Source organism: Arvicanthis niloticus, chromosome 23 (assembly GCF_011762505.2).
Source record: "Arvicanthis niloticus isolate mArvNil1 chromosome 23, mArvNil1.pat.X, whole genome shotgun sequence".
NCBI classification, from domain to species: Eukaryota; Metazoa; Chordata; class Mammalia; order Rodentia; family Muridae; genus Arvicanthis; species Arvicanthis niloticus.
In genome coordinates, this window is record NC_133430.1 from 1,080,774 (window position 1) to 1,152,862 (window position 72,089).

A 72,089-nucleotide genomic window follows, 5' to 3' on the forward strand; every position below is an offset into this window, starting at 1 on the left:
GAGGGAATGTGTGGAGGAAAAGGAAAGCTTCCTGTCCACACCAGTACTTTTGAAGTATACTGTGCAGAAAGGTCAGGATGTGGTTCCATCTGTGTCTATAGAAAAGAAAGAGTCAAAAGCTCTTGAAGTTCTCATGGGGAGACTTTGGATTTGGCAGCAGATTTGATAACTGAAGACTTAATTTCCCCAGTGACTCAACTGATACAGCAGGTTTTATCTTTTTTTTTTTTTTTTAATTCAGAAAATTAAGAGTAAATTGGCTGGCTCAATAGACTTACTGACTCCAGTTAGATAACTATTTACTGTGTTTATTAAGTTGTTTATATAGGATAATAATACAAGTGATTTAATAAAGATAAGACTTCAGATAAATGTCAACACACTTCCCACTCTGCAGCTGGTCCATTTCAAGCAGTTAAAATAAATTAAAAGATAAACACTGCTCTCATACACAAAACGATCATTGTCCAAGGGAAACATCTAAAATGGAAAAAATCTTCTGCTTTTGGGCACAAAAACTACACTTCTTTATAATCTATAGATTCTTTACATAGAAGTAAAGGGACAGGAAGCTGCACTCTGTAGTGTTTGCCATAATGAGATACAATTAAAAAGTACTTACAGTTCATAGACAAGTATTAATGGCCAATGTTATTTATAGCACAAATAATGGGATCTTTGAATGAGACAAAATAAATGCTATTAATTTTGTTATTTATCTATTTTTACATACATCAAGGCATAGCTACTGAAAGATTACTAAGCTATAAAGTGTAGATGCTGTCAGTAGAATTTAAGTAACATAAAACAGATCTCTGCCCAACCTTCTCTGTTTATATTGCAATGTATTTACTTGTAGTTTCTTTAGTAAATGATCTGACATTTGAAAAATGTTGGAGAAAGATGCTAACAAAGAAGGAAGCGGTCTTTCCAGTGCTCTCTAATCGTGCCATTCCAGGCTTGTTAACACCCCTGAGAGTATCAGAGCCTGACTCTACCACTTCATCACATATATGTAACATATAACTTTACTTTTCAACTAGGCCTGGAACATAGTGGTTGCCATATTGTTGTTACTGAAAAGAGTATTTGAAACACTGTCCCATTTAGAAATGGTGGCCTAATAAACCCTTGGAGAGCTCTTGATAGAATCTGAACTGCTGGAATTGCTTAGAAAATACTAAGACTGCTGTCATACTACAGGAAGTATTGGATGGAAGTGTAAAGCATTATGGGAATCAGGTCAAGTTTCTGGTTTGGTTTGGAAAAGATTACTATAGTTACAGTGTCTTTCAATTGTCTGCTATACATTTACAGTGAACACTTGCTATTTCACACTCTGGGATGAGATACCTATCTGTTCTAGGAACTGAGTAGCTGGCCTTTTCAATCAAAGATGTAACTTGCTGACTGACCACGAATCCCTCCAGTTCCAGGTATCCGTTCAATATGATCTCATTATCACTTTGCATACGGAAGAGGAATCCCTTCTTGCGGACCTTGACTCTGGCCTTAACTTATGAGTTATCAGAGCCACAGAATTTTCTAGACATGGTATTGTGTGACACATAAAGTAGGACTTAAAGACTACAGTTTCTGTCTTTCCCAGAAGGTCTCAGTGTTCATCCTGAAAAACTTTTACTTCCTGAAAGATGAAAAGGGCAAGCTGAAGTTTTTGAGTAGACAGTCCCACCAATAACTGATAGATGGAGGCTTCGTTAGACTTCCCAGGACCATCTGGCCATCCAGCTGACTGCTTGGGGCCACCTGAGTCAGCCCAGACAGACTGGTAAAGAGAAATCTTTTCAACGACAGTGTTCTGAAGTTTTGTCATGCAGAAGAGGGTGGGGATACAGAGGAAGCACCTTGTGTTCTGATTCTCTGGTGAAATTGACCAGTTGCATTGTTGACTTCCAGACCTTTCAGGGTTTGGAAAGGCTGATACTTAGAATGATACAACTTAATGGTAAGTGACACATATTTTAAATATATATATATATATATATATATATATATATATATATATATATATATATATGAGGTATTTAATTGGAACAGCGTTTAAATGTAAAAGGCCTATTTCATGGTGTTACTGTTTATACTTTTTTACCATCTTGCCCATTCTGTTTAACTAAATTTATTTTGTATAGCATACTTTTCAATGTAGCAACTAAGGCTATTTTCTTTGAATCTCAAGTCACCGGATGAAGGTCACCTGTAGAAAGATAGTAGCAGTGATTAGGATTCACAGTGAAGACCCAACTCTTACATAACAAAGGGAGAAATGTCTGTGAAATTCTTGAAAAAAATTTATACCTATACCCACTTTGCCTAATTATTTGCATTGTGGAAGTCCGTGTTTCAGATTGAAATGAGTCTTAAAATTTGCAAAGTTTTCCCCAAGCCCAAAAAATAAATAAAATAAAAGGAATATGTTAGAGAGATAGGTTATTGGTAAACCTTTCACCTAGAATTTTCAAGAACCTGGTTTCCCCAGCTTTGAGTGGCCAAAGTAGAGGAAGAATAAGAAAGTAGTAATAAAACTCCTTAAATCTTGTTGCAACAAAAAGAAAGTTTAAGAATTGATTGGGGAACCTTAAGCAGGTTTAAAATATGCCCATATTAATCAATATTTCTCCTAACATTGAAGCACTGTAAAGTTCCAACAGCAAGACTGAGTACCTTTTCACCAAGTTGTAGCTAACCAAAAATGCTTCTCAATAACATATTTTCCAATTCCAGAGAAATAATAATCATATAAAAAAAATACAGTGGTCAAAAAGTTGGAAGAAAGAGCAGAAGATTGCAAGACTAGGCACGGAAGAGGATTGCTGTTAAAGAGTTCAAAAAGTCAATAAATGGAGCTAAAAACTTGTCTTCTAAAATCATTTTTCCAGTAAGACAAATAGAGTTTTTTCCACCTTAAATTCTCATTTGACAGTATCCCAGAAGTGTCTTGGCTATTAATGCACTGGGCAGCCTTAGGGAAATGTTCAAAAAGTGGTTCTTAAGACACTGCTGTTCTCTGCTCCAGACTCATGAGTCATCTGAACTCAGCGTGGTATTTAAGACATAGTCCTTTTCTTACCTTTGAGGAGCCTCAGTTGCTACGCTGAAGACTCAATAAGCATTCTTTCATTTTTGAAGTAATTTCTCAGGGCACAGTTGTTAAGCACCTTGCAGCAAGTCTTCTGTGAGAAAGGGGTAACAAGATTTAAATTTGTGCCCTACATACATCCATGCCACCATGTCAGGGCCCTTCCCAAACTGAAACAATCTGGAGGAAATGAATAGCTGCTGTGTCATGCCCTGTTAGGGGCGGGGGAGGGAGGAGGGAATATTACTCACCAAGGATCCAGCCCTGTTAGCGTTCTCTTCACATCAAGATTTGTGTGGTGCTAGGATTATTTTAGTAGGGGAATTGATAAACAAATAATTCTTCAATTACTTTTAAACAAACAGATTTGTGCTGTTTGTATATTCTAGAACATTCTGAGGTGTTTTTAGTCTTGAATTAGTTATAGAAGGTTAGCTGAATAGAAAGTAAACACAGGTTGAGGTAATCTTGTGCACTGTGTAAAGGTTGTCTTTGTATTATTCAAATGTGAATTTCTGTACCAGCTGAGTGCTAAGAACTGTCCAGGACTTTGGTATTGTTATTCCAATTGTTCAGTGCCCGCATTACTTAAACACTCTTCTGCATCACCTTCTGATTGGTTTAATAAAGAGCTGCCGGCTTATAGCAGCACAGGAGAAGAATGGTGGGACATCCGGGCAGAGATAGGAACTCTGGGAAAGAATCTGTGTGGTATTCACCAGCCAGACCAATCTGGTGACTCTCAGAGAGGCTCCAGGCTCAGTTTCCAGCCCTTGTGTGGCAGTTCACAACCATCTGTAACTCCAGTTCTTGGGGATCCAATAGCCTCTTCTAGCCTTCACAAACACCAGGTATGCATGTGCTATAGAGACATACAGCAGGCAAGATACTGATACACATAAAGTAAAATAAAATACACGCATGTGTGTGTTTATTGCTGGACTATCTCAACCTGTAAACTCCCAATATTGAAACGGAAACTTTATGAATGCATAGGCCTTATAGCTAAACTTGTTCTTAACTAGTTCATATAATTTAATTAATGAGCCCTTCATTATATCCTTCTTACTCCTTCTTTCCTTCCAACTCCTCTTGTGGCCTTCCCAAATTCATAATCCAATCTTTATTATTGTTACATGTATATACACATATATGTATATACAAGCATATATATATATACACACATACATACACACACATATAAATATATACATACATATATGTATATATATACATATATGTATGTGTATATAAAACCTGCTGAGTCCATTTAGCCTTATACAATCAGGTTTTGAAGTCACTACCTCAGAAGTGACTTGATCATGTAGAAATTTTGTATCTGTGACCCATTCTTAGAGGGTTGGTGCTGAGCTTCCACTGGTACAGACGGTACTTACTATATCAGCAAATATTCGATGACTGAAAAGGTGAGACTAAATGTCTTATTAAAATAGGTCAGCCAGAGCTGGACCTGGTGGCTCATACATTTAATTCCAGCACTCAAGAAGCAGAGATACAATGTGGATCTCTGTGAGTTTGAGGCCAGCCAGGTCTACATAGTGAGTTCTAGGACAGCAAGTGCTACCCAGGGAAACCCTGTCTTGTCTAAGGAAGAAAGAAAAAAAGAAATAAAGAAATAAGGAAAGAAAGAAAGAGAGAAAGAAAGAGAGAGAGAGAGAAAGAGAGAGAGAAAGAGAGAAAGATGAATGAATGAATTTGCATGTTGTGAAGGATTTTTCCTGATTCTTTTTTATTATGTCAAGGTAGGTAAGATAAAAATTATTTTAAATGTTTTTTTTTTAAAAAAGTACAAAAAAGTTAGGTTTAAGTCTATAATGGGCAAAATACTGCTTTTTTTTTTTTTTTTTTTTTTGGTACAGAATTGTTGAATTTTAATTAGTTTCACTTCTTACTCTAATGACCTGCTCTGTGTCTATGAAGTTTGTGCTAGGTGGTTAAGTGACTCAATTTTGTGGTAGTATATGAGTTTTATTTAAACTATAATATACAAAATGTTTTAGGCAATGCCCAATTTAATGAAATATATTTTATGGGTGAAAAATTTCATGCAATATCCTTAGGTGTCTTCATCATATTTATGAGAGCCAATTGATTAGCAGACACAATATTATCCAATTAGCAACCTTGGCTTTATGGATCAGATGCGTTATGTGCTTTTAAATGTCAGCATCTCATCTCTTGTGGTCAATCATCTCTCAACACTGCATGCTCAAACACAGCTTCAGGATGAAGAAGCCAGAATCACTGAACACTGTAGATGCATGACCAGTTGCTTTATGATGCTAATTTGTGAGAAATTCAATAGGTCTCTGTAACAATCATGTATTTTGAACAATATCATCATCAAATAAACTATAACAAAAGTTAGCTGAAATATTAAAAATGTTACTGAGAATAATTTTCAGGTAAATATGAGACTGGTAAAATATTATAATTTAACTTTTTATTATCTATCTTGTGGAGTATTTTTGTTTGTATTTGGCAAGAAAACAATATATTTTATTTGATAGAAGGGCTGAACAGGCTTAAATTTCATCCTTTTAAAAATGATTGTGCAACTTTATTAAAATAAAAGTAAGATAAATGAGAAAGTAGAGGATAGATGCAATGAAGACCTTTCTATAAAAGAGCTCATTATCAATCCACCAATAGCCATGTCGTCTAAATGTGAGCTGAGTATTCAATTTATCCATTGACCAATTTGTTTAGAGTTGAATCCTTTGCTAAATGGCTTTGTGATTGCTTAAGTCTTTGTCTTGTCTTTCTGTCCCCCCTCATTCCCATTTTTATAATATTCTTACAATTAAGGAGAAAAGAACTAAACGTAATTTGCCTAGGTAATTTCTCTTAACATTATGAACATCATAACTTATGGAACTACCTTATCCACTTGTGGGTATCTACTTATAGCTATTCATAGTTACAGCTATATTTATATCTGTTGCCTATTCCTATCCTCATATCCAGTCATGCACTGTTTAACAAGGACATCTGAGAAAGATTTCCTTAGATAGTTTCATTGTGTAAACACAATAGAGTATACTTGCAGACACTAAGGTATCTGACCTGACTAGATGACATAGTTTGGGGTGGCCAGTGCTGTATATGAGGCCTGTCAGTCTAGGTGTCTAGAGTTCTGTCTTTTCCTAAGGCATCTTTTGACCTCTGGAGTTTAGCCTGTAGCCTCAGGAGAAGCAAGGCCAGAACAATGTGGTTGGAGACTGGTTAAAAAAAAATACTATAGGGTGCTCAGAGAGACTTGGAAGCACCTCCCCAGAGAGGAAGAGCTGTGCTCTGGGAGTTAACACTGGGAATGTTATTCCAGGGCAGTGGCTTCTGGTTGAGTTAGCTGCCAAAGATTATCAGCAGTGAGAGACAGTCCATAGCAGAAGTCAATTTAAACCTACAGGTTGATCTTGTGAGAGGAGTATCCCCACCTATCATAAAAGCAAGCAGCGTCGTATACTCATAGTGTATTCTAAATTGTATATTAGTTTTTAAAAGCCTGAGTGTTTACCAATCTTATGTTGAGACTTTTAGTCATTTGATGATAGGATGTGATTATTGTAAGCATGGAAGTACAAATAAAAGGCCAAGCCTAACATGATGGCCCACAGCTTTAATTTCAGCACTTGGGAGACAGGTGGACTTCTGAGTTTGAAGCCAGCCTGGTCTACAGAGTGAAATCTAGAATAGCTAGAGCTGCAAAAAGACACCCCGTCTCATCATCATCATCACCATCATCACCATCATCATCACCATTATCATAATAATATGAAGAAGATGATGATGAAGATGAAGATGATGATGTTGAGGAGGAGGAAGAGGAAGAGGAGGAAGAGGAGGAAGAGGAAGAGGAGGAAGAGGAAGAGGAGGAAGAGGAAGAGGAGAAGGAAGAGGAAGAAGAGAAGGAAGAGGAGAAGGATGATGATGATGATGAGGAGGAGGAGGAGGAGGATAAATAAGGCCAAATTTGAAAACAAGCTCTTCAAATCAGATTTTGGGTTTTCTCTCTAGAATCTAATTAGCCAGAAAGTGTTATTTTTTTCTACTATGCAACAATATTACACACGCAATCTCCTTGACCAACAGCAAGTTCATAAGGCAACTGAGGATATAGTTAAAATCTATGTAGCATGGATACAATTATTGTATGGTTATTGCCAAGGCCAGGAGCCTGTTGAGCTGGCTACAGGCTGTGCAGTGTATTCTAGCTTCTGGGAGATATCACTCATGCTGGGGAGGGAGGGGGTGGCTTTGATGATGTAGCTGTCTTTGAGTCATTTCTGCTCCTGTAAATAACCCCTCATCCATATTTGAGTAAGTAATCGTAATATTCTTCAGTTCCTGAAGTTGGACATTGGTGCAATCATTACTTTGTTCTGTTATGGGCTCCCTTTCTGGGTTGAGGAAGTGTGTGTGTGTGTGTGTGTGTGTGTGTGTGTGTGTGTGTGTGTGTGTATGTGTGTGTGTGTGTGTGTTCTCCCAGGAAAAGTCTGTCATACGATAAATGGATAGCCACTATATAGACCTAGCCCATCCTGGAATTCACAGACATACTCCTGCCTTCTATGTGGCAAGGTTAAAGAAGTGCAGTTTCTATTTGATTTCTTTGTCATTCTGTTGAAATATTAAAAAGATTCTTCATAGTGGAAGTTTCTATGCAGTTTATTTTAGACTGAAAAAAATTTTTTTCCATTTAACTTGCATCACAGAGTCACTGCCTAGAATTTAAAAAAAACAAAAAAAACAAAAAAAAAAAAAAAACCCAAAAAACCCTCTCGATAGTTAATGATAGTCTTCAAGCCATCGTGGGTCTGATTGTTAAAAGCTGTTAATCCTAACTCGGCAGACTTCCTTTTTTGCAGTGTTGGGGATCGAACCCAGGATCTTCTGCAGGCTACATGAGTGCTCCACGACTGAGCTGCATCCCCAGTTACACTGTTTTATTTTAACTGTGTATCCACATCAGGATACTTTCTTCCCTCTGACTAATAGGGAGTGCAGAAGAGCAATTACACCTCAGCCTTGCCTCTCCATTCCTATTGATCTGTATCATATTGACTTTTATCACAATAGCACCGAATGGCTGACTCATATTCAGCTTGTGACCGTCACCAGCTCACTTCCTATTTTATTTGTTTATTTTTGCTTCCCCTATTACATATTTGAAGAATCTGGTAATTTTCCCAGGGTATATTAATCTATACTTCCTCTATTTGATATTTTTTGGACTATTCCAATGGTCAAATGTTAATGGATTCTTATGAAGAAATACAGGAATATTTAATAAAACCCTGTTATCCACACTAAACTAAATATCACGTTGCTCTTATATCACGTTGCTCTTGCAAAGCCTGTCTTTTTTTTTTTTTTTTAAGAAACCGTATAATGTTTGTTTACACGTGTGTGTGAATTATCACTACTCACAGCTATATACATGTTATATACTGTAGTGGTTGGTAGGAGATGCTGAATAAATATTAATTAATGGTTAATGATCACCGACTGTTGTACACAGAAACCATTTCAAAAGCTAGCAGGAGTCGCTGATTTTTAAAAAACATGCTTTGCCCCTTCTTTCTTTGCTGTTTACATTTAAACAATAAGGATGGAAAAACTACAAGCCAAAGGGCCTCTGTTCTCAGTGAATAACTGAGATGGCGTTTTGGTAGCACACTCACAAGGTTTGTGGAAATTAACTTCACACCAGGAACTCTGTATTGAAATAGATTGTTTGAGAATAATTCCTCCCTTTGAGAAGGGTGAGGGATTAATCTGCAGAGATGTTCATGCATGTGTTGAAATTTGTCAGGACGAAGATAAATGGGCCCTCCTTGACAAGTAAATCTCACCATGGCTAATCCCTCGGGGAAGGCCAGAAAATTGTTACGGTAGCAAAAGCAACCTGGAAAGAGGAGGCACCATCACTGTTTGCCATGGAAGGAGAACGGTAGGGAGGTAAGTATATATGAGACATCGGACATGTTTTTATTCACTCACACATTAGAGATATGACACAACTATAGCTATATTGGAGTATTATCTTTGGAGAATCATTTGCATGATTTAAAATGAGAGGCACACTTAAGGGTGATAAGAGAAACAGTTACCTGAATCATGTCCAATAGGAAGAGATGTATGATCAGATCTCTAAGATATCCACTCAAGTGCCAGGGCTTAACCCTTTAGCTGCTGACTCAGGAGGAAATAAGGTATGGGAAGCTGTTTAGGAGGCTAAGAGAAGTACCAATTTTCTATCAAACCTAGCAAACAATATGGTTGCTCTGATATGCCCTATCTACCTTTTAGCCTTCATTCTAAAACAAAAAAACAAAACAAAACAAAAAAAAAAAAACCATTTAGTAACATCAACAAATGGACATTTCTTCAAAGATAAAATAAATATTAAATAAATGTTATGAAGTGTCCGTGGAACAATGTACTCAGGCTTGCCAGATTTAAGAAAACAAATCAAAGGCAAAAACCAACCAAGCAAACAAACAACCCAAAAGACCAAAACGGAAAGAATCCCAGATTTGAATATCACACAAGTACAACTATTTTTAAACTCAAAGTCTATATGGAGGAAAACCCAAGGAATATTTATATTAGAGCCTTATTTTTTATTTAACTGATACCTAAATTCAACTAGCAATCTTCTATCTTTTCTAACAACCCAAAATTAAATACATAGAAGAACAATAAATAATCTGTGTTCTCGTGTAAAAGTTATATGAAGGAGAGAAGAAAGGTTTGTTTAGAAAACTCAATCCATGGAGATGATTTGTGCATACTAAGACCACTGTAGAATTCCAAGAGTATGGCAAAAGACACTGTCTACAGAGTTATAAAACCACAGGACTTGAATTTTGCACTCGCTGAAATACTTTGGAAAAAATATCAAGAAGCAGCAAGGTGGCACTCACTCTTAGGCCACAACCTGGGCATGTGAACTCAGTCATCATGAGGTAGCATCACAGCATAGCCAGTCTGCCTGACACACTTCAAGATGTGCTTCCAAATGAAAAAGGAGACTCAGTGGGTAAGAAGGTGGGCTCTAGAATGTGGTGCCTGAAGGAATGGAGATTAAAAATTTAACATGGTTTTTGCTTCCTCTCAATGGGGAAGAGAAAGAACTCATTTGTATGTGTGATGGTTTGTATATGCCGGCCCAGGGAGTGGCACTATTAGAAGGTGTGGCCCTGTTGGAGTAGGTGTGTCACTAAGGGATTTAAGGATTTAAGACTCTCATCCTAGCTGCCTGTAAATCAGTATTCTGCTTACAAATGAAGATGTAGAATTCTCAGCTCCTCCTGAACTTTGCCTGCCTGGATGCTGCCATGTTCCTGCCTTGATGATAATAAACTGAACCTCTGAACCTGTAAGACAGCCCCAATTAAATGTCCTTATAAGAGTTGCCTTGGTCATGGTGTCTGTTCACAGCAGTAAAACCCTAAGACAGTATACAAATTTTTTTAAAATAAATAAATAAACATTTATTTATTTATTTATTTATTTATTTATTTTATGTATACAAATACACTGTCACTGTCTTCAGACACACCAGAGAAGAACATTGGATCCCATAACAGATGGTTGCTGGAAATTGAACTCAGGACCTCTGGAAGAGCAGTCAGTGCTCTTAACAGCTGAGTCATCTCTCCAGCCCCTGTGCAAGGGTTTTATAAATAACTTTAAAATGCAGTTTTATTCCATTCATATCTGTAAGCACAGGTATACAGTAGGTTCAAAATCACATGCTGCAGAGGAGAGTGGTGAAGCTTCAACACCACTGCCATTTTTAACTGGATTTTTCTTTGTTTTTAGAGTCAGTACTATGCACTATTGGGTATTCCCACAAAATGCCAGTAGCATGTTGTCTCTTCCTTGTGCCAATCAGATGTCCTCTGGAGGACAGATTTTCCCTGAGTTGAGAGATCCCTATTCTGGTAACTTCAGGACAGAGATCCTCATTAGTATCTGTATATGGCATAGGTTGGGAGAGTTATCTAATGAGTCACAAAAATGTCAACGGATGAGTCAATTTCAAACATCTGCTATGTCCAGAAAGCCTTCATATCCAATCACCATCATAGGTATCAAATCTATTGATAATTGGCATCATCCCAGAGATGATGGTTTGATTTATCTTAAGAAGGCCCAGGTAACTTGACATTTCAAAAGGACTCCAAGAGACGAAGTGGGCAAGATGACTGAGCAGGTTAATCACCTAATATGCAGGCCTGACAACCTGAGTTCAATCTTCAAAACTTATGCAAAGAGCTGGAAATGGTGGCACACACCTAATAACCCAGTGAGATGAGAGGCAGAGACAAGACAAATCACACAGGAGCTAGAAGGCCAGCAGAGACAGGGGACCCCGCCTCAGCACAGTGGAGGAAGAGAAGTAATTCCAAAAAGTTGTCTTTTGACCTCCACACATGTGATAGGGCAAGCCTATGTCCTCATGTGTGTGTGCACACAAACATACACAATAATAATAATGATAGTAGTGATAATAATAATAATGATAATAACAATAGAACAATTTGTTTTCAAGGTAAAAAAAAATGCTCCAAGAGATTCATTCTTTTGAATCTGGGTGCACAAAACTACAGGGAACATGAAAATATCTGGAGAGTTTGTGAAATGGACTGTTCTGTTCCAGTTGGTCTGGAGACACAGAATCTTCATTTTCCACTAGGGACCAGATGAAGCTGGTCTTCAAACCACCCTGTGAGAGGTACTGTTTAGAGCTGCATTCCTGGCCTATCTCTCTGATCCTTCAATTCTACTTCCTAGAGGAAGGAAACATGGCAACCAGGACACAGTGATCCCATTGCCAGTAGGAGTGTGAGGCAGCTGCTCACACTGTGTCCTGGTCAGGAAACAGAGATGGATGCATGTCCTCTCTCTCTATGTATCTTCTGCCCACAGAATAGTGCTGCCCACGGGTAAGCTAAGTCTTCCCCACCTCAAGGAAACCAACCTGGATAATTCCTTCCAAGCAATCTCAGAGGCTAACTTTATCTGTCTGTGTAATCCCTCATAGGCATGGCCAGAGGTTTGCCTCCTAAGTAATTCTGAAAGTACTGTTCAATTGACAGTTGCTGAGTTCATTTTAAAGTATTTCTTCCTGCAAGAGTTTTACTTAGTGGCTCTCTACAGTGCCATGAGTCCATCTCTTTCTCAGCATGTGTGATCAAATTCTGGAATGTAATATGGGAACCCAGACCTGACAACACATCTAAGTATTGTCCTTTAAAGCCAATCAGTAAAGAAGCCAGCAATTTGATAGGGGAGCTTCTATCTGTTAGATTTCCTTATCTTCCTCCCAATTAGTTCTGACCTTGAATGGAAAACCAGAATGGAAGATATGGCTCTTATCTCCGAGTTCATTCTCTGAGACTCCTCTGACTTTTCTAGTATTATAGCAAAAAGGATACTAGCCAGAAGGCAGGTATAACCCTGTAATGGTATCTCCATATAAAACAAAAATACTTAAAATGTTGGGTAGCAGAAACTGTGTGTGTGTGTGTGTGTGTGTGTGTGTGTGTGTGTGTTGATGATGATGATATAAAGTCTGTGGCTATTCATTAAGATAAAAATGAAAACAAAAAGATGTAAAGAATTCTCTAGAATGACCCACAGCACCAGGCTGAGTCTGCTAGGCTCCTTATCCTTCACCCAGTGGTGACTTGGGATGCTGGCTTCCTCTGGTATTTCTAACTCACTGTCCTAGTAACAGGCTTTATATTTGTGTTTCCTTATAAGAGCTTGCCTGTGATATTGTAAATCAAATTAATCAGGTTAAAAGTTGGCACACAAAGGGGTCATGGGGGCCCAGTGATGTTTGTTCACAGAACATTGGAGAAGTCTTTAAGGGAATTGCCTGCTAAAATGCTATACATATTACAAATACGCATAAATATTCATGTATTCATTGGTGATGGATTGCATGAGTTGAATAATGGACAAAGGTGGTTAGAAAAGCTGGTCTATTAGAAAAATTTTAAATAAAGCCCTTCTGTCTTAGAAGCAGAATTTGGAAAATGGCTGTGCCAAGGGTATTTCTTATGCCCAGTTTGTCACCCTATGCAAATTACAGAAAACCATGGGGCATGCTGCATAGCTAAAGTTCCTTCCCCTCTGAAAGATCTCTGTGGAGTATAAGACACTCAGAATAGAATATGAACAATAATTGATTTTAAAAATAGATTTTACTAGACAGCTTGTCTGAAGGTTCCAGCAGTTGAGCACAGCTACTCATATACCCTTGATAGAAGACTGGTCCTCGTCTATTCAGGGGAAGCATGCAGCTTTGGGAAGGGTGCACATGGAACAGTGAAGGAGGAACTTGGGCAGTTTTGTGGAAAAGTAAGAGACAGGATTGGGGGAGTCAGAGGGGTCAAGACACCATGAAAAGATCTACAGAGTCAACTAACCTGGACACATAGGACCTCACAGAGACTGAACCAACAACCAAAGAGCATGCAGAGGCTGGATCTAGGCCTCCTACACATTTGGAGTAAATCTGCAGCTTGTTCTTCATATGGGACCCCTAACAAGTGGAGCAGAGGATGTCTCTGACTTTGTTGCCTGCCATTGGATTCCCTTCCCCCACCTGGACTGCCTGGTTGGGCCTCAGTGGGAGAGGAGGTACTTAGTCCTACTGAGACTAGATGTCCTAGGGTGGGCTGGACCCAAGGGGGACTTCCCCTACTCTGAGGAGATGGGGAGGGGTTAATGGGAGGATTTGTGAAGGTGGGACTGGGAGGAGAAGGAGGAGGAGGCTGCAGTCAAGGATATAAAATGAACAAATAAACAAATTAATGAAAAAGAAAAAAATAGATTTTACATTTCTATGTGTATTTGTGCGTGCGCGCGCACACACATGGTCAGGCTTTGTTTTTTAAAAACCAGATCACAGATCCAAAGAAATAAACCTTTTGACCATGTTTTCCCCATGGCTTAAGTGATATACACAATAAATAAATACAGAATAATTGTTGCTGATAAAAATCAATTGCCAAGTTTGGAATTTCTATAAATTGTAAAATCTCACATTTTTTTCTGGATCCTCTGGATTTCTAAATGGCCAAATAAACCCATATTATTATCAGATGGAAACTCAAAGAATGATTCAGTCTAAATTCTGCTACCAGGCAATATCAGTTCTCCATCTTTAGAGAAAAATGGCTTTTTGGTCTATTCAACTTCTTTAGAACTTGGTCCTGTAACCCTCTCTAAACTTTTGTTAGCCCCATACTCCTCTGGACATGACCCTGGCCCCTTCTCTTCCTCACTAGAAAATCCACTGCTGCTTGCTTGCTTCGTGGCATGTGTGATTTTAATAAATGACCGTGTTGGTCTGACAGTGTTAATCTGAGTTCTCCTGAGAAACAGATTCTGCTTCACTCTTTGTCTGGAAATCGCCTGATAGTCTGGGTTCTTTTATTCTAATTCTGGAATGGCTTTGGCCAGTTCCAATTTGGTTTTCTGGGTAATGAATTAGCAAGAATCAGAGAGAGAGAGAGAGAGAGAGAGAGAGAGAGAGAGAGAGAGAGAGAGAGAGAGAGAGAGAGAGAGAGAGAGAGAGACTTAGTTTAGTGTGATTTTGACAGATGAGGCATTGCAAGAAAAAGACTCTCAGGCTTGTAGTCTTTAGGCTTTGACTGACTGGATGAGGCCCACCCACATTGGAGAGGGCAATCTGCTTTACTGAGTCTGTCAACAACAGTGTTAACTCATCTTTTAAAATGCTCAAAAGCATACCCTGAAATCATGTTTAATCGAATATCTGGGTCCTCCACAACCTAGTGAAGGTCACACATTAAAATTAACCTTTGAACCAGGGTGCTCTTACTTAGACCTCTCAAATATCTGCACAACCCTCTTAAGACATGGAGACAAACACTGTGACAGCCGGACGGAGCTAGGACAGTTCCTTCCCAGCCTGGAGAAAGAAATCCCTATTGATAAAACCAGTCACCAAAATGTGAAGGGGTTCTGAACATGGAGTGAAAAACAGCTGTTGCTGATTGTTTACAGAAGAAGCTAATGTCTTAATTCAGACTTGTGTACTTCCATCTTTAGCTCCGGATAAATCTCAAGAGACCTAAATGTTTCTGATAGACATCTATGATTTGATTTGAGTGCTACTGTAACAACAGTGGCTATACTGCAGTTATTCTTTTACTGAATAGCTACTTGGTGGCAGGCATCCAACACACCTGTTGCAGTTACCCTGGCCTTCCCATATGATTGATCTCACAACCCTACTTGATACGTGAGTAAATTCAGTGCGTACACTTATCTTCCCTGGTGCAAGTGACAGATTGTGAGCTGTCCAGTGTCAAAGCCTGTTTTGTTCATGCTGCCTTCCCAGGCCAACTAGAAACAAACCCAGCAAGTACACACGCTTGGCCTATACTGGATTCCATGGACCATAATGATGAGTCATATTAGACCCAGAAGAGAGCTCTGAGCCTGATCACAATTGGAGATCTTTGACAGGTTCTTGGTGTCTTTCCCACCAGACCAACCAACATAACAGGCAGTCAAAGACTGGGACTTGAGTTGCTGGTTGATGGATTGAGGACAAGTACAGACTTTGTGTGATGATACCAACTCCTCTGATTCTGTTGGCAGGTCAAATTAAACAAGGTTTCCCTATGTTACCTTCTTTCTGGAAATCACCTGATATTCAGGGTCCTTACCTCCTAGTTTGGGCATGGCATTGACCATTCCCTTAATTTTATCCAGCTTGGTTTTCTTCTTTTAAAAAGAAAAGATGGAACTAGATATGTCTCATTTTTCATAAATGCTGTTATACTGATACGAGTTTCCTCAGGTACATAATGATTGTAAAGAAGACCGCCAGTCTTTCATTCCAGAAAGGAGCTTATGTCATTAATACAGTTGGAACTAGACTGACATGCTGTCAGTAGGAGACTATTTATTTTTATTATTATCTTATTTTGAGATGGAATCTTACTTATTCCAGGCTGGTCTTAAATTATCTATGTATCTGAGGATGCCCTTGTCTCCACCACACTTATGATTCATGTGGTCCTGGCAGTTGAACCCAGGTACTTGTGTAAGGTAGGCAAGCATTCAACTAATTGAAGACTTTTTAAAGCAGTTGTTAGATTTGAGCCAGAAGCAGAGGTGACAGGCAAAACAGCTTAAGCTTAAGCCGGTGCTCTATCCGGTTCGGCAAGAGGGAGTCTTAGCCTGTCAGACTCAAGAATACTGATCATAGAATGCTTGACTCAGGAAGGGGGAGACATCCTTGGATATAAGTTTAAGATCTCAGTGTTGGAATAATTTTCCCCCATGCTTGAAACAATGAACTTTTATAACACAACTGATTGCACACCATCAAGAAATATCTTTAATTTCCCCAGTACTAGGCACTGTGAGCTTGCTCATTGGTGAGTTACTAGTGTGTACCTTAGTAAAGATGTTAACATAGACACACTGAAAGAGACAGAGATGTGCTCACACAGGCACATGGGTAGCATCACCAGAGAGAGAGAGAGAGACAGAGAGAGAGAGAGAGAGAGAGAGAGAGAGAGAGAGAGAGAGAGAGAGAAAACACAGCCTGTATGTGAGGTGACAACTACAATTCATCTCCTAGCAGTTTAAACCTGTCAGGATACATACTGAGTTATGCCTTTTCTTCTGACTTCAGGTCTTCAAAGTACAATGACCAAGCATAGTATGATGACATGCAAGATAAAATCAAAGATGGCACCTGAGGATTCTTCACACATTTGGAGGAAACATGAATTTCCAAAAATCTGAAGAAACGTTAAGATCTTCCCAGTTGACTGACAGTTTACCAAACCCTGGAGTTTGTGTGGCATACTGGTACTCAGAACTCCAGAAAGTTGGACTTTCTGAATTCATGTTCACACTGGAAGAATGTGGGAGCTCAGAGGCTGGCCTCTCTCTGAAGGCTTCAGTGGATTTGAGCCCTGAATTTACAGAGCACTAAGAGGGGTTGGGTGGATGTGCTGTGTGTACATTCTGAGTGTACATTCTGAGTGTACATGGCTTCTATTCAAAACATTCTGAGTGTACATGGCTTCTATTCAAAGAAACAGAGTAGAAGAGTATTCTACATGCCTCACTGGTGGGTTGTCTTAGCTGGTTACAGCTATAATGTCTGGTTTCCTTCACCAGAAACCAGACATGTCTTTGGTTTTGTCCTGGCCAGAGGCTAGAAATATCAGAAAGATTTAGGACCTCTGGTTCTTGGTATGGTTTCTTATTGTCTGTCTTCTCCTTTTGTGTGACTGTCACCAAAAACTCCAGGCCCAACTGGGGTGGAGAAACATATGGACATCTCATCAGTGGTCCAATTGACCTGGTCAGTACAAAATTTGTCAACCTAGAAAAGCCTTATCTAACCTTTGTCATCAAGCCTCTGTTGCAACTCTTTCCTTGGGACCTGATGTTCTGTGGGGAGCCAACAGAAGGCAGTTATCATCCTTGCAGCCACCTTGAGCCACATACCCTGACAAGAGACTTGTTTACAACAGCCTACAACAGCTGAGCACACTCTGACAACATCTTGTTTTAGATACCCAGGATCTTCCCTTGGGTGTGTGAGACTTAAAGGTGTGAGACTTAAATGTGTGACTAAAAGGCGTGACTTAGAAGTGAGACATATAAAAGGCAAGAGGCAGACAGAAGAAAGTACTTGACACTTGGACAGGTAACTTGGAAAGAGGCTGGCAAACTAGAACTAGAATTAGGACCTGAGACTTGTTACTAGGAACTAGGGACTTGGAACTTGGAACTGGGAACTAGGGACTTGGAGAGAAGAGAGACTGAAGAAAAAATGGGATTGAATCACACTATATCTGGTCTCCATTCCTCAAGTCCGTCCTCACTCTCTCTCTTGCTGAACCCCGACTGTGGACCAAAGCAGCTTCGGGCAGTGCAGGCTCTAACAATTTGGCCCCCAAGGCTTTTGGCAGTGCGGGCTCCAACAGTAACAGAGCGGTCTGCGACATTTTGGCCCCCAAGCGTGGGGCAGAACGGGTCCTTGACAATGTTCTATGCCTGAGCTCTGTTAGCTCCATGTATATTAGGCTGCCACATTCCCCTGTGGATTCCAGAGTCACAGTACAGTTAGAGGACCATAATCATAAGAGTAAAATTCTGTTGGAAATTTTTACTAGCTGCTATAAACTTTTTTTCTTCTTCCTCAAATTATGCACCTCTACCATACGTCTTTCTTCCATTTAAAAACAAAGAAAGTGAAATGTAGCTGATATGAGTGTAGTAGACTTTGCATAGGCCTGTGGTTAGTAAATAGCAAGATGCCTCTTCACACTGACTGGCAAAAGCTGCAAACTTAGTTGGGTGAATACTCGAAATAGTGTTAATTTGCATAGTAAATAGTTCAATATTCAGGAGATTATAAAATAGCAATTACTGCTGAGTTGCTATATTTGGGCATCCAACAGAAAAGGACATTCAAAAACGCAAGTTTTGCCTTTACAAAGAACTTCTAAATTTTTTATTTTGAAACAAGATTTTGTTTATTTTTCAAAAGGCCTTTAAGTACTTGGCACACTTCTTTAGAAGAGAAGCAGGAATATCCTTGCCAAACACACACAAGAAAAATAGACTTTGGTTTAAAAAAAAAAGATAATGAGTCATTAATGTCTTTTCATCTTTGTTGTTGTTTGAGTACCTGCTGCAGAGAGTGTTTTCCTTGTGTGAGGAGCAGGGGGAGTCTGGTAAGGAGATGAGAGTCAGCTGTGGCAGTACAAGGTGTGAGCTTAGATAGGGGGTAGAAATAGGAGTTGTTACATTACAACCTCCTTAGGCTAATGGAAAGGTAGACTCCTCTAACACACCATCGGTCTCAGAATGATGCAAGTGTTCTGTGTCTGCATAGTTTCTTCTCACAAGGCTTTAGCATCAGAAAAGAAACTAAGCTCTTTTAAGTTCACAGTGTAGTTCTGCAGTATTAACTGTCTTTATGTATCTTGGCCTTTCAGTAACACTGAATGTGTGTGTGTGTGTGTGTGTGTATAGAGGAAGAGAGTGTGTATGTGTATGGTATGTGTGTGAGTGTTCCATTAAGCCACTTAATCACATGCTCATCTACATCAATAATTCAGTTCAAAACTTTTTTTTTTTTTGCTTCCTGTTTTGACAACGATGTGATGATATCAACAAGCAGTTCCTGTTTATCTAAAAGGTCCTTGTTAAAATGAAACACTTTGACTTGGAATAGAAGTGGCTTGGTTTGTGAGGGATGTAGTTTATCTAACAACAGTGAAACCTCAAAGGATGGGAAATAAGAAGACCATGAAAGCTATTGCATACTGAATACCTTGGGCATGCAACGAGTGACACTGAGGAGTGAGGCTCTCTGTTATACAGTGTTGTGATCATATACCTAAAGGCTGTAGACATCACGATACTCAGGCTTTGTAATTGCTAGACTACCACACAGAAGAATGATTGGTCTATTAGCATGGGAAATAATTCTGGTGTAATTAAGACTGTGTAATTATCTCTTTCATTAGAGGATGCATTTGTACACTTAATAATCTTAACCAAGTATTTTAAATTTTGATATAATTTTATTATATTATGGCCTACTAATTTGTTTTAATTACATTTTATTTATTTTGTATTTATTTTACTTATGTATGTATGTATGTGTTTGTGTGTTGAGGGGAAATCCACACATATGCATATGTGTCCAAGGATCAAACTCAGGTTGCTGGGCTTGGTGGCAGATGTTATTTGCCTAGGTATTCCTGTAACACCTACTGAAATTTTTAATAAAAACTGTTTGCTACAATGTTTTTTGGTATTCAGGGCATTGTGATGATAGAAAATTTTAAGTTAACATGTTTAATTATATTCTTTTTGTTGTGTAGCAGAGAAGTATTATGATCAATAAAAGATGCTAAAATATCAACCATTTATATTAGGATAAAAATGGAATGGGAAAGGGTATGAAACACCACTTCATCCAGGAGAAAATCCAAGTCTTGCAACTGTTTAATAAACGACTGTGAGTAAAATCCCCGTGGCATTTATGTTCCATCGACTTTCAGAGAAAACGGTGATATAAAGTTGTACTTTGAAATGTCAATATTACATTCTTTACAGCTATTTTCAGTTATGATTAATTTAAGGTGTCACCCTGAAATACATGACATGGCATATAGCTTTTCAGAGTTATGAGCTATCTGCCCTACTTTCTTTTATGAGTGACTTCAAAGCAAACAGTTCTGAGACTTAAAAGTTTGAGCTTAAAGCTAGGTATGGTGGCGCACACCTTGATCCCAGCACTCTGGAGGCAGAGGGTAGGCAGATCTCTGAGTTCAAGGCCAGCCTAGTCTACATGTAAGATTCAGAGCAGCCAGGGCTATAAAGAGAAAAAGTGATGGAAGGAAAAGTTTTTAGTTTATTTTCTTTGTATTAAAAAGCAACAACAACAAGACAAAAACAAAAACAAAATCAAAACATCATCCTTCACATTTTGGTCCAGCACAAGGCAGAATAAAGGTCAACCAACACAGCATCTTAATTCACTAGTTTCTACTTCTGACCTTTGTGGTTTTTCTTTGTTAGCTTATTTCTATCCCATGAGCACTTAAGGTAATAACAGTGTGTGGCCAAGACAGCACTTTCTGAGTATTTGTTAAGTATGTTTGAAAAATTGCCTTAAATATTCATCCCCATCCTAGCCTGAAAAATGTTTTGTCTATGCAATTACCTTACATATTCACCACCTTCATAGCCTGAAAAATGCCTTTGTCTATGACCAACTTAGCTTCCTGGGAGCCCAGCTCATTCATGATGCGTTTCTTTCAGATATTTATGAATGGTACAACAGTTTTGTGTACTGAGCAAACTGGTATGTCTAGTCCTACAACCCTGCCCCTTGGCTTCCTTTTGGTGACTGGATGTCCTCTTTTCATTAGTTACTGAGCTGAGAGCACTTCCCCCATTGTTACAGGGAAGACCTTAGAGTTGATATTGGTGTGTGACTGATGATTCTGTAACCATTTCTTTAGCCTTCCGGATGGATGCCTCTGAAGAATCATCAAGAAGTGACTATAGTTACTCCATAAGGAAGATAATGAAGGTTTGATCTTTGAGTCCCCTCCAAGCCTTCATCATTCTAGCTTATTCTATATCCTGTTTGCAAATTTTCCCATTTTGCCCTCTTAAAATTAATTAAGAAGATTACTGAATTGATGAAAACAAAATTTAAAACACTGAAGCTGTTAAAACTGTAAACCTTGCTCCAAAGCCTGGCCTAACCTCATTCGAATGACAGTTCTGTTTTGTCTCCAAAAAGAAAGTCTAGAAGGTGTCACAAACCTCTTTGGAGGTGCCTTCACTTATTAAGATAATCAAACATTGGTTACTATCCAATGAAATAGGTGTTATTAGAGAGAGTAATGACCTTGAGCTTTCCCTTATTCAGATGCTCCTGAATACAAATATAGGTGTGATACAAAAACATAATGTAAAAGGACATGAGACTGGATAGGATGATTAGATATGAAACTCAGATACTCAACCAGATAACAAGCTATTCTTCTGCCAAACACTATAAAGTCAAGTTTGAGTCAGCATGGCACTGAAACAGAGTTAGGAGCAGTCCTGGTGTCTGCCTGGGGTCTATGCAGGTTGATCTTAAAACATTAAAATAGGGTTGGAAGATGGCTCTGTCAGTAAAGTGTTTGCTAATGCCAGCATGAGGACATGCACTCATACTCTAGCATCCACATAAAAGCTGGGTGAGGTTGTGAGCACCATTTAATTCCAGCACTGAAGGGGCACAAAAAGGAGGTTCTCCTGGAGCTTGCTGGCCAACCAGTTTAGTTGAATAGGTGACTTTCATGTTCAGTGGAAGACACTGTCTCAAAATATAATAGGGTGAAAAATGATAGAGGAAGACAACTAATGTTCACCTCTGGCCTGCGAGCACACTCACACGTACACACACACACACACACACACACACACACACAAGTTGGAAATAATTGTGTGTTGGTTAGTGAACAACCACTGATTCTGCACTACAGCTACCACTCTATTTCTTTGTCTAAGTTCTGTTTGCATCTCCTGAAGTGCTTCAGTACTTGTAGGACCTGGCAGGGAAGTGGACCAGAGTCCTACTCTGACCCTTTGAGCAATGTCTTTTCTAACTGGTCCACACCTGTCCCGTAAGCTCCTAAGCATTTTAGCATACATGTTGCTAAAGTGAGCACATGCTAAGCATTTTAAATATATGTCCCTGGACATAAACTTGAGCTTAAGTTTGGGCCCTTTGCCGTTTCCTTTCTTTGCAGAACAGTTGGGCTCAATTTTTCACAGTCGGAGAAGAGGAATAAAGCCGGGATTGATAGCGTGCATTTTTATTTATGTACATTTTCATGCATTTGCTCCTTGTTGCTTGGTTCTGTTCTGTGATGGTGGTGTCACCGCTGTCCTACACCATAATTTCCTGGCGCACTTCACTGCTCCTTCATCTCACAAGAAACTGTAAGGGTCAGTGATCTCCGGCACCACCACTTCCATTTCCTCATTACAAAAATTGACCTTCTTTCTGTTGTTTGAAAGGGCTCAGGCCACTGCCATTCAGATTTCAGGACTGTTGAACAGTAATAACAGTATAGGAGGACCAGGCAAGCACGCCATAGCCTGGCATTGTGCTTCCTCCTGGAATCCATTTTGGATTTCTTAGTCTAGACAGCAGGCACTGTTAGAGCCAGGGCCCAGCATTATATTTTACAGTAATTCCCTCCTTGTCATTAAATCATTTAGCTGCATTAAGGCATTGTGCATTGCTCTGTGAATGTTTGCCAAGGTTCTTGTGCTTTCTAGGCAAGTTCATGTTCATAACCCACATCATCCAACTCAGTATGTGCAGCTAACATCACACACACACACACACACACAGAGGTAGGAGCTTTTGTTAAACCACCAACCACCTCCTCATTGTCTGTGAGTGGGGTGAGCGTTGCACCCCAGTTCAAACACCAAGAAGTAAAAGTGTTCACGGAATAAAAATATGAACATTCTTGCTCTCCTGGCAGCTTCATTTGTTTGTCTTCTCACTTGACAAAAACTAGATTCCCACCAGTTACAGAGTCTGTGTGTCTAGTTGTTTCTGGTGTAAAAAAATTTATAAGTTGAAAGTAGAAGATTTGAATATAAAATATCACTATTCCATGTTAAAAATAGCTTTTTTATCTTTGTACTACCAATAAAATTTATAACAAAAATCTAGAATTATAACTTAAGATGTGTCAATTCTATTTGATTTGAAGAAGATAATTCATTAACTCTTTATTTTAAAAGAAGTAATTTTTTATCCTACCAGATAAATGCCAGAATTATATGCTTAATGATATTCCTTGTGAAATTATATATATACACATATATAATATATGTGTGTGAAATATATATATATATGTGTGTGTGTGTGTGTGTGTGTAGGTGTGTGTGTCAAAGTGATGAACCACGAGCTCAGATAAGCTTTGCTTTCATTTCTATAAGAGGTACCTATTGCTGTTACATACCATAGTAGGTACAGGGGGCAGAGCAGAAAACTGGCTTTCTGCTCTTAAAGAATTTATAAATGATGTTGTGTTTTATGGTACTTTTCCTTAAAGTCTCATATTTATAATTTATTTTGTGATAATATATAACTATGGAATTTAATTTAGAATTGTTTCTGTCATAGAAAACTGTATGTTCAAAACCTGGTGGTTTGGGTGTGATACTAAGTAAAACATAAGTTGAGAAAAAAACACTAGTTTTGAAAGAATTCTAATTTTCTCTAACTTTTTGAGTCTTCAATTGAAGACTTAAAAAAAAAACCCACAATTTTCTCATGGGCAACAGCCATTTCTCTGTCATTGTTCTTCCAACTGTGTGGGGTGGGGTGAGGAAGTGTGTGTATATGTGTATGAAGTAGTATGCATGTGTGTATGTGTGCACATGTGTGTGGGTGTATGTGTGTAGGTTTTAGTGTGTATGTGTGGGTGTGTATTTTAGACCACCACCTCACTGTGTATCCCTGACTGGCCTGAAACTCACAGAGATCCACCTGTCTTTGCTTTCTAGTTGCTGGAGTTAGAGGTACAGGCTAGCACTCCCAACCTATGTATATATTTTACATATGTAAATGTGTAACTAATTTTAGTTCAGGTTCTTTTTATTATAAAACAACAACAACATAGGTTGATTCTTTTGTTGTTTTTATTTTTGTTTTTTTTTGTGAAACAAAACTAAAAGTTTCAATTTACCACATAAAAATGTTAGAAATTCAAAACATAGTCATTTTCTAAATATACCAAGTCAATATGCAACTTCTTTTTAATTTTAAAATCTTTTAGTAATTGCTAATTCAGCTTACTAGCAGCATCCACTGTAGTGATTTAATGGCAACTATATTGCTCTTGTCTCTAGCTAAGAACTCTGTTTTGAGTTCACACGAGGCCCCAGTTTAGGCAATGCTGGGCACTGTCAACATCTTCTGTTTAAAATGGATTTTTAAGAGTTACAAATGTAATAATTTTCCAGAGTAGAAAAGAATTATTTATGCTACCCAAGGAGAGCAACATAGAGCAAGCCATACTGAAACACTAGCCTAGGAAGAGATAGCCGGGTCCACTAATACAACATGAGCCTTGTTTACTACAAAACAAGAGGAGAATAACCTTGAACTTCCATGCACAGGAAAGCAGCTCTCTTCACTAAGAGCACGAATCCAGCACAGCTCCAGAGCCTGATGCTGACCTTGGCCTCACATCAGCAGATGTTTAAAAATAACTTGTGCGGAAGTCATAACCACATGGATTTTTACCAGCTGATACGCGCTGGAATTTCCTGACCAAAGCTTTTTAACTGAGCGGAAATGAGGCAATTTTCTTTGCACACATATACTCATCTTAGTTGCAATGACCAGTATACAAGGCCCATCAGAAGCCACTGCCCTCTGGGTGCTGGGAGCTGTGGAAGATCCTGTTCCTCAACAGAGATTTTCTTAGGGAGATGAGAGCTGCCCATTTTCAGATGAAGGCTAGTTTCACTTGATCTGAATATTTCCAGTGTCCCATCCCTTTAAATTAAAGCCTCCCATCACCACGTACTTGAATTAGATTCTCCCAAGTTTGTCTTAAATCCAAGCATAATTCTCTGTTATGTCCTGAATGACTTGTAGGGAAAGTAAAATTCCCTGGGGACGTGGGAGTTGACATAATTGCATTAAATTAAAGGCACTTTTAAAGATGAGAAAGCAGGGTTGGTGAGACGGCTCCATGGGTAAAGGCCTTTACAGCCACAGCTGATGACACAAGTTTCATCCCCAGGCCCAGTTGGTGGGAAGGGAGAGCCAACCTGCCCAAACTGCCCTCTGACCTCCATGTGCATACCCTCTTCCACTCCCCGATAAAAGACCAACTGTAAAAGAAAACTGAAAAGGCAGACTGCAGCTTCCCATGCTTGCTCACAGGTATGTCTAGAGACTCAGAGTGTAAGAAAAAATACTGTGGGTTAGATTAATGAATATCTTGCGTGATGACTTTTATACAGAACTAGAAGTCCTGTAGAAAGCACACCTCTCCTTTCAACTTCTAATGGGTGACAGAAGTACCCTGCCCCACGGTCACAGAAGAGAGGCCACTGCTTCCTATGCTCCATGAAAAGTTAATACTTTCCTTTTGCTTTAGGGCCATTAATTGGTGGCCTATATTCACACACAAAGTGATTTTTAAAAAAATTTTATCAATCATTAGTCAATATTATCAATCAACAGTCATATACCATTTACCAATAATACAATGGCCACACAGAACTACAAAGAATTGAAACAGATCTTAAATGCCACTAGCCAAACTACAATTTTTCCATTAAAAGATTAACACACACCCTCACACACCCTCACACACTCACATATACACTCACACACATACACACACTCACACTCACACACACTCACACACACATATATACACTCACACACTCACACTCACATATACACTCACACACTCACATATATACACTCTCACACATACTCACACTCATGCTCACTCACACACACACTCACACTCATACACACTCACACACTCACATATATACACTCACATACTCACTCACATACACACACTCACATTCACATACTCACATTAACACACTCATATACACACACACTCACATACTCTCACACACACACAAACTAGTGAATGTGACTTGGAGTCAAAGGTAAATTAATTTTTTAATATTCCTTCCCCATCACCCTTAAAGCTGGGTGACCAGTAAACAGCAAACATCCTGTGAGTCTTGAATTCTTGATCTTCCTGTCTCTACCTTCTAAGCATCAGGATTATAGGCACATGTCAGCCACTGTCCATATTCCTAAAGGACAGGCTGTACACCTGATCGGTAGAGCTGAAAAGTTCAGTTGCGTTTAGTGGCCTATAGTTGTTTCCCCTTTACTCAACCAGCAGGCTGAGTTCATTCCCATGAGACTTGAAAAGCTTTTAGAGTATGTATCTTATCTCCTATCTCATTTTAATGTTGATAAAATAGGTATGTTCCACCCTGGCTATTCTGCACATGGTTCACAATTTGAAGAAACCAAGGAATTATTGACGCTTCAGGAGCTTCAGCTGCCACTTTCCAGTGGACCAAGAGCTTGGAGAGATATCAGCAGTGGGAAAATTCCAGCTTGCCTCACATCAAATTGTATATCTTAAGATCAATCAAAAGTAGTATTTCAGCCTAGTGACACAAGCCTATCATCCTAGCTATTCAAGATGCTGAGGCAGGAGGATCATAAAGTTTGAGGCCTGCTATGGTTACAGATGGGGTTCCAGACCAGCTAAGGCAATGTCATGAGACTGTCTTAACGGTGAGAACACAAGTAATGGTAGAGAGATAGATGCCTAGAATGTGCACGGCCCTAGAGTCAATTCCAAGTACCTCAAAAACTAGGAAGGAAACACTAGTACCTGCCCTGTGTATTTGCTACCCACTAAAACCCCAGAACAACTATAATGAAACACCATCACCCAAGTTCTGTAGTTTTCAGTCCCCAGAGCCAAACAGATCTTTCTGTAAAAGTCTAAGCCGTAAGTCCTTCTCTCGATCCACCCACTGCTTCATTCACACACACCCTCCCCCTTCTCTTTCCTCATCAGAATTTGCATGTGTACACTTCGGCCTGGTAGCTGTGACAGGCCACACTGTAAGAAAGGTCGGAAGCACCAGGTTCTCAATTCACCACAAAGAACATACAAACTCTTTGTACCTGACACTTTATACAATATGCTCCCTGGCTTTAAGAAAACATTATTTCATGTTCTTACTCTAATCAGTCTTGTCTGCCAGCCCGGAGAACTGAGAGGTTCATTGTTAGACACCGCTGTCATTTGTCCCATCTCCACCTGCTCTCTGCCTTCAATATCTTTGCGGTATTTAGTGAAAGTAATTTTCAGTTGGAAATCTTCTGCCCTTTCTGTGAGAGCTGTATAGCACTTCATCAATGGCCAAAGAATTCTGAGCTATCTGAGATGTATCAGGACAGTTGATAAAACCTCTCGGAGCAACCTATGATAGTACATCCCATCATAAATTAAAAAAAAAAGAAGAAGAAGAAAGCAGAAAGGACCTTTGTCAGTGTTTATCTGAAGCGCTTTTATTCTTTGCCCTTGATTTCCTCTTCAGAAAATTGATGCGCCCTTAAATTGAAGCAAGAGGCTTGACAGGTGATGGTTAGTGTGATAACTGCTCGGATTTCATCAGCCAGTGTTTTTCTGGTGGTGCAATTGTCGGAACTTTCAGCTAGATTACCTGTCATCCACTACATCAGATAAAAGAGCCGGGGTTGAAAGATGCAGTTTTGCCGCTGTACCTTAGAGGAAATGAGAGGTGCAGGTGTGGTGAGAGCTGGAGGAGGAAACATGAGGATTTTCTAATCAGGTTATTTCTTTGAGAAACTTGGAGCCCTGGTTGGTTGGCAACTTCTGCAAAATCTACATTGTTGCATTTCTAAAGATGAGGTGGAAAGCGAAGACTCACTCTGTGGGTGAAGCTGTGTCCCCCTCTCTATCTGCTGCAATCACCCCAAGTGCTAAAACCTTACACATGAGTTCTTTTGTTTGTCTGGTTGGTTGATATGGTTTGATTTTTTTTTGTTTTTTTGTTTTGTTTTGTTTTGGGGGGTGTTGTTGTTGTTGTTGAAACAGGGTTTCTCTTTGTAGCCCTGTCTGTCCAGGAACTCACTTTGTAGACCAGGCTGGCCTTGAACTCAGAAATCCACCTGCCTCTGCTTCCTGAGTACTGAGATTAAAGGCTAGTACCATTACAACAAGTCCAGATAAATTTTGGATACAGGAGACAGTTCTGTCCATCTCAGTGTGCTGATGTTTTGATCTGCTCTGAGCTGCTCCAAATCATGAAGGGAGATTTTATTCTGTGGGAAGTTTCCAGTTAGGGAATAGTGTGTTTAAGTGGAAATTTGCTTTCATGCAGCAAAATTGTGAAATACAATTGCTCTTTTTTTTCCCAGATTTTAAAAGTAACATGGAGTGATAAATCAAGGTAAGGAAGATCCCAAGTAAATAGGGGATGATTTTGTGAGGTTATATTCCTAAAAACAACGAACTGAACATCTCTTTCAGTGTGTCATGGCCTCAGAACAGGAACAGATATTTGAATACAGCTGTGGCATAATCGATGCTAATTTGTTTCCTTGCTATTTCTTGGGTGAAAAAGCAACAGAACTGGGGAAAAACAACAACAACAACAACAACTTGCTTTCAGTGCTTTCTAGACTTACCCATGGTCATTTTCCCCAACTTCCCCAGAGTGAAACTATACAAGTAACAATTGTTCACTATTGGGACAAAGTAACACTTTTCCATTTAGACGTTTTCATTTCAGTTTGTGGATATTCATCTGCTGCTACTGTAGAACATCCTGACCAGAAGCAACTTTGGGAAGAAAGTGTTTATTTGGCTTACCGAGGAAAAGTAGGACAGGAACTCGAGGTAGGAACCGACTCAGAGTCTGTGGAGAAATTCTGCTTACTGTCTTGCTTTCCATGGTTAGCTTAGTTTGCCTTCTTATACAACCTATGCCCACCTGCCTATCACCCCAACCATCGAGTTGATGAAGACACCAACCAGTATACGTCCTCACATGATGCTTCAGCTGCTACCAAAGAGAATAGCCTGCTTGTTCTTTATTTAGCCTACATCCGTCTTCCTATCCTTAAACCTCAATGACTCTGTTTAAAAAAACAAATATGTATGTTCCATGCTAGGAAACCTATCTGACCTCTCCAGGAAATAAGAAAATCCTCCTACAGTAAATATCAACTCCTCTAATCCTGTCCATGGACTTTTGGGGTCATTGTGGCCAGTGCTTATTAAAGAAGAGAACCAGAAAGTAAACCAGAGACAGGAAATGGCATTTCACAAAAACAGAAACGGTCAGAGACAGCACTGCATAGAAGGATGCTCGGCTGGGAAGGAGAAACAAATTAAAACCACAATGAGACATCACTGTGCATATGTGAGAAGACCTCAGGTTAAAAACAAAACACAAACAAATGAACAAAAACTTCTGGGGTTCCTGGAAGAGCTTGAGCATATTATCACCTACAAATCGTTGCCTTGTAAAACAATAGATCAGGCAGCTTTTTACAATATTAGCAAACATTTATTACATCCAACAATAGGCTTGTTGAGCACTTCCTTTAGAAAAATGAAAATGTTATGTTTAGTAGTAACTAAAACCCACACCAGAATGTGTAGCACTTTCGTTTTCAGTAGAAACAACCGAACACCTTTAATAGATGGTTGAATAGTATGTAGTATTGCCTAGACATAAAATACTAGTGAACAGTGAAAAAGGAATCATCAGACAGCTTCTCAGGGTGATGTGCCATGTTGATGGGGTTGACCAATAGAATAAAGCATTCATACCCTTATGGGTAGAAGAATGCCTTATGACCTCTCTGGGTGGAATGTGACTGTAATGACTGGAGACCCAGCTGACATCATGGATTACATGGTACAGACTATGTCTAGGTGACAGTATCATTATAGTTACAAACAACATGGAGGCTCCATCTTGTGTATATTCTGTCCTTAGACTATTTAGATCTGTACTTGTTTTATATAAGAGTAAAATAAACAATGGATGTATCTTTACTTGAGGTTTTCTGTCACATGCAGCTAGAATTGATCCTAGAAGGTACAAGATGCATTTACAGTCAGTAACAGGGGAGTAAAGTCAGTATATATGGAGGCATTGAAAGGGAAATATTCTGAGTGGGAGATGGCACTGTATGGTTTAGAATATATATATATATTGCACTGTTTGCTGAATGTGGCAAGAAAGAAGCAAGGAAACTAATTACAAGGCTCATGTGTTCTCAATAGGACAGACTGGGAAAAGGTGGTGGGTTTGGAATATTTGTCAGAGACAAGGGAACTAAGACTTGCAGCAGGGTTATTCGTGAATTTGTGCGCTAAAAATGGAGTGCTCATTTTGTGTTTCCATGCAGAGATGTCGGTGATTAGATCCATGGGGCTGTATTTCAAGGAGAGTTCAGAACAGAGATTCAGAAGCCATTGGCATAGGACTGGACAAACTCAACCTCAACCTGGACCTCACAACCTTGAGGGGTAGAAGCCAAGAGGAGAATGCCCTGGAATCACCAGGCATCCTTTCACAGTAAGACCTGAAGGATGAACAAGTAGGGACAAGTAGGGGAAACAGGGATGGGTATTAGTGACAGTGTTCAGTACGAGGTTAGCATGGGTATGAGTGTTAGCATGAGAGTTAGCATGGGTATGAATGTTAGCACATTCAAAGACCTGGAGCTCATTAGTAGTAGAGCCCTGGATCAGACCAAGGAGAGCGGAGCTTGGGTAAGAATGATTACTGTTAAGGCCAAAGACACTGAGATGAGCTTAAGTTAGTTATCTGATAAGAATAGTAAAGAATCTGAGCATTATCTTGGAGAAACGGGAAGCCACTTAGCTTTTAAGCAATGGTATGACTAAATCCTTAGAAGACAAATGAGGTAATGACAAAGAACAAGGGTAAACTTGTTTTGTATACAAAGGGTATACAAAGTATTTGATAATTTGCTCTGGCTCTGAAACGTACAAGAGGAAATATGTCTAATGTTTTCTATTGGCCTCAAGGAGTTAACGGAGACAGCGGATGCCTCCATTTCCTTCTGTATGAAATGGGAATTGTGATAATGTCGTCGGTTTGTGGGGTTGCTGTAGAGATGTGAGCACTTGAAATGGTGCTGGGAAGGGGAACTGTTTGATTAGGTTGAGTAGCTGGAGAGAAGAGCAAGGTGACGGTCACAGTAAGATACAAGGATCTCAGCAAAAGTAAATGGTTAGGCAGTGGAGGTGTTGTCACAGAAGTTTGCACTTCAACTCTCGTTTTCTTCATTAAACACATTTTAAAATGCATCAATTTAAAAGCTATTATTGTTAATATAGCTAGCTCTGTGTTTTTTGTTTTTTTATTTTTATTTTATTTTATTTTTTTTTTACACAATTTAAGAGACCAGTGCATTTAAAAGAATCACTAGCTTATGTTTTGGGGCACACAATGTTTAAACATGTAATTTATGACAACTTCCCAAGGAGGCAGGGACAGAGCTATAAGCAAAGCCTTTATACATTATGAAGTTAAATTGGTACCAAGTCAAATTAGACACTATAACTTTAGAACTGACACATAATCCCACAGTAGCCAGAAAGCAACTAACTATGGAGAAACCGATTGAGATGAAAAAGGCATATTTCTATAAATACAATAATAAGATTAAAGCAGAAGAAACAAGCTGTATATAAATAGATACATAACAAGTAAGAAGATTGAAACAGTAATAATAATAATAAATCCAACACATAAAAGCTTTAGGCCTGATAGCTTTGTGGAGGATTTCTACCCAATATTTGAAGAACTATTATCAATCCTTCTCAAACTTATTCTAAAAATACGAAAGAGATGAGAAAAGAGAGAAGAGAAATAACATATATTATTATATGTTATATTTCATGAGTTCATATTCCAACAGGACAAACAAAATATTTTGTTATTTTATATTGTATAGTAAAAGAACATATGTACTTTGAAAATGAAAACAAAGCAAGAAAAGAAGGGGATGCCATATTAAGGCATATTTTACATAGGACGGACACACACACATGCATACATATACATACACATACAATATATCATATACATCATATACATATACATGTATATATGTATGTGTATATATATTCATATATATATGTATGTATATATATATATATATATATATATATATATATATATATATTTGTTACTTGAACAGGTAAGAGCTATTGTCAGAAAAATGAACTTTCCAGACAGAATAGTAAGTGCAAATGTCTAGAGTGTTTTCAGCAAGTTGGAGGAACAGTAGAGAGGGTAGTAGTACATACGTGCTGGGGATGAGAGTCTTATTCAGCAAGAAGAAGCGCAAAAGAGTTCACAGATGTGACATCTGGCTATATCATGCAGGCCAGAGCAATTGTAAGAATACTAACATATAGTATGGGATAGGGGAAGGGTTTTGACCAGAGGGGAGGCATGAGCTGACATCTCCTTTGATAAGATTACTCTAGCTGCCAGGTATTCACTAGAAATATTGGTCCTGGATTATGTGAGGCACTGAAGATTTTGAGCAGTGTTCTCTGGTCAGTGGCACATACACATCCTTTGGCCCGTTTAACCTATGCTTCCATTCACGTTCCCCAGTTTCCAGTAGATGTGTCTTCTGATGTCTCTGAATACTTGTCTCCCTCGTTTCTCTGCCTTCCTCCCTTCCACCCACATTTGTTGTTTGCTTACTAAGAGCCAGCAATTCCCATCTATTGTCTGAGCTTCAAAGATGAACAAGGAGCCGATAGTTCAGTGGAGTGACAGGCAAATGGCGATGCTGTGATTCAGAACAAAATGCTAAATGGAAGTTTGTATGAAGTGCAATGAGGAAAGGACAGAAGAAATCTATAATTGCTGCAGAGGATGGAATAGTGGTGAGGGATTTTGCACAGCAGAGTGATATACTATTAATCTGAAAAAAAAATCTTAATGATCTTTTCTTTATTACATTGTTACATTAACTTCATTGGCCGACAGGGATACTTGTTCTGTTGATGTTCCTTGAGCATGAAATTCTTTAAAAAGCATTACGACTGATGAGATTCACTTAAGTAAAGTATACATCGTAAGGAAAAAAATACTATGAATTTTATTTTGTTTATTTTACTTTATGTGTATTGAGTGTGTTGCCTACATGTATGTCTGTGTACAATGTATGTCCCTGGTGCCCACAAAAGTAAGAAGAGGGTATAAATGAGTTATAGAAAGTTGTGAGCTGCTGAGTGGATACTGGGAATTGAACCTAGGTCCTCTGCAAGAGCAATAAATACTCTTAACCACAGAACCATATCTCTAGGCCCCCATATATCTTTAAAATTAATACATTTGATAACATTTTCGATAGTTTAAGTCATGCTCATCACTATCTTCACAGACACTTATAACAGCATCTCCCACACTTGTCATATGGTCTCCCACTCATGTATCATCTTTCACAATGAATCTTCTCTTCATATATGTAGCATCATCTCCCCTATACATGTATATAAATGTATCATTTCCCCACAAGTGTCATATCATCTTCCACACATGTATCATCTCCCTTGCACCATGTTCAGTTAAATAGTAGTGTCCTCGGATCCTTCTTTGGAAGTGTTATGGTTCCAAATGGTAAGTGTGTCTAGTAGACAAATCAAGTTTTACAAAAAGAAACAAGCCAAAGCAGAATGAAGCACATATATCAGTCTCAAGATGATTGGAATGCTTTGCAGTCGGGATAACTTAAAAAGTGAAACATGGATGGTTTGAGAAAGGGCTAAAAGTTTTGGCTAAATTCCAAATGTCCACATCAACTGATAAAAGCGAAAGTCTTCCTGGATGCTTTTGGTCTCAGAACTGATACAGTGGGATCTCAAGTCAGTGTGCAAGTGATCAAGTGGGACTTCAAGTCAGTGTGCAGGTGATCAAGGTGGACCTCAAGTCAGTGTGCAGGTGCAGAAGGCTCGGGGCTGGGGTCCCAAAGCAGTAGTGACCCAGTTTTTAAAAGTTTATTTCTTCATATTGTATGTTCAAAGGTTTAAAAACTAAAGCCACATTTTAGACTGAGTAAAGGCCTTTGTAATTAAAAAATAAAATTCAAAGACCATAATAGAAAATTGGAATAAATTTATAGAAAAATAAGCCTTTAAACATCAGAATGGAAACAAAGCCTGGAAGCAAGTCCAGAGAAGAGTAATAAGCTGGAAAAATGATTGCATGCCAATTAGATGGCCCAATAGGTCAAAAGACTCTAAAAATAATTTAAAAACTAAAAGTTATAATGATAATTTTAAAATAATAAATAGAAAATGAGTGCATCCTAGATTTAAAACATAACCTCAATGTAAGTGAAATGTAAGACTCTAACAAAATATCCCAATTCAAAGTATTCTATCAAAATCTCCAATTTTCTGCAAATATAAAAATACATAAATATTTTCTTCATAATATTTTCTTTCCTGTGGAAAGCAAGTAATTTGCTATGTTGTTCACAGTGGTATAAATGGATGCACGTATGAAGGAAAGTCTAAGAGACTGTTATCACTGAAAGCATTAAATGCCTATTTCCTTTGATCTAGCAACCCCACTTCTGAGGATTTTTCTGACACCTAAACTTTGCACACCTGCAAACCACATACCTTCTAGGGACTTGTAAATGACAAAAGCTGTTCCACCTGATTAAACTAAGGGTCTTACTCAGCTGTATCCCAAAGACCCCCCACAGAAGTAGAACTAAAGCCCCCCCCCCCCCCCCCCCCCCCCCCCCCCCCCCCCCCCCCCCCCGAGTTGCAATGTGATTTCTTATTTGTAGCCAGTAAAACTGAAACTGGGAGCTTTGGAGAGAGTCACTAGGGTCACAGAAACCAGCGGAGACCCTAGCCTAGCCTTCAGTTCTGTTTACTTACTGGTTTAGTTTTAGTCATTGTCTCTGGCCAAGGGCTGCTTATTTTAATATGTATAATCACTGTCAGCTAGTGGAGGGGGGGGGGAGAGAGAGAGAGAGAGAGAGAGAGAGAGAGAGAGAGAGAGAGAGAGAGATTGCAATAAAGTAATAACTGTAAGTTGCAGAAACATGTATGAAATGTTATTTGTGTGGAAAGCTGGCTTGCAAACCTTGTTCTAAAGAAAGCAGGTCAGAAGCGAGCCTGAAGCTCTGAAGCTCCCTCTTCTAAGGTTTTTTTTTTTTTTTTTTTAATATGGCAAAGCATTAATTTAAAAAAATAAATGTATCATCCTATTGTACTGTCCATAAAGCATCACAGAGGTTAAGTGTTACTCTTCAGGATCTTTGGCCTAATAAACTCTTGTACAGATACCTTACAGAAAACCCATCAATGACGTTCCTTAAAGTACAATGTGCCTTCCATATCCATGGGCTTTGAAGCCATAAATTCAACCAAAAGAAGAAAGAAGAAAAATATTTGAAAGATGAAAATCAGTATTGAACAGCAGAGACTTTTTTCTTGTCATTATTTCCCCTTAAACAAATAACATAGTGTTTATTAACACAGTATTTATGGTGTGTTGGGTATTGTAAGCTGGAGGTGATTAAAGCATTCAGAAGAACATGGATACATTGTATCCAAACACAGCGTGAACATGGCTTCCTGGGATCTTGTGTCTGTGATGTTACCATGCCATTAACTTATTAAGTTAGGTTATAATGGGAATCTTCACTGAGTGCAGACCTACTACACACCCACCATCCACAAGTCACCTGGATGGGAGAGATGGGAGCTTTAGAGGTTGAGATACAAAGTAAACAGAGAGTGGGGTAGTAATTACTATCAGAATATGGACTTGAACTGGAATTTTGGAATCTGGGTACCTGTGAGCTACACTCTACACTTCCTTTGATTCTAGAGAGAGCCTTATACTCTTCATATAATTAATTACATATAATACATATACATAGAATTACATATAAATAGAAGTCTGTACATCCACCCATCAATCCATACATTCACTGAACAAGTGAAGCTGTGACAGGCAACTTGCCAGTCTAGACCCTAAAAGTACAGATAGGTCAAGATTTTCTTTTGGTCTCTGATAGATCATAACTTTCTCTATATAAAAATTCCATATCTGAGCTAGTGAGAAAAATTTAACAGTGGTATTTGATGTCATATCTCATTTAAAATTTACCTAATACAGATTTAAATAATCACATGTGGTTAGTGGTTACTAAATCCAGAAACTAAGTCTATATATGGTTTGAAGTGGGTAGCCAAAAAAAATGGAGAGCAAAATATGAGTGTGTTATGTTCATTATATTATATATCATATATCATATATTATATAATTTATAATACAATGTTATATATTATAACTTTATGTATTATAAAGACAATAAGAATATAAGTAGAAGATACAGTGAGAGCTGGGGGAGTGGCAGTGTGGATCAGGGTTTACAGGGAGATATCAGTGAGTAAACTCCAATTAGGCTGAGTCAGGCAAAGAGAAATCAGACAGAACAAGGAGAGGGGAGAACATTGTAAGTCCAGAAAAGTGAATCAGGAGTGCTAAGGAGAAAGACCCTATGCTTCTGCTTCAGGGAGCAGCGTACAGTAGATCACAGGATCGCAGGGAAGGCAATGGAAGCCCACAGGAGGTAGAAGGACCAGGCAAGGAACTTTTTCTAGACAATAGGAAACGATACCAATTTTACCTTAAATGAAATCTAAATCTGTAGAAGATCTTTAAATTCTTCGAATTACCTTATAACATACACATATTTCAGCTGAATCATCAAAGAGGAAGTAGGTGGTCCTATGATGTGTGCTAGGTTTTTAAAGCCTTACTGCAGTCTCAGCTCATGTCCTCACTGGTTTTATGTCAACTTGACAGAAGCTAGAGGCATCAGAAAAAAGGGAGCCTCAAGTGAGAAAAATGCCTCCATAGGATCTGGTTGTAGGAGGGTCTGTAGGACATTTTCTAAATTAGTGATTGATGGCCAATCCCATTGTGGGTGATGTCACCACTGAGTTGGTAGTCCTGGGATCTATAAGAAAACAGACTGAGCCAGACACGGAGAGCAAGCCAGTAACCAGCACTCCTCCATGGCCTCTGCATCAGCTCCTGCCTCCAGTTCCTGCCCTGCTTGAGTGCCTGCCTTCACTGCTTTTGATGATGAACTGTTTCATGGAATTGTGAGTGAAATAAACCCTTTCTTCCCCAACTTGATTTTTACTCATGGTGTTTCATCACAGCAACTGTAACCCTAACTAAGACAGCTCCTAACAAGCCCCATATTGAAAAAAGGAACAAACAAAACAAAAACAAACCCTAACAACAACAACAAAAAAAAAACCCTAAGAAATTGTCTTGAATACTCAGATATGTATCTTTAAGATATTTGTAAGGATGGTAGGAACCATGTTTACACAGAATGCACTCTCCAGGGAGCATAGGACAACCAGCTTTTAGTTTGTTTTGAACAACTCTCAGGGTTGATCTGCTTTGGAACAGAGATAAATAGGGTGTGGCAAGGGATCATCCTCTAAAAGTATGACACTGTATATGGTTGGTCTGCAAATAGTTTTTAGTGAAAAGCTTATTCTATCAGAAAATAATGTAACAGGATGCTCTTGAATCACAGAAGACAATCCTGCACTTATCAACCCTGAGGATAGTTCCTCAATTGAGACTGGAATTTGAAGACCTCATTTTTGAATTTGTTAGATCTGAAAAACTGATCCAATCAGTTCAACATAGCTGCCCTTAGAAGTCACAAGTGCAAGGGGGCCTGTGCATGAAAAAGAGGGTCATAGAAATCCAGTCTCCATAGAAACTACATAAACCATCGATCGAGGCTCTCTTGTCAAATAAAGCATAATTCATGACACTTTTAACATCATTGCTTGAAAATAAAGTGCACAATTATGCTTTATAGGATAGTGAAAAAAACTGATAAATTGTGTTACTAAAATAAGCAAATTACTAAATTATACAGTCAATGCAGATCACTTCAGCCCCACAACCCATTTTTTGTTGCACGACCCTAAGTCACTGGCCCACAGCATATGATGTTTGCTTCAAAAACAACTCAAAGACTTTCACGTTCAGACTTTTAAAAGATAGGAACTTTTCTGATAAGCACTTAATTACAGATTTGTTTCACTATTTAAAAGTAACAAAGAACAAGACTAAACTGCCTTTAAAAAAACAGTATGAAGATTTTCAAGTTTATGTTTATCAGGCTTTTGTAATAAGAGAGGGTCAATTAGCAAATGAATTACAAGGGACAGCGGAAGACAGAGAGGGAGAGAGAGAAGCATTTTTGTACATTGTTGCATTAGTGCATGCTTGTAAGGAGCAAACCCTCATTTCCCTCAATAAAACATTTTTGGTGTGGAAATGCTATCTGTCCGGCAAGTTTCTACAAAAAGTAGAATGATTTTTTTTTTTAAATTCAACCATTACTACCAAATGTGAAATTATAATTATTTTAAGCCACTAAAGCCAAAAAGGAGGCAAGAGCATGGGTTTTGTCTTAATTTTAGAACATAATGAATGCATACATTGGTGTTCTTTGTTTCAAATACACCCCGGAACCCAGCAGACCACATTCAACCTAGTTAAATTATCTGAATGGATTTTTTGGGGGGGGGGGAAGAGAAAGGAGTCTGTTCATTTTAATATACCTTCAGAAATATTTTACTCCTTGATGATGACAGCAGCTCTAGCTGACAACTATTAATACATTATAAACACCCCATCAGAGTTATATAAAAACATGTCAGTTTTAAAGAGAACATCTTTGACAGCAAATTTTCTGATTGTGAAACAGCTGTGCCTTCAGCACAATGCATTAAGTAGTTTATTCCTTTTAGATAGTTAAATTGTGCATGAAATGTTGCTGGCGCAAGGGTTCCAAATCTGGCCTGATTAGCGAACATCTGTTACATTGGAAAAATTCATGTCTACCCTAATTAGCTGTCAGGCTGATGTACATCAGGCCTGATGGTGAGGGATCCTGTGCTGTTTAAGTCAAACAGGTTCCTCTCCTCTCCCGTCACCTGCCCTTTCAAATCTCTTCCTTTCATGTGTTGCTGTAATTAGAGATGGTTGGGCATACAATGGGGCAGGCTACGGTCAGTTATAGGCCCATCTGTGCAATATTTTTATTCCCACCAAACTTAGGAGCCAGGAGATAAAGTAGCTCCATGCCAAGGAGGCTGTTAGACAGGCCCAGTCTGTGACATTTGATAATCTTTGCCCCCAAGGCCTCCCTTGGAAAGACTCTTCAAAACCTTCAAGTCACCATTCTGTGGCGACTACAAGGCAGCTAAAGCTTAGGAAGGTTTGGCCTTTGTTGTACTTGCTTCAAATAGCAATAGATACCAGGTGTAATGAGAGCCACCGTAGGGTACTTGTGGACATGATGATGTATGGTTAGGTATTAAATAGAGCACTGGACTGAGTATTCTGCAAGTGGAACTTCCACAACAGAAAAGTGACTCTAGCCATCCACACAGGACAAGATGTGATGGTATCAGGCTTATTAGCTCAATATATACAAAGATTTCTAATCCAAACACAAACTTTCACTAATGTGCAAACAGGCAGACTGTAACTTCCTGTTTGAACTCTACCCTTTCAGTGAACTGAAAAGTACAGTTTGAAGCAGGTGACATCCTCATTTGCTCATAACTGCCTTATATTCAAGAGCTGAGTAGCCTGGGGTTGTGTTCAAGGTTATAAAGATGACATCATTGGGTCCCATTGGAGAGTGATTGGGGCCTCATGGGAATGAAAATTCAACCATTCTGACTTCAGCTTGCCCTTTCAAGATAACTAGAGTGTAGGGTCACTGTGTCTTAAGCATATCTGAGGGAGAATTACAATACATGCTAAGATCCAGAAATGGAGGTCATGCTGTGAGAAAGACTATGTGTAGTTCTGAGAAAACTCTCTTATTCATACCACCAAGTAGTCTGAAACCAGTCAGGGTACCACTTTAAATGCTGAATAGTTTCCAATAGCAACTGGATTTGAGTTTGCTGGCCCTGAGGAGGCTGGGTTTCCTCCTCCCTCCCTCCTTTCCTTTCTTCCTTTCTTGTTCTTTTACATTGAAATGTTTCTCCCACCCATCTAAAGCAGAACTAGGGAAATGTGCAAGTACTGTCTCAGGCACCATCTCCCTGATGCCCTTATAAGCCTTGTTTGAAGAAAAGGGCAGTGTTTATTCAAACACTATACTCTGGGCTACAGATTCACAGGCATCACCAATATCTACTTACCAACCTTAACACCTTCATTTTCTTTAAGGTACCTATAATTTCCACACTTCTATTTACATATTTGCTTACAATAGGGTACCCTGATGTCTTATTCTATACTGTTTGCTCACTAGAGATGGAGACCACATGGCACACTAGGTAATGTTCATATTGGGGACTCAGTGTAAGTTTAGTGTGTAGATATTGTATAGCACTATCTCGGGGGTTCACAAGTAGTCACAGATCTTCATGGCAATGCATCTGTTCTGACTAAGTTCCAGTGAGTCACAAGAAACAATAGTCATTTCTCGTTGTCTAGAGAAGCTACTGTAAGCTACTTGGGGACCACTAGAGGCTGGTTTAAAGAAACATGCTTATAAATGTTGAACATTTACAGAAGCATATCTTTCCCCCTCTCAATGGCGTACCCAGATCTATGATCTCCGACAGACTGTAGTCTCCTGGGCTTCAGCTGATGTTCAGCTTGTTCTGGATCTAGATTTGCATTGAATTCCTACTTGGGTAGCCTGGACCATGAAATCTGAGCTCTTGCTCCTTTCATGTTTACTATCCCAGGCTACCTCTCTAGCCTTCTGTATTAAGTCCTAGGCTATCAGAACTGTCAATACAGGAAACATCACAAGAACTGGAATCAGCTTAATTCTATAGAGTTGAGAGAAATTCTAAGCCCCATTTGCCAAGCATGTGCCAAGCCTTTGGAATTCAAATTGTTCCAGCTTCAAAACTACTTTGTAGCATAGCCATGCATTGCTCAACAATAGGACACATTCTAAGATTACATTGACAGTTGATTTTTGTCATTGTGTGAACACGAGACTCTGCCTACATAAATTAGGATGGCCATAGATAGCATTTTTTTTTTTTTTTTTTTTTGGCAGAATAGATGTATGGGAACACACAGTCAATACAGGGTAGACGATAGATGGGAAAGGGTCTTATGTGGTGACAAATCACGAAAAAAATTAAGTTGCAATGTGAAAAGTACCCTCTAGGAAACTTTTTTCCCCTGTTCATTATGATATTAAATGTTTCTTTTCAATTTCATAGCGCAGTTCAAATGTTTCAGTACAGGTTGTCTCACTCAAAGCTAGTAAGTATTTCCCATTTTTAGCTCTGGATACACAGCACGCATTTGAAAAGCAGAAAGAAAAACAAACCAACAAACCTGACTTTTGGATGCTTACCAGGGTAGGCTTCCCAAATGTCATCACTCACAACTAAAACAGCCTGCATGGCTACAGCCCATGCTCTCTATTTAAACATCTGATATGTGCCATTTCTAATTCAAGGCTCCCCGTGCGCATAGATTCCTGTAAGATTTCTGCCTTCATTTTACAAAAGACAAACTTTAGACATAGAGATGAGGTGATTTCCCTACAGCCACGTGGCGAATGAAAAGCAGGGTAAAACTCCATCCGATGTTATTTAACCCAAGGGGCTGCACAGCTGCCGTTCAGGTAAATTTCATTTTCATACTTTAAATGTTCTCTAAAAAAAATGCTTTAATGTCATCATTTTCTTGAGGTTCTTTAAAAATTGAAAACATTTATTTGGTTAAATATCAACCCCCAGAGTGGTTATTGGGGGCTTGGAAATGGTAGTGAAGTGAGTCTAGTTGAGCCTTGTAATAATTTATTCAGCCTTTCACCCACATTCCTATATTAGATTAGAAAATAACTAGATTGAGTATAGATGTCAACTCAAACTAATAAAGTCTCTGAAATTTGCTCTTTGGTAACTTTTTCACTTAAATCCAAGTCTGAGTTCAGAATTCCACTAAATTTTTTATCTTTGGAGTCAACCCTATGAGCTGCAAATGGCATTGAAATCGCTTGGATGGTTCAGACGCTCTATGCTTTAGAGTTATATAGTAGCTGTGTGTAGCTTTGACAAATTTGATTAATAAAATCAAAAGGGTCTTTTCTGCAGTTAATAAAGAGTGATAGAACAAAAATATTTACTATGTACTATGCCAGCAGCGAAATTAACCAGTAATAATTGTTTTCGGTGGTACCAATCAGCAGCTGAGAAAAAAAAAATCCCACAGGTCATTATATTTACCAAAATTAATGAGAGGGTTCTGCCTATCCTCTTGTATACCACTCCCTTAAACATCCTGAGTCACCACACACACACACACACACACACACACAGAGAGAGAGAGAGAGAGAGAGAGAGAGAGAGAGAGAGAGAGAGAGAGAGTCAGAGAGAGAGAGACAGCAGCTGAAGGTCACACCTTTCCTGTGGTGACTTTACTCTCTGAATCTTCCACTACAGGCAACAGATGTACACATTCCTTCAGAGGGCAAATGCACACATGTTATCTAAAAACAAAGGAGAAACTTGTTCCCCCTGGAGGTTTCATATTTTAGAAAATGGGAACACTTCAAGACAGCTATGCAGTTAGCTCTACAGAGGCTAAGCCCCGTTTTCAGGTATGCAATGAACTTCTTCTCAGAAGGCAAACATGGCTCATATTGGACCCCAAATCTCTGGTCAGTATCTTCATTGTCTGCGAACAGCTTTCAGTGGGTAGTGTAGATGGCCACCCTAGAGACTTACTTTAATTGGATGCTGCTTGCAGGTATTCACTGAAAGAACCTGAGGAAGAGGTACTTGATACAACTTTTCCTTGGAGTTAATATTATTGCATAGTAATGAATATTGATAAAAGTATTGGGGACTGAAACTCCTGACTGGATGACACTAACTGTAGTGATGCCAGGAGAGGTCATCTGAGGAAAGAGCCTGGAATCACATGTCAACACAACCCTTAGGTCCTATAGTAAAAGACACTCTGAGTTCTCAAACCCAGTTCTCTGCAGACCTAAAGGAACAAAGGCAATCCATGTTGGGTAGTGGACGGGGGAAGGAGATCATCTTCCATAGTGGACTCTTCACCAGTGCCTTGCTCTCATTGTAAAATTGTTTCATTTTTCCTGTGAACATGCTACCTCCCATCACTTCAAGCCTGATTCTGTCATTTCTTTATTGGTGTGTTAATTACAGCATGTGAACTCAGGAAAAGCAAAACTGGTCGTGAGGGTTAAAGTGTTACTCTGTCCTTATGCCCAAAGATGAAACAATTCACACAAAATAGGAAGATGACTCTTTGTAGATACAACTGTGAAATAACTCTCTCCATCAGCCAATATTGATATGAAAAATTAAGCTTAGATTTTTTTTTCTGATATTCTGCTTCTGTTCTCTTACAATGAGATCCTCCCAGATCACCAAGAAATCAGCAGGGTTACACTATAAGCCAATTCTCCCCAAAGCCTAACAGATTTATAGTTTCACATGGGTGCCAAAGCAGAAGTTATCAATTATTTTCAAGGTGTCTAACTTTTAGCTGAGAATACATTGCTGTAGACATCTGATGGCATCTGTAATTCCAGCCAGTCCTCCAGGGAATCTCCAGGCAAGCTTTTTGGAGCCCTCTGTAAGATAATAAAGTAGGTTCTGGTCAGACATGCTGTACCTCACCCTCTGTAATGGTTTTCCACATAAATCTGGGCCATGATTTACATTTGAAAGCCTCAGATCAATATTTGAGGAGGGATTATTTTTTATCAACTTGGCTCTAATTCTCTGAAATATAAAGTTATTTTTTAAATGTCAAGACCAACTACACCCACCATGGCATGAAATGGCTTTGTCAAAAAGTTGGAAAAAAAATTAAACGTAAATTTTGTGTTGACATAATTCAGGTTAAGTCTAAAAAAGAAAAATACTTACTTTTGTAAAATGAGAGGCTATTTTATCACCCAGAGAATGTCACATCAATTGTAAAGCCATCAGCCCAAGGTTTGCTGGTGATTGCTTCATATTTACTGTTAGTCCAGCAATGGGGATGGTACTTTTACAGTCTTTGGACAGACTAGTGAGTGTGACATTTAAAGTGTTGATTTTTGCAGCACTTATGTTAATTGTTGTAATTTTCCTGATGAACCACCATTCTGGTTTCCTGATGCAGCCAAGATAGTTTTACATTTTCTATGCAGGGCCTCTTTGCCATTTGGTCTGTGTAGTGTCAGCTTCGAGTGCTACTGAAAGCAGACAAAATTGCAAGCAAATTGCATCAGATTGCCAACATTGTGAAAAGGTAAATTGCTTGCAAATCTATTTAAACCACTGCCCTATTTTCATCAGCTTCAGTACTTGGTATTCATGATTGCTTAATTGGCGACCTTTCCTATTGTGTAGTGCTTTATGGTGTAATGGAAAGCGATCTTTACCAAACCAATTACCCTTTTTTTCTCAGCACTACATTATTGCTGTGATTGCAACTGCCAGTCCTTTGTAAATGAACTTTCTGATTTCAATGATGTTTTTAAAATGTAAGATAGAAAAAAAAGTGGCATTCATATTGTGCAATGTTCTATTTTGAAGCCTCTTTGTAGTCACCATTGTCTGGGAAAATGGACTGAAGGGTTACACAGTACCTACAAATATCCATGTAACTATTATTAATATTATTGTAATGTCCTCCTTTGTACTGCGGCTCAATTAGGAAAGGATAGGAGAAATATTTTGTCACCCTGTCAAGAGCACAGGAAGTGCATTTGAGGCTTCTTTTTTTGACACATACATTATCTCTAGTAATAAGATTCATTTTAAGGAGTGGTGATGAAGATACAAAATCAATTTAAATAAAATTCACATTGCTAGTATTATGGTCACTCAACATTTTAAAAGCAACCTCAATTGATAGACGGACTAGGGATACAAGTTTAATTTTATTAGAGACAGTGGTAAGCAGGCTTAGAAACGGTAACTTTTTAAGGTCTTATATTCCAAACACAGATGCCAAAGCTCAACAAAATATGGGTCTCTATACATTCAGAGCTAAAATCTGTGTCAACAGATAAGTGGCAAGAACTCAAAGAGAATGAAGACACTTGAAAAAAGAAGTCCCTTTAGTATTGGTCTTTGAAATTCTCATTTATGTGAATTCCCGGGAAACTAGTGCAGTGAGTTGCTTCCTGTTTATGTATTTTTATGTGACTTAGAAAATTATATCATCTCTCATAAGTGCACATAGAGAAAGTAATTTAGCCATTTCCTAATACCGTAGTGGAGAGATGGATGCATCATTCTACCCCCTACAGCCAGAAACTCTATTGTATGAAGGACAGTTTGCAGAGATTTCTTTTACTCTTTTCTCATTTAATTAGGAAAAAAAATGGAGTTCAGACAAGGCTAGCCTGTGATGATCAGGTGATTGCTGATTTTAGCACCTTTGGTGTAATATAATGATTTATTTACAACACAGCAACTTACTCTTTGAAAGCAGAGAATGCGTTTATTATCTGCTGCGTATGTAAGTGTTCATAACAAGCAATTTGACTGGGATGTTGAGGTCTAATACAGTTACTACTTTGCATCAGCAGCATGGAATCTTCTGGAACAATTAGACACATGACTCAATTTCCTGCTGTAAACATAGTTATATATTTACAGATGGGAAGGTGACATTCATTGGGGTGTTTAGGTTTTTTTTTTAATGTGGGTTTTTTTTTTTTTTTTTAAATGTTAATTGGAGACTAGAGGGATGGCTCCGTGGTTAAGAATACTGCCCTTGTAGAAGACCTGAGTTTGGTACCCAGCACCCATGTTAGGCAGTTCACACCTGCCTGCCACTCCAGTTCCACGAAACTAACATCTTCTTCTGGCCTCCTCAGGCACCTGCCAATGCACATACACATTACTGAAAATAATAATGATGATGATGATATAATAGTAATAATAATAATAATAATAATAATAATAATAATAATAATAATAATAAATATTAAGAGAACTATTGGGAGCAGGGCTCCCAAAGCTCTCTACCTGTGGACTTTATGAAATCACTTTTGTAGAACCATTTTTAGGAATTTTTTTTCTTTTCTTTTTCTCCCCCACCCCCTTTTTCTGGGACATGGGAAGCAAAGTGATTCATAACAGGAAAAAAACCTCATGGGTTAGCATAGACGGGCATCACAGAGGGGGGGTCTAGACTGTTCATTCATCTTTCTGAACAGGAACCCAGCCTGTTGATGATGGCATGAATGCTAATGATGAAAGCTCACAAAGCCAGAGCTTGCAAGGTGCCTGGCACTAGAAAACCTTTAGTGGCTCTTGTCATTAATTCTCCTGGAACTGTTACGAGAAAGTACGATTCTTCCCAGTTTATAGATAAGGAGATTGAGGCTGAACTATGGTGGTCCAAGGGTGACACATGATTAGCTATACAGCTCATAAGAGATGAAACTGGGATATGGTCTCAAGCATGCTGAAGGCATCACTACTCCACCTGTCTTGCTCTGTTTGTATTGAAGCCTAGTCTTCTCTATCTGTGGCTGGCTTCAAATTCAAAACTGAGTCTGGCCTTGAATTCTTGCCTCTACTTCCCAAGCACTGGAAGCACCTCATGTGAACTTGACAGAAGCTAGAGTACTCAGAAAGGAGCCTCAATTGAGAAAATGCCTCCTTAAGACCAGGCTGGAGGCAAGCCTGTTGGGTGTTTTCTTAATTAGTGATTAAAGGGGTGACTTCACTGCCTGGTTGATGGTTTTAGGTTCTATAAGACCACAGACTGAGAAAAACATATTGAGCAAGCCAATAAGCAGCATCCCTTTGTGGCCTCTGCATCAGCTCCGGTCTCCAGGTTCATGCCTTGTTTTAGTTTCTGTCCTGATTTCTTCGGATGTCAAAGTACAATAGTAGCTCTAACTAAGACCAGTACCATGACCAACTTATATCAAACTGGGAATAGCGCTCAGAGCTTTCATATATGCCAGGCAAGTACTCTACCAACTGAGCTACATTCCCAGCTCCTCCATTGCTTTCTAATTGTTGTGCTTGAGCTAAGGACTGGACGTAGAGGAATTATAATCCAGCAGCATGGCTGCTTTGGCTGAAATATAGACAGACCCTTAGTGTACACTCATAATCCCAGGAGACAGAGGAAAGCAGATCACTAAATTCAAGGCCAGCCTGATGCAGAGCAGGTTCCAGGTAAAGAAAAGGTTAGGCCCAGGCATGGTGATAAATGCCTTTAATTTCAGCACTCATGAGATTTCTGAGTTAAGAGTTGGTTCTGTTCAGTCAGTGAGTTGAGAGTCAGTGCAGTGAGTGCAGTGCAGAGGAGTTGAGTTCCATTGTGAATTCATGCAGTTCAGTGCAGATCAGCAGAGATGGTTGAAGCTAGAGAATAAGAAGAGGCCAGATGACTGGCACAGATTGCTAGAATTAGTTTGAGGCCAAGATGAGCAGTTTAGTCAGAAGCTGAGAGAAGCCAGTTTGAATCAGTCAGCTTGGAGAGGAGTTTGAGCCAGACCAGCTGAGTTGAAGCAGCCAGCCAGAGTTCAGAAAGTACTCTGAAATGACAATTACATCAGGTGAATAAAAGTTACTCTTACAAGTGGAAGATTGCTAGTTATCACAAGATTCTAAATACATGGTTTCTTTTTTCTTTTCTTTTTCTTTCTTTCTTTCTTTCTTTCTTTCTTTCTTTCTTTCTTTTTTTTTCTTTTTTTTCTTTTTTTTCTTTCTTTTTTTTTTTTGACAGGGTTTCTCTGTATAGCCCTGTAGCCCTGGCTGTCCTGGAACTCACTCTGAAGACCAGGCTGGCCTCGAACTCAGAAATCCACCTGCCTCTGCCTCCCAAGTGCTGGGATTAATGACATGTGCCACCACTGCTTGGCTACATGATTTTTTAAATTAAAAAAAAACATAATTAATAGAAATCAAATGGACAGCAGCAAGAAACTTTGAATAGTTTGCTCTTCACTTTCTTTTACTTAGTAAGTGACATCCAGAGTCTGTATCCTATAGATGAATCCCCTAGGTGACACTTGAACAAACATGCTAGCAGCTTGACAGCTATTTCTACTTTTTCTCCCCTCTTCTCTGAAAGACTTTTATTGTTGTTTTTTATTTATCTATTTATTTATATTTATTGAGAGAATTTTTCTATGTAGCCTAGGCTACCCTCAAACTCTCAGCAGTCTTTCTGCCTCAGATTTATGAGTATTGAGATGATAAATGTGTGTCCACCATCCATCCCCAACTGGAAAATGAGATTCTTGAATAGCAGAGTAATGATAAATATCTAACCCAGTTTACTGTCTTTGTTAAACAATGGTCTCTAGACCATTGGTAGAGTTTATTGGTGGTTGGAACAATCTCATTTCAGATGAAAGCCCTTTCAAAGATAATTGCAATAAAAACAATGCTTGAGCTGTATGGATTGGCATATGGTTTTAATGCCAGTACTTGGGAACCAAAAGTAGGCAGATCACTGTGAGTCTGGGCTTTAAGACCCTCATTCTAGCTTCCTGGAAGTCAGTCTTCTCCTAGCAGCCTTCAAATAAAGATGTAGAACTCTCAGGTCCTTCTGCACCATGCCTTCATGAACACTGCCATGCTCCTATCTTGATGATAATGGACTGAATCTGTAAGCCAGCCCCAAATCAGTGGTGTCCTTTTAAGAGTTGCCTTGGTCATGGTGTCTGTTCACAGCAGTAAAACCCTAAGATAGACACCCATTCTAATGAAGCATGCTCTTTTGCAAATGAGTCTTTAGGGAGATAAAGTTTTAGTTATTTAGAAAGCCATTCAAAACCCAAAATGAACAATTACTTTTCTCACCACCCAAAAGAGGATAATTTCTGAAACAGGAGAATCTACATTCCTAAAAGCCTGAGTGGAGGAATCCAGTTAGCAAACACTGGCAGAAACAGATACTGTAAAAACTCACAACAGGGTGCTAAAATCCCTGCAAGAGCCTTTCACCCTACAACCTACATTGTCACCAGTTATAGAGACGTACTAGGACATGTACAAACTTTTATGTCAAAGGCTTTCCTTTTAATTAAATAAGTTTGAGAATAAGCTATATTTAAGTACAGTGAAATCAAGGAAGATCTTGCAAGAGCCAATCACAGAATTGTGCATTAAATAGAGACTCCCTTAAATTGGGGTACTTATTTCTATTTCTCTTTGAGTAAACAGAGGACTTCATAATAATGACATCTCGGTCAGACAGTGGTGATGCATGCCTTTAATCCCAGCACTACAGGGGCAGAGGTAGGCAGATCGCTGAGTTCAAGGCCAGCCTGGTCCACAGAGTGAGTTCCAGAACAGCCAAGGATACACAGAACAACCCTGTCTCAAAAGAAGAAATAAATAAGTAATAAAAAATAAAATAAATAAAAATAATAACAATAACATCATCTCATTGACTGAAGTCATTAAATTACATTTCGACGTACAATGGCTATTCAATCTAAACTTTTAACTGGCTCATATTTTAAATGATATATACAATGATATATAGATTTTTGATTCATAACATCTTTATAAGATACAACGCCATCAGGCTTCATTGGATTAGGAAATAACAATATTTTACCATATTTGAATATGTTGGGTTACTTCTTAGAGCACCCTTCCTAAGTAGCAACATATTTAGTTTTTAGTATTCACAATGATATATAGACTTTTTGATTCATAACATCTTTATAAGATACAACGCCATCAGGCTTCATTGGATTAGGAAATAACAATATTTTACAATATTTGAATATGTTAGGTTACTTCTTAGTGCACCCTTCCTAAGTAGCAACATATTTAGTTTTTCTGAAGTGTTGAATTTTTACAGATTTATTGGCGGGAAAGTTAAGTATTTTTAGAATTAGCTTACCAAGAGAGCTGAACACAGTGGCCAGGGTGACCAAACAGCTGTCTATGGAACTGTATGGCTCATGTGTCTGGCTACCAAGAGCCTGAGCACAAAATTTTACAAAGACCTCTGTGTCTGAGGAGCAGAGATGCAAAGGGGTAGTGTGGTCAGGAGGAAAGAACACATGGGCAAAGCCGGTGAGTTTTTCTGCTTTGCAGTTACTCTTTGATAGGTTATTTTTTTTTTTTTTGCAACCAGTGAAATGAGCCAATTTGAAAACCATATTAGATTATGTTAAAGGCAGATTTACTGGGAAGCTGCTCTTGGGCAGGCTGACCCAAAGGATTGAGGACGTAGGAGTTGCTATGGGGAAATGAGGGGTGGAGGTGAAAGAGAGAGAAAAGGACACATGTGTTCAGAGAGTAAGAGAGAGAGAAAGAGAGAGATGAAGATGAAGAAGAGAAGGGGAACAAGAGGAAGAAGGAGGAAAAGGAGGAGAGAAGAAAGAAGAGAGGAGGAGAAAGAGGAGGAGGAGGAGGAGGAGGAAGAAGAGAGGGAGTAGAAGAGGAGGAGGAATAGGAGGAAGAGGAAGAAAAAGAGGAAGAGAAAGAGGAAGAAGCAGAGGAAAAGAAAGAAAGAAAGAAAGAAAGAGAGAGAGAGAGAGAGAGAGAGAGAGAGAGAAAGAAAGAGAGAAAGAGAGAAAGAGAGAAAGAAAGACAAGAGTGCAAAATGTCTGGAGGAGCCTCTGGGGGAAGGGCAGCCCAGCCCCTGGGCTGGAAAGTTCAAGATATGGGGCAAAGTATGCCAGGTAGAGATTGAGGGAGGCTGGGAGAACCTGGAGGCCAGGTCTGTTTTGATAGGTAAAATATGAACCTCAGTCCCTTGTCCTGGGTCTGAAGCCATTCTTCACTCTGGAAATAACAAACTGCAGTAACAGAAAGGAGTCCAGTGAAATAGCAGCAGCTATAATACCTAGACCACCTTCTAAGAATCAGCTCCATGATAAGGCTGAGCCATATTCATGGACTGTAATCTGTACTATTGCATCTATGCTCAGAAGAGCTCCATGCTTACTACACTAACAGTATTCTAACACTGTTTTTTTTTTTTAACAGTTTTTAAATCCTTGACTTTTGTGCAAGTAGTTTCTCATGTTCATTACTTAGCTGACTCTAAGATTTATTTCAAATTAGAGACAGCTGTTATGTAGCAGTTACCTCTGAGTTAGACCTTCTATCTTAAAGGGAAGTTTGCTAAGATAAAGGATGTTCCAAATGGAGGTGGGTGAAATTTCATCTTGCTAGGAAGCTATTAAGAAACTGGCAGCAGACAATTTAAAGTCTTCAGGAAGTCCCTGAAACTGATGGTACATATTAGATCCCTATTTTAGTTTGGGTTACCATTGCTATGATAAAACACCGAGACCCAAGCAAGTTGGGGAGAAAGCTATTTATTTGGCTTGTTCCACATCCATCACTGAGGAAAGTCAGGACAGAACTCAAATGAAGTGAAAAGCTGGAGGCAGGAGCTGATGCAGAGGCCATGGAAGAAGCTGCTTACTGACTTGCTCCCCATGCCTTTCCCAGCCTGTTTGCTTTCTTTCTTTTCTTTTCTTTTTTTTTTTTTTTTTTTGAGGAAGTGAGAATTTTATTTTTAATTATCAAATCATAATTTTTACTTTTTAACACAGGGGTTATAAACACAAAAAAGCAGGATGTGGGGAAGGAGATGACACAGGAGCATAGGTGTTCAGAGGGAGTACAGATATCTTTCAGAACAGGGTATCAACTGGGTGAAGGTTCAGGGGACAGGTCACCATGACTCTGCCTATGATTCACTTGTCCTTATCTAAGTTGGTACTATCCACCAAGGCTGCCTACTTACACGGTCTATGACTACTCAGGCTGCTAAATTTCCATAAAAGCTGCCTGTTTACAATAGTTTATAGACATCTGTTTCAGTGTTTTTCCACAGAGACCCAAGACTTTGTGTTAGCAGGTATGTGTGTCAGACCTATTGCTGATTTTAGGCTTATGGCTGATTTTAGGCCTTCATTGTATAAGCAGGGCTGCCCCTGACATCTCCTCCCTTCTCCAAGTATAGAAGAGCCGTGGTGATTCTAATCTTGCCAACTCGGGGATAGAGGCCTGACCTCCAGTAATTAAAGGGGACCTTGTAATGGCTCTGGTCCTCCTGCCGTTGTCCAGTGAGGCATGAGGACCATACCCATCCCGATGTCTTTTTTCTGGAGAGGGGATACTTCTGACATCAACCCCTATGCAGTCAGGCTTGTCCCTCAGGGAACCCAGAAACATATTTTTAACTTTTATTTATATTCCCTTGCAGTGCTTAGCCTCGCAGCCTAAGCAAGAATTCAGATTGCCAGTCAAAGGGGATTCTGGGTGGCCCCTCTCTGCTTGGTCTAGAGGTAGAAGTCCCCTCTTTTAGGTTGGGTGGAGATGGGATTTGGGAACACCCTGGATAGAGTAACAACCTCATCTTGAGTCTCGTGGTCCTCCATAGCTAACTTATGATAATGTATCTGAATAGATTTTGCTATTCAAATTATCAAATTATCTATCTGTTGTTTCACAAAGTTAGTCAGCCTATTTAAGGCCCAGGAACCAAAAGAAATAAGCAAAAATAACCCAATTAATGGTTCCAAGATGGAAGGAAGTAGGGTTGACAACCATGGAGAGGTTGAAAACAAATTCTTGTACCAGGTCTCATTTTTTTCTTTCTCTGTCTTTTTTCAAGGCCTTCTCTGACCTTTTTCATGCTCTCTTTAATCATCCCTGTCTTGTTTATGTAAAAGCAACATTCTTCTTTAAGGGATGTACACAATCTAGAACTGTACACATTCTTCTCTATTGTAAAAGAGTAAATCAAGTCCAATAAAGTCCTTTGCATTTTTTGGAGATCACTTCAGACAGCGAAACGAGGGCCCAGCCTGCTTTCTTACAGAACCCAGAGCCACCAGCCCACAATGGGCTGTGCCTTCCTTCATAAATCTCTAAATTTAAATTTAAAAAAAAAACGCCCTACAAACTTGCCCACAGCTGAGTCATATGGAGGCATTTTCTTAGTCCAGGTTTCCTTCTATCATAGGGCTCCAGCCTGCATCAAGTTGACATAAAATTAGTAAGCACAACCCCTACTTCCCATGTGTACATAAGCAGTAAAGACTATTGAGAGATGCTCAAACCAAGCTGAGCTGCTTGGAAAAACCACTCTCCAACCTAGGGACGCTTCAGAACTCTAGCTTTTGTGAGCGCTCTCCCATGGTTGAGTAGGCTTTTGTTAAAGCATCTGGTTTTGAATCATTTCTGCTCCTGCAATTTATCCCTCATCCATACTCCTGTAAGTGACCCCAATAAACTCATTGGTTCACCAGCTGGACTTTTGCAATGCCCTCACTTTGTTTCATTGTCTGTTTTCACCTAGGGTGCAAAGACATTTGTTGGTGCTTCCTGGTGAATAGTGTCAAACAACAGCCTCTCACGTTAAAGAAACTACTGACAACTCAGGATGAAGAAGGTCAGGAAATCATCACAGAACTGCTGGTGAAATAAGGGTTATTGGGCACAAAAATAACTCATGGTCGGGGGAGCTCTGAAGAATGTCGTGATATAACAAAGATGGAAAGGGTTATAGAGAAAGGAATTTGAGGTCTCTGTATTTGTTACTGGAGTCTTCATATTATAAAAATGGTAAAAACTCCTGTGTATCAATTGTATTTGTACATTTTTGATCATGATTCCCAATGAAAAACACATTTTTTTGCATGGGCGTGTATACACAGCTATGTATATTATATAAACACATCATATACAAGTAATGGTCTTACCCTTACTACACAGTTTGTCTCCTGGGGCTCCCTATTTTTATCTTCCATTTTTTTCTTTCATCCATCGTTCTGTTTTTGTTACAGGGTTTCTTTATGTAGCCTTGGCTGTTCTGGAACATTCTATGTAGACAAGGCTAGCCTTGAACCCACAGAGACCTGCCTCCTTCTGCCTCCCAAGTGCTGAAATTAAAGGCATGCAACACCACACCTGGTTCCTTTATTTATCTTTGAAGACAGGGTTTCATGCAGCCCAAGCTGGCCTCCAACTCAACCAGGTATTAAAAAATCACTTTGAATTTCTGATCCTCTCACTTCGGTCTCCTAAATGCTGGAATTGTGAGCTATCATCACCATGTACAATTTACATACATGTAAGTTTGTGTTCGTTATGTACATGTAAGTTTGTGTAAGTTTGTACACACTAGGAAAGCACTTTACCAACTGCATCCTTGGCCCAGTACTTTGCAAATTTTACTATGACATCAATCACTTGGCCAAGTAATGGTTTATAACACACAATTTTAAAAACTTATATAGCATGGGGTATTAGATGACAACATTTTTCTAGTTATAAGATTATAAGTTTCAAAGCCAAAAAAAAAAAAAATCCAATTCTATGAGTGCCTGAGGAAATGCTTAACCAGTCGAATGAGAGGTGGAAATAATCCATAGGTGACTTGGTTAACATCTTTGATGTGTCCTTAGGTGACTTGGTTAACATCTTTGATGTGTCCATAGGTGACTTGGTTAACATCTTTGATGTGCAGCTGTCCTCAATAGCCTGTGTGTGTGTGTGTATTCCAGAGAGTTTCTTCCATTTTCTAATAAATAACAGGATGTTATTGAGTCCCCAAATAAAAACCTTTGTACTATGCAAAACAATTTAAAGTAGGATCCAAGGTGGGTGGTCCCTCTTATGGACTTGTGGTTCAGTCTATCACTTTCCAGTCCTGCCCGGATTCCTCCAAGAGCTATGAGGAGAGAATAGCAGGCAGAATTTACCAGCTATTTGACTTTTTTAAAAAAAAATTACTGAACCAATCATTTTAAAAATTGTTAAAGTAAAGCCCTAGGGAGGTTGAGGATAGCTTAGAAAATTGTTAATGGATACAAAAGTTTTACTGTTGATCATAGAAGCACATATTTTTGTACTGAAATTGGGTACTTTTTACCTCTGTCTTGTGACTCAGACTACCAAGGCTAAATAAAATTATGTGTCTTGACAGTGACTTAGCCTAGCAACTTGGAAGCAGATATCGTGATGCGTAGGTACTACTTGCTGACCTGTTTATTGGCAAGTTTTAGACAGAAGCTGAAGAGGACACTCCAGGTCCTTTGAGTGAATAGGATGTTTTTCAGGTAGTAACTTTATAGAGCCATTTAAAACATTGGTATTTTCTGGATTGATGTAATTGATAAAAAGAAACCCGAGCTGTGCCAATCTCTTCCGTCTGTGGGCGTGCCCGCCTCCTTCCTGAATATGACAGCCTCACTGTTAGGAGCAATTTGTTTCATAATATTGAGGTGTGATTGAAAGCAGATAGTAAGGAAATAAGGTCTTATGAGTTTTTCCCCCCTTAATGGAATTACTACTCAGAAAAAAAGTGGTACTTTGGTTGGGAAGTCCTTATCATACCAAGTGAGTTCATCAAAATGTTATGTCCCATCTATATCACCAAGCACATTTTAAAGATGACAAGTAATGTAATGCTTATAGTTGCACAGGGCACTCATCTCCATGCATAGCTTCAGCGCTAATGTAACCTTTAAAAGAATGACAGTTACCAGGCACATGACCCACCTGTCATGCCTTGCTCACTTGATGCATGAAAGTTTTCTGTCATTCTTCAGGGCATGGGTCATGCTACATTTTTGCTGGCCCACGCAACAAGGCAATGTGGAACCTTTGACATTTCTGAGTCTGGGATGTAGCTGAAGCAATCTCTGTGTTAGGTGGCTTGGATCATCCTGCTTTGGCATTTTTTTTTTTTTTCAACGAAGTTAGAACATCCTCTTACCTAATGCTCACATCTCCAAACTCAGTCTGGATTATTGTCCTCTTTTCTTGATGACAGATGAGAACATGCCCACAACTTAATTGAATGGCTTTTGACTTGATGCATCTCTCAGGTAAAACCTCCCTTTCTGCTTTTGGCTAAACAATGTTTTTCAACACAAGCACCTAAAACAAAACAATGTTTCCAGACATCAAAAATACATTAAGTTGAGGAGGGTTGGGCAAAAGAAAATTTTTTTCCTGGATACAGTTATGTGAATTTGTAATTCTTAAAATCGTCCATTTTCAGCCACTTTTGACTTATAAAAGTAATACTTTTATTTTATTTAAAATATTTTTATTACATTTATTTATTTGTGTGTCTGGGGTGTACCTGTGGCAATCAGAAGACAGTTCTGGAATTGATTCTCTCCTTTTATTGTGTGGATCTAGGAATCACACTCAGGCTTTCAAGCTTGGCAACAGATGCCTCTACCTGCTGAGTCATCATGCAGCCCTCCCTCCCCTCAAAAGCAATTTTATATGGTTTGGTCTCAATGAGAACTTGTTCCTTCTGTCCTTCTGATTTACTGAGACTGCTGGGGCTGCTTTAAATAGGAAGAAGGGAGAAAATCAAATAGTTCAAAGGCACTTAAGCTTTGCTGGGAGGATACAAAATATAAAAATACAACATACAAAAAGGATACAAAATAAGTTCATATTCTGATCTCACACACACACATGCAAACATAAGTGTATCTACACACAGGTAGTCTTAATTCATAAAATTATCCAATTGTGTACATTCCTGGTAGTAATTATTTTTTATAGAAAAGTTAGCATTATGGATGATTTTTTTTAAGTTCTTACTTTGCTTTAATATGAATAAAATATTCTACAAGTAAACACTTACGAACTTTGTAACTATGTTTAATATGAAAATAAAATGTTACCAAGAACATTTAGGTAGAGGTTACTTTGTTCCTCAATTTTTAAAAGGTCTGATTCACAAGTTAAGGTAATTTCTGAGTATGTGCATCTTGGAAGACCATGAGCATGGACAAAATCACCTGGAACAGTGGGGGTGAAACTGGCCAGGTTGAGTCACAAGAAAGACACTGCAAGAGCTGAGACCTGAGGCAACTCTTGGGGGAGGGGGAGCTACAGCAAATTCGTGAGCTTGAATGCTCTTCTACATCAGTGCCTTCCAGATTCAACTTGGGTTGTTTACCTGCACCATGAGTAGTAATTAAGCTGCTGATTAGGCAAACAAACCTATAGGAAACAGGGAACCTTATGCAGTAAAGGAAATTAAGTGAGGTTGGAAGTGGAACTTAATTTAGAAACCATTTAGGAGCTTTGTTTCTTCTGTCTCTTGCCACAGAAAGAATGCTTTGAATGGCTGTTGACAGAGAAAAATCTGGAATTTCATACCGAAACAGTTGTATTTAGGTCAAACTGAAAAACTACTGATTCCATAGTACAAACAGACACGATGGGACAAATGAGTAGAAATGTTTTCAGAGGAAAACTAAATAAATGGAAAAGCCTCTGGAAGAGACACACACCGATGGGCCCAAAGTGAAGTGTCTCACAAAGTGTGCTAGGTGCTTCAAACTGAGTCACATCTTGTACCCACACACACACCTGTGGACTGAGTATTTCACACCTTACCTTATGGTCCAGGAAACTGAGTAAAATTCAACTAGATACGGTTACATACAACACAACAAAGGTTAGAGCAGGGCTTTTTACAAGTGAATTGTCCACCCACCTTCCAGGTTTCACCAGCCATTATTTCTAGAAAAGATTATGCTAAGCCTGAGCCAATCATGTAGACACACATACTGTGCACAGCACTCAGAGTCTCTGTTGCCGATCTCCTATGAGCCCATTGGGTGACTTTGCTCTCATAGCTCCTGAAATTTCTTGCCTCATGCTTTTCTGATTGACTGGAGTAACTCCCATTCTGTTTAGATCACAGGGACCATTTCTGCTCATCTCTCAGGTTCTATTGCAATGCATTCTTTTCTGTCATTTTTCCAGAAATGTTGTTCCCAGGCAGTTTTGACCCTTCTCAGGAGTATTTCTATACCATGTATGTATGATGTATGTATGTATGGCATAAAGACATTGGGGTTTTGTTTGTTTATCTTTGAGATGGTCTCACTATGTAGGCCTGACTGTCCTGGAACTCATTATGTTGACCAGGCTGGCCTCAAACTCACAGGAATCCTTCTGCCTCTGCTTTTAGAGTGCCGGGGTTAAAGGTGTATACCATCAACCAGGTTTAAGATGATTGTTAAGACAGCTTTTTTTCTCAGTAGAAATTTTTAGGAAGTGGCCATACCTTTTTCATCTGTACCCCCAAAATCTGTTAGATCCTAAATTTTTTTCAGAAAATAGCTTTAAATTATATGGAATTTCACAGAAAACAGCTTTAAATTACATTTTCAAATTTTAATTTAAGCTGTTGTATATGATTTGAGGTACAGTATTATCTCCAGGAAAAATAAAGGGCTGGGGATAAGAGCTGAACATTTGTGGAACATGTGCAAGGCTCTAGGTTCTATTTCTACCAACACACACACACACACACACTCTCTCTCTCTCTCTCTCTCTCTCTCTCTCTCTCTCTCTCTCTCTCTCTCTCTCTCTCTCTCTCACTTGCACACACACACGCACGCACACACATACACAGTTGCACGTGCATGTGTGCTTGGGTGCGCTCACACACACATCCCACAAAGTCTACTCCTTAATTATTGGTTTTTGCAATCTGTTTTTTCCTTTACTATTATATATAAAAGTTACACATTTTAATAGGTACCATGAAATTTTCAAATCATTGTACATATCATTTAAACTTTTGGTGGCATACTTTACATACTATTAACATAAAAATTTAGAAATGGTGGTTTTACTTACAACTCCCTGCATATGTATTATATACATTGATAATATTCATCTTTCTTTTATCTCTCTTCTCACCATCCCCTTCCTCTTTCCAAACAGACCTCTCTTCCTCTTCCATGTCTTAGGGAAACCCACGAAATTCCCTCTTTGAGAGAAAACATGCAATATTTTCTTTCCTACTCTGTTTTTTTTTTCAGTTAACTCAATGATATCTAGTTCTGGACATTTTCCTACAAATGATAATTTCACTTTGTTGTTATGACAGAATAATACTGTGTATCTGACACGTTTTCTTCTCATTCATCTGCTGATGGATTTCAAGGCTCACTTCCTACCATGGTTACTGTGGATAGTGTAGCGATAGACACGGATGTGCAGGTCAGTCTGTGGTAGACTGACATAGTCATACTCAGACATGGGATAGATGGATACTTTTAGTTTCTCAAGGAACTCTCTCTGACTAGTTTACATCCCCATGAGCAGAACGAAAATTTTCTGCGACATCCCGATGCACCCTCTCCAGCACTTGTTGTTTGATTTTTTAAAATTATTTTTAGATTTTTAAAAATGTGTATGAGTATTTTGCCTGCATGTATGTAGGGGTACCATGTGTGTGTGTGGTGCCCATAGAAGTCAGAAGAGAGCATCAGATACCCTGGAACTGGAGTTACAGGTGGTTGTGAGCCACCACGTGGGTGCTGAGAACTGAATTCAGTCCTTGGCAAGAGGGTCATGTGCTCTTAGCCACAGAGCCATCTGTCCAGCCCTGTCTGATTTTCTTGATGACAGTCACCCTGACAGGTATGAGACAAAAATCTTCAGATAGTCTTGAATTGCATTTTTCTGATAGATATGTTAAACAATTTCCTCATGAATTTGTAGGCATGTGTACGTCTTCCTTTGGCAAACTGGTTGTTTAGTTCATTTGCTGATTTTACAATACTGAAATTCTCAAGATAGGTTTTCCTGGGTAGTTTTTAAAAATGTTTATTATATTTAGGTGTGTGTGTGTGTGTGTGTGTGTGTGTGTGTGTGTGACATGCCCTTGGCCGGGGTGTGGACACCAGAAGAAAACTTGCAGTAACTGTTTTTTTCCTTCTACTACATGGGTCCTAAGGATCAAACTTAGACTCTCAGGTTTAGTAGCAAGCACTTATACACGTTGAGCCATCTCATTGGTCTTGAAAGTTTGTAAAAAATGATTTTTCTAAGAAAAAAACCCACAATACAGCAATTACAATATCCCTCACCAAAGAGTAATATATTGTTCTCCACATGTACGTTATAATTATTTGGCACTCTTTTGTGACATGGTGAAATACGTCAATCGGTTATTTAGAGAAGTCTCTCAAATCATTTGCTTTATTCAGAGGCAGACGCTGGTATATTGACCACCTTCATTTTCTCTTAGATGGTATCATTCAGCAAATTCACATTCTTACAGTATCACTGGCCAACTGGGAACTTCTATGTGGTGTGTGCGGGGCTTCTGGGTAGACAGCAAGAGCCCTCTGATGAGACCAAAGGAGGATCCACAAACCAAACACATTTTCTCCAAGCAACTGACTTTGTGCTTTTCCTCTGTTCCCTGTCCCTCACCAGTTTTCCTATCCATGTCATCCAGGGAGCCAGAGTCTTGGCATGGAAGGGGACATTGTGCTGACTTTCCTCCCATCAGGACACATAGGGCTCGTTACAAGATAAATAGCGGTGCGGAAACAATCGGCTTACCCAACAACTGCCTGAGTGCTATAGTCAGTGTCTTTTCTGTAATTATTGCATTTAATACAGCTAGTTACTTGCACAAAAGAGCTTCCGGATCCAGCCGTTTCCACTGGGGGCTGTTTAGGAATGCACAGGCCCATCATTTAGTCCTGATATTGTTGGCTTGTCAGAATTGATCATAGCTCTTGACGGGAACACCTCTAGCTCTTTTTTTTTTTTTTTTTTTTTTTTTTTTTTTTTTTTTTTTTATGGAGTGCCTCACAGTGACATTTCACATTGTTTAAGTAGGAGTGATCTGTTAGTTTATATTTTATCTAAAACTGCAGATCAGATGACCTCCCTCAGGGCCTAAATACATGAATCCTTTTCGCATGTTATAATTAATAGTGGAGCCAGGAGAGAAATTCGTAACAAGGGGCCGAAGAGCTGGGCAGAGCTGCTTGTCAGAGAGAAGGAAATTCCACTCGAGATTAGCTTATTTTTAAGCATGTCAGGCTCTACACACAAACATGATCTATTGCTTCCTTGTAATGTCTGTTTGGGCCCACATGCTCCGGGCGGTGTCAGACACTGCTGTAAATTTTGTCTGAGTCAGGGCAATTCTGATTGATCTCTGAGTGTAAAATCGATAAGAAGACACTGTCATTTTCTTAAAGGATGAGCTAGAAAAGGGAAATAAATTAAGACTCCACGGAGTGTCTATCTCCAGTGCTCATTAATTCAGTGTGGTCTGTACTTTGTTAATGTTCCAGCTTTAATCTTCCAGGTGCTCTTCCTGTGGCTACTTGCCAGTGCCCTTTCTCACGTTATGTATATTTCATCCCGGCAAAGGAGGGGGACAAATGGCTGCCCTCCTTTCTCCCTTAGTGCCTGATTAATCCATTTTATTATTTTGGAGGGATACATCACCATGGTTGCTGATTAACTTTAAAATGGACAGAGTCAATCCCTTGCATCCTTCCATCTCTCCGTCTCCCACTTCTTCATAAGGAGTCCATTCATTTGTCTTGGGCAGTTTGGGCAAATAGGAATTCTAAGCATGTTTGCCTTATACAATAAATTCCATTAAGATTAATTTTTCTCTCCCTCTTTAGTCTCCTTCCTTCTCTCTTCTCTCTCTCTCTCTCTCTCTCTCTCTCTCTCTCTCTCTCTCTCTCCCCCCCCCCCGCCCTCTTATCCTATCTTTTTCTCATTCATTCTCCATCCTCAAGATATATGTTCATTTGACTTGAACAGTTTGGGCAAAAATGATCACCACACATTTTATCTTCTAGAGTAAACTGCCTAAGATTCATTCTCTCTCTCTCTCTCTCTCTCTCTCTCTCTCTCTCTCTCTCTCTCTTTCTCTCTCTATCTCATTTTATTTATATTTTTCCTCTCCCTATTTGTCTCCCCTTTCTCTTTTTCTTTCCCTTTTTCCTCCTTCCTCTCTCCCTTTCTGTTTCTCTTACGTTTTTGTCTGAGATATTTTAAAAGCTGCTTTCCCAGATGCAGTGCACACACACTCACACACACTCACACACACACACACTCACACACACACACTCACACACTTACCACACTTACACACACTCACACACATACACTCACACACTTACCACAGACTCTGACACACACACACACACACACACACATACACTCTGACACACACACAAACATGCACACACACTCTGACACACACAAACATGAACTCACTTGCATGTGCGCACACTCACATGGGAATTGGAAGTCTGGGGCTGGGATATGGCAGAGAGCTAGAGCAATTGCCCAGCATTCTTGAGGCCCTGAGTTCCATTCCCAGCAGTTAAAAAGAAAAAAAAAAGTGGAGATTTTGTGGCTTAGAAAACGTGTCCTTGACTCTTAAGGTTTGCATTTCATTGCTCAGGAAAGGGGAGGAAGAACAAGATGAGAAAACACCCGTCCCTTTTACATTTGGCATTTGCAGGGGCATTGTGATGCTCTATGTCCTGTGGCTGCAGGAACAGAACATCTAGTTTTGTTGGTAGCTCTGTCGATGGTTCCTGTGAATGAGGAGGTGAATAACATGTCCCTCAGTCATTGCTCATTTCTGAAATGTTCTGAACACCTCGCCCATGAGTCACCCTGTAGTCACAGCGTCAGTTGTTAATGGAAACCCATTAGTAACAATCTAATTCTAGAAACCTTTTACTTTACTTATGAAAACATGTCTAAATGCTTTAAAATTTCTTGTGTTTTGTCAAAAAAAAAAAAATCCTAGTCTTAAAAGAGGAGGGAGGATCAAAAATATCTAGACCAATTTGCCTCAAACAGCATTAAATTTATATTCATGAAGGGTGTTTACTTACTTTAACAAAGCACACTGTGGGCCAATTAATTATTTCTCAGGGAGAGGTCATTTAGGGGACTCTGTATCTCCGTCTTTCTGACTGAGCATACCAAATGAATATATTTGCAAATTTAATCTAAAAGTGACACATATTTGGCCTTGAAATTATTTAGTTTATTCCTCTTCTTTTAAACACTGGTCTTTATTCATTATAGGGGCCATGATACAATCAAATAACACTTTGAAATTTAAAAGTAATGTGTGATTTTATTCAGAATTAGCTTTAGGAAGAAAACGTGCATGGAAGTGGTCTATTTACTGTTCAACCATCCTCTCATCATCAATATGGAACTACTATAATTCTTCCCCAAAGAGATGCCTCAGAAAGCTGGTGGACAGAAGACGGCACTTAGGGCTTGCATGTTTCTGTTCCTGTTGTGTTTCATACCTAACAATGTAAAAAAAAAAATGTACTTTTTTTGGAGAATACATAAAAAGCTATATTTAAACAAGACATTTCATAAGATAATTAGTTAGTGTGCACTTCCCCATAGAGAACTTTACAGTGGCAGAGGGACACGTTTGCCTATGCATTTATATACCCGCTCCTACCTCGTACCTGGCTTTCTTTTCTGCTTTAGGTGTTAGGAAATAAATGGAATGAACGCAGAACTTGTGAAGGCCATTTCTTCACCTGTGTATCAGAGATGACGCCTGCTTCACAGGATTCTACAAGCAAGCAGGATGTAGCAGGGTTTTACCAATGATGGTTTCCCATTTTTCATAGACAGGTTGGGTGACCTGAAATAAATTGTTGATTAAATAAGTTCAGGGTGGGTTTTTTGTTTGTTTGTTTGTTTGTTTGGTTGGTTGGTTGGGTGATTTGGTTTGGATTTAATCTCTAAAATGAGATAATGATTCTTCTCACATGGAATTGTTGAAAACCTAAGTGTTAACGAATCTTGTGGTAGCACACAATATATGCCAGCCTTTCGAACACAACTGTTTGTTACGGTTCTAGTTTTTGATGAAGTCTAGAGTTTACAGAACATCTGGGTTCTGTGAAGCTGTTCAGCAGGAGATACAAAAGTACAGAAATGTGGCCATTCACACTTCTTACAACTCTAATTACATCGAAAAAAATATTGGACCATAATCTGTTCATGTCTATTGTGAAGAAGCTTTAGGATAGGCTGAGACATCTCCTGGGGGTGGTTTCAAGTCTAACATGTCTGCCATTGTAACAAGTACTGTCATATGGCTAGAACAATCAGATCCACCCTTGTTAGGAAGTAAGGTTTCCTAAAATATTGTCAAGGGCAGTATGGAAAGGTAACCTGTGTTTGCATAGTATTCAACCTCTCCGTGACCATCAGACCACTACCAGAATGGCTTGGTGCTTTGAAATCTGACTGGGCCAGTGAGAAAATGAAGAACATACAGGGAAGAAATGTCAGATACTCATAAAAGCCAGAGTCAGATGTGCTTCGCATACTCTGCAACAACAGAGAACCTCAGCATGTTTATAGGTACAGCACAGAGGAGGAAGTGGTAGTCTGGGGAGTTCTCTGCTGTAGAGCAGTCTGAGGATATAAACCTTAGGGAGGAGGAAGCTGCACTTGCCAGTTGTTGTACACATTTGTCATTTGTAAACTCTTGTACTTGAACCAGAGGAGGGTTTTCCATTCTCATGATCTCAGTCCTGGGTCCTTGACATGGGCATGCCCTTGTCATTCATTCACTTAAGGCTCTCTCAGATCCCCACAGAGAGACCTAATAGATGAAAAACTGAAAAATTCGTTGAGACTGAGATTAACTTTTCTTAATACCAATGGGCAGGCTATGAAGGATAGTTTTAATTTGACTTGAAATGACAGTATGTATTCACTTCTACCATTCAGTTATTCTTTTAGGAATGTAGGCAGAGAAAATAACTTTACAAGTGTGTACAGAAGTATAAACATTGTTATTCAGGTCAGTCTGCTTATGGAGAAAATTTTAATTGATTTTCTGCAAACAACTAAAAACAGATCATGATTCTTAACTGCTGTTGAATCCTATCCATAGGTTTACAGCGTTGATCTTGCATTCTCGTGACACCCAGGTTGATCTTGTTGAGATCATTTGGAAGGTTAGTCAATAAGAAGGGAACAATAGTCATGTCTTTTGGATGGAGTTTGTGTGGGCAAGCTTTATGGTTTCTGATATTGTTTGAATTCTCAGGGTGATGGTGGGATTCAGATGGTTTGGTGATGAGCTAATTGGATGTCATAGGGATTTACTCTAGGTCAAAGGTGTCAAGAAGATTGTGCTCTGGGCTAAAGGGAAGAGTGTAGCAACTCCAGGACCCCTCTTTAAGTTCTAGCTCCATAGTCACTTGCACCATGATACCATCTCAGCTTGTCACTGACAGACAGATCTGAGAGTGCCAGTTGCCTTCAATGCTGTAGGTCCTGGACCCCAGAATGGGTCTCCAGAGCTTTGCACCTTGTTTGGCAGAAGCTTCCTTAATTAGTAACTGTTTCCCATGCTCCAGTCTCTAAAACTCACTATGCACTTCACCTCATACTTGAACTAACTTGGATAGCCTACTTAAGCAGTATCCTACAGTGTCTTTTTGTCACTGTCATCTCCTCGGGCTTAAGAATGTTATCACATTAGAGACTGTTCTTCTGCAGAGCACTGCACTCATCATATGTGCATGGACATCATGGCTTCCACCTTTCAACTGCTGAGAATCACTGTGGTGGCACAGAAGTCTAGATGGCTCTTCGAGGAGTAAACCCACCACACCACCCCAGGATTGTTTTAATTTGGGGGCGTGGTTATAAATATCCAGGAGTGGAACTTCTAGATCATATGAGAATTCTGTTAAGTTCTTTTAATTTTTTAAAGAACATTTCAATGTGTTTTTTTTAAATGTTGATTTCCCATTTTGAATTTCATCAACAGTGTACAAAGGTCCCAATTTCACAAGTCCGAGCCACAAATTGGTTTTGTGATAGTGAACACCTTGGAGGTTGTACTGATGTCTTACTGCAGTGTGCATGTGTCTTTCCCTGATCACTAGTGACACGGGGAGATGGTTCTCAGTGTTTCTGTGATTATCTCTTTATAGTATATTTTGAGATATATTACATATAATTTCTTCATCTATTTTTCTTTCTCAAGATTGGTTTGGATATTATGGGCTTTTGTGGTTCCATAAGACTTTTGTAATTTCTTTTCTATTTCTGTAAAAAAGGGTCATTGGGATTCTGACAGAGGTTGTACTGCCACTGTGAGCTACTTTGGGTGGTGATGGGCTTTGAATGATACGTCCAAACAATGAGCATGTGTTATGTCTCCGTTTGTGTCTTTGATATTTTTAATCCATATACAGTATACATGTCTATTACCGCCTTGTTTTCAGCTTACGTTGCTTGGCATTATTCTAAATGGTGTTACTCTTCCATTCATAAAATCATGTTTTTCTTTCTGTTCATGTTCACTGTTAATGTATACAAATATGCCTAATTTTGTGTGATGATCTTATATTCTAAACTACTGAGTTTATTAAAATTATTAATGTATATTAATACAAAGATTAAACCAAAACATCATTATTTTTTTAAAATTCCTCCATAGGAGAAGACTCATGAAAGCATCTTTCTCATAGAAATGTTCTTTGAAAGACAGATGATTGTGTCCACACATGTAGCTATCATTAATAGACTAATAAGTGACTTCTCTATTCTTTTTTTTCCAGAAGGGTAGCTATATTAATATCATCACAGAATATGACAGCCTGTGTGACATAAACACTACCCAAGGTCAAGATGCCCACAGGGTTGGTTTCTGGTCATACCTCATCTCTTAGTATGTAGTCATTCCCTTTGTAATGTCTTCCATTCATCTATGATGACCCTGTCTATGCTAGCAAAGACACCACTTCTGACTGGTTAGGTCCTATACATAGGACTCCATTTACCCTGAACAACCTTCCAAAAGAACCAGTATCCAGTGTCCAAAGCAGTTATACTGGGGCTTAAGCTCCCTTCACAAATTTGAATTTTAGTCTGTAACAAAGAACATCTTTGTTAAGAAAGGATGGTAGAATGGTTCTGAATGTTTAGATGCTGTGATTCTGCTCTCTATTTTTAGAAACAAATCTATATGTGTACACTTTTCCACATTTAAAAAAAATAGATTCTGCTATGTACTGTTGGAACTGTTAAAATAGGCTGGAAAATGTTTCTCAAATTATAGTTGTGGATCATTCTTTAGAATCACCTAGAGGTATTTTTATAAGATGCACATTTCTTCATATCATTCAAGAATAGTTTGGAGCAATGTAAAGTCTAAACTCTGGTATATATTCTGCTTATAAAAATTGTAGTTTTGCTGAAAATGTTGAGAAGTATAAAGAATGAAATTAAAATGACCTGTTCTGCTACTCGGAATTAAATCTGTGCTCTTCATTCTATATATTTACATCTTATCATTTTTGCATACATTTAAGTAACATATAGATGCACATGTTTAAAATAAAACTGGAAACTTACCCTGAGATGTTTACATATTTAGTTTAAATAAATAGCTAAAATTATCACACTGGGATGCTTTTACATATTCAAAATTATTTGACTTGAAAAATTAATTTTAAGGAGTTAAATAATATAAAATACACTGATCCCTTGTCAATTTGACACAGACACAACACTGTTAAGCCATGATTTTTTCTTTCTTGATTTCCAAAATCACACATTAATATAAACATCAAAATATAAAGCATTTAAACTTTTAAGAAAGTCTCATAGTCTTTAAAAATTCAAACTTAGAGTCCAAAGTCTCTTTATAATATTCAAATATTTGTAAAAACCCTTAAGTTTCTCAACTGTAGCCTCCTGAAAAATCAAAATACACAAATAATAGAATTCTGAGGCACAGGACCACAGTAGTGCAATATAGTTTGCTTTACACAGAGTTCATTCAACAGATGTGTCACTCAATGTTTTCATGTTAATAGAACTATCAAAAGGTAAATAGCATTCTCTAATTACAGTTTTAGGTAATTCACAAGAAAAAATTATATAGTGTCCGTCTTCATGGGACATCTGTTGTTTAGAAGCAAGTTAGTCCAAGACGATTCATTATATGGTGATGACTATGGGCTTATAGCTGTTTGGTGATTTTGTGAGCAATGGCATTATTCTAGAAGAGACATCACCTCTAAACTTCCCAAACATATACCTCAAATGAAAAATAGTTCCATACTAGAGCTGCCCAAGCTTAGATTTCATAACTACTGACTCATTTTTTGTCTTGATACTTTACACCTTATGAAAATATTTAAATATATACGAAAAATGGTCATGAGACAATAACCCACTTTGTGTTGTTGTCACTAATAATTGGGGGAGGTTGTTGTTACTTTAAAGAAACTTTAAGATTTTGACAAAAAAGTAAACAAAGACACTACAAAGAATATTATGATTCCTTTTCTGAATATCAGAGAGAGCTGAAACAGGAGTGGCAAACTGGACACATGGCCAGGGAGCTTATAGCTGGAAGGTGTGGTCAGACACATAGCAGCCTTCGACACTGGTCTCCTGTTAGTGCTTTCAGAATGTGCTGTATGTTGGGTTTTATTAGTCTTGCCCTTACTGCTGGCCTAAACAAACCTTTGCTTCAGGCAACTGTCCTGTTTCCTGAAAACTGTTCAGCAGAATCTCTGGTCTCTACCAGAGTAGATGTCAGTAGCTCTAGCCCATTCCTGCTTTCTGGAAACTAACAAATGTGTCCAGGCTTCTCTGTCTCCTGGATGGGAGTGCAGGCCTCCAGCTAGACTAACCTGTGGAGTTCTCCTTCTCATTGCTGAGGTTGGGTTTTCTCTGAGTTCATATTTAGAAGCTGCAGGGGTAGCATCCTCTTTGCCTCTAGTTTACTCTTTAGATGGTGATGAATACAATGACTCTTTAAGTCCCAACAGTTGATAATTACACCTAGCCATGGTGACTAAGCATGACTGTGTACATTAGGTACACAATCACTACTACTGGCTAAAACAAAGACTCTCTCAACCATGTAGGACGCTGAGTATAAACCCTATGCTTGTCCTTTGACCACAATAATCTATTACTTTTCAACCGGTCTCCTAACAATTTGTGTGTGTGTGTGTGTGTGTGTGTGTTGTATTGACAAAACAAGTGATTGTATCTCCTTTGGAGATTGACTTGGTATCTGGTTTGAACTAAATTGCTTTGTTCATGTTAACTTTAGGATTAATATCCTATCAATCATGTTCTGTTTGGAGGGCAGTGCCAACCCAGGAGTAATGCTGTGTTTGTTTAGGAGAACACCAAAGCAGAATTTCATGTTCAACATCTAGCCATGTAAAATGCAAAAAGATTGAAGATTGATTTGTCAGGTGAACCCCTGGTAGAGAAGGTAGCAGAAACTTGAAGCAGGAAAGGCAGAGAAGATCAGAACCATGTGAGAGCATAAGCAGAGCTGGGCAGTATAGAGAGGATTTAGGAGGGTTGGCAATGACTGGTGGAGGCCAGTGATTCTGTAGAGAACTGACCAGATAGCAGGCTCCTCTGCTGTGGGTGCTGCCTCCATGACAGACAGCAGGACCCAAGGGCTGAAAGGCACATGGTATAATTGAAAGGTTACTTCAAATCCTAGATTGTTGCACCAGAAATATGGCTCAGGGGTAGATTGCTTGCTTGACCAGTGTGCCTGGGACTGTGTGTTCAATCTTCAGTAAACAACAACAACAACAACAACACACACACACACACCTGAATTCTTAACCCGTATGGTAGAGGTATAATAATATTCCCAGCCTTGCCTCAGAATAATAACTATAGTCTGATCAAGGTCTCCTCAAAAAGCACAAAGTGGACTCAAAGCAGATTTAATCATATACTTCTGCTACAGTTCTGGCCTTTAGAAAATAACTTGAGAGGCACTTTCAACACTAATGCACCTGTTCACATGGAAACTCGAAAATCTTTTTTCTTGACAAGATGTGCAGACATTAGTCAGTGTGATTGGCATATAGGGCATGAGATGAGAAAACCCCATTACCTACTGTATAATAATTAAAAATAACTTGCTAATTCTGAAAGATTAGTTTAAGTCTCTCTCTCTCTCGCTCTCTCTCTCTTTCTCTCTCTCTCTCTCTCTCTCTCTCTCTCTCTCTCTCTCTCTCTGTGTGTGTGTGTGTGTGTGTGTGTGTGTGTGTGTGTGTGTGTGTGTGTGCAAGTAGGAGTGTGTGTGTTGTATACATATATGTATGTATATGTTTATGTGAATGTTCTTACCTGTGCTGGGCATATGTGCAGGCCATAGTTGATCCCAGACATCTTCCTCGATGGTTCCCACACTCATTTTTGAGACAGGTCTTGTACTGGACCTGGTGCTCACTGTTTATTCTAGGCTAGCTGTCCAATGGCCCCAGAATCTGCTTGTCTCCATCTCTCACTGCTAGGATTACAGACAAGTGTCATCATGCCCTGATTTTAATGTGGGTTCTGGAGATCTGAACTCAGGCCCTCTCATTTACACAGCAAACCTTTTATACACTGAGCTATCTTCCCAGCCTTAGTTTAATTTCTAAAATGTTTGCAACTTCACTTAACATAGAAAAAACGTTTGTAATGTTATCAGCAAACACTGACATATGGCTGTTTACATGGGCATCACCACACATTGGATGTTTGTTAACTGTGATATGGAAAGAAATAATAAATAGGTTGAATCCCAGAGATCATTTGTGTGAAATGGATGTCATACAATTGAAATAAAAAGGGGCTCAGTAATATTTTTCTTGGGGAAATAGAGGCAGGGAATATTGTCTCAGGCAGTGTGACTGAATTGGAGGCAGGGAGAAAATTGGGATTCCTTTCACTTTAAATATGTTACCTTTTATTTGAGATGTTGGACTAAGAAATGCAAATTTAACTGAAGTATCATTTTCTTTACGGGGCCAAGCTATGAGATGATTACAAAATGGAATATATGATCTGGCCACAGATTTTCTATAAATGATATCCATGCTTTAGCCATAACAAAATCCTGAACTACAAGTTTCAGTCAGTTCACTTACCATCTATCAGTTTTCCATAAGAAAAGTGGGTTCACTACCACCTGCTTCATAAACTGTTTCTGGTGTTATATAAAAGAATCTATGGATTGTATCCAGTATAGAACCTGATCAAGAAAGAGTCTGTGTTACACAGAGAGATGTATAGCTATTTTCTTTAAGAAAGTATAAATATTTGGAGGCAAGATTTCAGTTTATTCTACCTACCTCCACTTGAGAATGTGGTTCTTATTTTCAGCTTTTCTGATTAGACATTGTTAATGGCTAATTAATTAATTAATCTAATTTTAATGTCTTAAAAACACATTAAAAGGATTTTCACTCTATTTTCTATAAGCATTCATATTGTTTGGCAAAGAACATTATTTTACATTATTTCCTAAAAGAATCCAAATAGGAAACAATATGGCTTCTGAAAGTCTTAGATATTCTTAGTCTTTGAAATTTTCAACCAGTTTCATTTAATACTAAGTACCATACTAAGGTTGTTTTTTATATGCCACCATTAAGATGAATTGTGGCTCTTCTCTGTAACAGGGATATTATGGACTCAGTCCACCTGTGCCAAAATCACAGCTAGGGTAAAGCTCTACCTCCTTGCAGGATCTGCAGTTTTGCTCTTGGTTTCAAGGAAGAAATCCTCCTTCCAGATTATGGAAATGCAATCCCAAAGCAAAAATCAGATATCAAGTACTAAGATGGATGTTAAAGAGTAAATTTTTCAAGGTGTAGTAAAATGTACACAAGTATTTATCGTCATAACCATTTGTAACCACCCGTATGTTGGATAACCACTATTCCATCCCCACTCATACCCTGTCCTTCTTAATATATTCCCATTCTCCCCGACCTGTGCTGGGTGTGGTAGTTTGATTAAGAATGGCCCCATAGATTCACATATTTGGATGCTTAACCACCAGGAAGTGAAACTGCTTGATAGGATTAAAAGGATTAGGAGAT